General features: G+C 38.3%; 1 long non-coding RNA gene across 1 annotated transcript; it reads right to left on the bottom strand.

The window, feature by feature from the left end:
• Window positions 1–52872: 52872 nt before the first annotated feature.
• LOC122161727 lies at window positions 52873–63517 on the bottom strand. The gene is made up of 3 exons (XR_006169265.1): window positions 63423–63517; window positions 53240–53406; window positions 52873–52970 (listed from the first exon to the last, which is right to left on the bottom strand). It is a non-coding gene; the product is annotated as an uncharacterized LOC122161727 (long non-coding RNA).
• Between the last annotated feature and the right edge of the window lie 8572 nt (window positions 63518–72089).

The raw sequence follows: 72089 nt of genomic DNA, 5'->3' as shown, positions 1-72089 counted from the left end.
TTATGAGATTTCATTTGCGTTACATATTGGTGCTTCTCTATCCCACCACGCCTAGTAGCAATACCAAGTCAAAAAACTATGAGTGGGAGATGATACTTTAGAAAAAAGTTGAGCTCAACAGTCCAACTAATTTATACTCATAGAACTGCTGCATGACAGCATTCATGCTGGAGAAATTTAAATCTCAGTTGGAACATCAGAGAACCTTACATATGTAAATTTCAAAGATTCCCATATTAGATCAGTCTTCCCTAAACGCAGGCTGCATGAAGGTCTTATGTAAGACCAACTGTCTCAAGGATATAGTTGAGACATCTCATTGACAGACTGATAACTGAGAGATACTGATAAATCACTTAGAGCTTGCTCATTCAGAGCAATAGTATTTAAGGGGTAGTCTTCTTCATGAGCAACTGAGTAGCTTGTGTCTGGATTCTATTTATAAATTATTTACTTTTATCTCTTTCTATGCTTGTGTAAATGGTAATTTTAGATCATCTGAAAAACTCTACAGCATTCTGCTGATATTAGTGTTACTGCAGTACTCCAGGTAAACCAGATTTGTTCTTCTCCTCCCTCCCCCCTCCTAATCTTTTTGCATATGAAAGCTATAGGGAGTTCGCTTTGTTTTGCTTTTAAATTGAGATTTAGAGTTATTTACAATTGTAGTCAACACAGAAGGAAACATGCAAGCAGCTCATCCAGGATTCTTTCAGAGGTAAAATGACCGCTAAGTCTCCCCAGCTGGCATGTGGTGAGCACTCATCTTGAGGTGTGCCTGTCCTTGATTAAAATGGGATGAAGAAGGTAAAGTTAACATGTCTGACAGTAGTAGAGATGTACTGTACTCGTGCTCTTCTGCCACAGAAATACTGGTCTTCCTCCTGGCCTGAAGTCTCTTCTAGGAAACTTGCAAGGGAAGAAGAAAATCATCCAGAAGTGGGAAAACGAAACTGTAGAAAGAAAGAAAACGTATCATTTAGTTAGCTGAAGCACACATCACTTTTTTTTTGTTTTGTTTTTAAAAGTGTTCTTCTGATGTGTCTGCCACTTTCAAACTGAGAAATATGACTCTTGTGCTTTCCTTTTATTCTTGTTCCCAAAGCAAATGAAACTAGGAAGCATAAAAGTTGTGTGGAATTACCTTAATCAGGTTTTCACGTGCATTTCTGGTGCTTCGTTGTCTTGCTTGTTTTCAGCAAAACATCTCCTAGCCTTAACAGTGTCATCTTTTTTTTTTTTACCACTGAATGTTTCAAATGAATTAAAAAGTCTTGCAACTCTCTTAACTACTGTAGGAGCTAACGGTACATGGTAGCTGCTGCAGTTTATTTGGTTTAAATTCTTCATCCTAACACTCAATGGAGTTGGGCTTCAGTGATCCTTTATGGAAATGAAAGGACCTTGTGACAGAGCCAAGGTCAGGAGGAGTCGGTAGGAAACTCATGAATGTGGCTCCGTGGAAGGAAGCAAAGCCAGTTATGTGCTGATTCCTAAACAAGAGTCTTCAAAATTTCCAGGGTTTTTCCCCTTGTTTTTTCTTTCATTGTGCTACATGTCCACTACTGTGCCATTTTCTGTAATACGATGAAACATCAGCCGAAAGTCCAGAAGTGTTTTTTTAATTTTTCTTTTTTTTTTTTTTTCCTTTCTCTAGTGCACCATGGACACACCACAGCAGATTTGATTTTCAGTTCACCCATGCAATATTTCTAGTAGGAGAATATTTATCCCTAGTAAAATAACTCATTCTTTTCTTTGCTTTATCTTCTCTCTCTCTCTCTCTTTCTTTCCCCCTCAAATTTATGCTGAATCCAAACACAGGGGAAAAGATTCCTTTTCATTCCCAAACATGATCTTGAGAAGACAGTAAAAGTGATAAAATTCTGGTATCAAAGAAACTCAGGGGATTAACATTAACTATTATAGTGCATATGATGTTACAGTAAGAAAACAATTCAAATCTAGTTTTTAAGAATCTCAGTTGATCACGCACACCTATTCCAATGTCAATACTAATGAATATGCACAAAACCAAAGCTATTACCTTATTCTCATAAGATTTGTATGGATATTGCTGAGGTAGAGAATTCTAAATAAAATACATTCATTATCTGGTGTTTCGTATGTGGACTAATAATAATAATAATAGCTTACTTTTAATAATTAATAGGATTACTGAATTAACTTATAAGGTGTACCATGTTATTCCCTGCAGAGTGTCATTTACCAAAGTATTTATGCAACTTTCATACCCCAAATGGCCAAATTCTGAAATCTTTGTGTATTCCTCACAAATTCATCTGTTTCTTCTCTGGACTAAAGTTTAACAAGTTGCTTCTTGTTATTTCCTTGTACCACAGAGCTTGCAGGGCAGGAATTGGGTTGTGCTGTTGATGGGTTTTTCAATTAATCCACAGCTTTGTGTTTTCTCCATGCTACCTGTTCACTTACTGTCTGGTTTTGTCTTTGGTCTTTTCTCGTGAGGGTTTACCAGGACACAGGAATCAAGGAGCACAAGGAAATCCCACATGTGGGATTTCCTGGAAGTGCAGGAACTAGGAATACCTGAGTGGTTATCTGTAAAAGTAATGGACTCAATAAATTATTAGCCACTTTTTTTTTTCTTTTTTTTTTTTTTTTCTTCCCACCCTACAAACTGATTAAAGGTTCTGTACCGTTTTTGTAACAGAGAATTTTAAGAGTAGACCATCTTACAGAGTGAAAAGAGACTTTATGTGAAGGGGTCCTGAGGAACTTGTTTTCAACTGGGCCAACTTTATGCAATGGGGATTTAATGTGGCAGGACACTATCACACATTTGGTCACAGTTGGGAAAAAGAGAGGCAGACATCCTCAGTAGGTCTTGAATATTAAGGAGGTTTTTGCTTCTCATTTTCCATCATCTTCTGATCCCCTACTGTGCTTCCCCATCAGTTCCTTAAATAAAATGTACAGGATCTGAACACTGGAGAGGAGCTTGGAGCTTTACTGGAAGAGGTAGATAGAAACTAAAGTGACCGAGCTTAAATTCTTACAACCTGACAAATAAATGCCTGTAAGGTAAATACATTAGTTGGGCTGCTAATTCTTATCACAAATGCCTGTGTCATGGGATAACTTCAGGAAAGCTCCGTGCTAACATGAAAAAATAAATCTAGGAAACAAACATTGAATAAACACTGAGTATTTTTCCTACTTTTTTCTACCTTTTCTAAAAGTCCCCCTGCAGACCTAAGAGCAACTATATATATGACAGGAATGATGGGCAAACCTTTAAAAGAGGTAGCTGACATCTCTTAAATGAATGCATATGACAATGGTGTTACAGTTATAGTTATACAGTGCATATATACTACCAAAAGAGAGCAAATAAACTTAATTGCAGAGTAATACAGTATAACTACAGCCAGATAAACTCTCATGTTTACTACATATCAATTACAACAAATACTTCCACTATTCCTTTCACATTTAATTTTAAATATATCTTATGTATCAAACTCTCTATTTTATACAGCCCTAATTTGTATCCTCCAGTACTGACTCAAACACAGCAGGCTGCCACAGCTTTTAGGCTTACAAGAAAAACTGTCTCTGGGGCCTTCCTCCTTTTCAAGCTGTAGAATTTGTGCCCTAACATTGCATTTGCTAAAGGCATAAAACCAAAAAGGTACATTACTCTATTCAGATCAACAACAGTTTTAAGACAGATGTACTGTGCAGAAGGGTGAAAACCAGGCTTTTTCACTTAATGGTGACATCAATTCCTTCACATTAGGTACTTGTACTCCCATCTCGTACAGACATTTCTGATCATAGATTTATTTATTGTATAAAGAACAGCAATTTAGTGTATGTTTTACAGGTTTCCAAACTTCATTAGCTATAATTATTCTCTGTATCTCTTTAAAGCTGGTTCTATTATCCATGCACACGTTTATCCTCCTCTCATTTTATCTGTTCTCTTTTGTTTTGAAATTACACTATATTCATGCAAGAAGAATCATAAATAGACAGCAGTAACTTAACTGAAGTTGAGATTATATATAGAGGGATAAAACAATGGAAAAGTGCCCTATAAGTCTGTGTAGAATATCTGTCACAGACCTCGAAAGCCATTGAAGCCATAAGACATGCTTCCTGGATTGTAGTTTGATTAAAGCACTGACGGAAGAAATCTGCTCTCAGATCTGAGCAACAACTTCTTTTGCGCTGGTGTCGCGTGGTCACTGCGCATGTAGTCCATCTGCTGATCCTCACTTTGAGTGCAGTGCATTGAGCTTGAGAGGTATGATGGCTTTACTATGGAGATGAGGGTGCAAATATTCATCTGCACAATAACAGTGCAGGGAGCACTGCATTCAATTCCTTCTAGAGCATGACAGTCTGGAATAGCAGGGATATGCTTTGATATAAGTGTCACCATAACAGAGTAACTTGCTAATAGCATTTCACTGAAAATGTTGTTTATATCCATGTGCATTTCTTTCTGCAGCATGATTGTAGGGATACAGAACATTTTTCAGAACAATGTCTGAAAAGTTTTATACAAAGACCTCATCTCTTTCCATATTAAGAATCCCTTGATGTAAAGGCTCTAACATACCCTGACTCTAACTGTCTTGAAGTTGGCTGTGCTGTTCAGTTTGAAGAGATCATTAAAAATAGTAAGTTGTAATAATAAAGTTGCTTATTAGCAGAAAAACACTGGGAAATAATTGCTGACCCTCGGGATCAGCTTCCTTTCTTTTACAGTCTAATCCTTCAATCTTAAGCAAGAAAAAAGCCCTCACTCAAATTTATCTCTGTTACTGAACAGTATTTCTGTGAGTAAGAACCAGCGGATCTAGTCTCAAACCCTGTGAAAGAACTGATCTGACTTGGCACTCCACTTTTTTGTTATCTTAGCAGAAACAGTAATTGTAAGCAAAGCCTTTCTGGGACCATCTGACTTCTCCAAGTGAGGAAAATAGCTAAATCAGTTTTATTGAAAGCAGAATGATATCCTTTAGAGACTGCTGAACAATATCGTGTTTTTGACATTTAGTTCTTCTCTTTTTTCATCTTGGAAAGTAGCAACAACTGCAAACGCATCCAAAAACCAGGAAAGGGTTTTTTTCCATGAGGGATGGCAGAGTTTTCTTGTTGCACACATCTTGGTTTTACATACTAATCTCCATTACAAAGTGTGCTTGACTCTCCTCCCACTAATGTCAGTGACAAAACTCCCACATATTTTAGTTGGAACAGCACCAAGCCCTGTTTTGCTGATAGTTAGGAATAAAATACATATTTTGCTATATCTTGCACAAAATTTCTTGCCCCCTTTCCTTCAGAACCTCTGTCTAGAGGCATGAAGACCTTGCAGAGTCTTAATTTATGGTATCCCTCTTACTGTCATTGCAATAAATTACAATGTCAAAGTCCAAAGAATGGTATTGTTACAACTTACAAACAGTCCTTGTGAAAAAAGATACTGCCAAATTTCACTGAAGGTACGAGACGAGTCATGAGAAACGGCATGAAGATAGTACATGTCTGAACATCTGTCTTTGCATTTATTTTCTACTCCTCCTTTGGTCTTCAGAAACCATATTGTTCTATGTCTAATACTTCCTTGGGGAAAATGTTCCAAATGCTTTGCCTGAGGAGCCAGAATCTGGCACAGCTCAAATCTGTTACCTACATGTCAAATCGCATCTCCCATTGTAGCACTTTTTTTTTTCTTTTTTTTTTCTTTTTCTGTCATTCATCATCGTTCCTGCAGGGAATCTAGCTTCAACCTTAAGTACCAGAAAGAACATCTGTAAGTGCTCCATCACAGTAAAAAGCACCAGCCTATAATTCACATTTGCAAGGCAAGCAGAAAGATTTCTGCATCCTTTGCTTTGCTCACTGTACTTCAAAACTTCGTATGGAGCTCGAAGAAGGAGATAAATGCATAGATGAAGTGTATGTGCAAATTATGGCAGCTTAATGTTTCTTCTGGAAAAGTTACACGGGAACTTCTAAACAGTACCTTTAATTCTCAAACTAGACTCCCAAGTGAAACCCTCATTATGTTACGAGCTCTATTAGCCTAATGAGTGTGAATGCCATGTTCAAGATTTTCCATACAAAGAATTCTTGAAAGGTGGTTAGCATGAAGAGAATAGATTTTCCTAATTAGCCCTAACTGGGAATACTGATTGTACGTGTCTTGATTTAGCAGAACAGCTACATCAGTGAAAGGTGATCACAGACGTGGTTTGAGCACTGTTTGGAGAATGATGTTTGCTAACTCAGTTTAAAGTGTTTTTATTCTGGAATAAAACTGACTTTTAAAAATTAGATTGATCTAGTCTAATTAATTTAATCCATACTAATTTAATTTAACTTAATCAAATTTGATAAAAAATTAGATTATGGATATAGACAATCTTGACAAAAGTGTTCATGCAGAAAGTCAATGAAAAACATCTGCTCCATAAAAATTTGCTGGATAGATAAGCTATTTGATACAGACAAGTGACTACAGAGCAGCCACAGCACACTACCTCTGCAATACTGATGTGCACACACATTAAGACTCAACCTGCTGCAAAATGAAATGTGTTATCTTAGCCTATAGTAAAGGTGTTGTAAGGTCATACATTTTAGCTGAATTCAGGATAGTGGGGAGATGGCAAGATGTGAGTACTATCCAGTAACGTGATTTCACTGAAGATGAACTCAGCGCTGGTAATGATTATTAGAAATTGCGTGGCAACTACCCTTGCTTTTGCAGAACTGTTACAGTTTTTGTATTTGCCCTCATTTTTCCATGGACAACTACACAGAGGATAGACACTGAAATGAAGTAAATGGGAATTAAACTATGATTCTCTGAGCTTTCTGATGGAGAAGTGTCCTGGTTTTGGCTGAAATAGAGTTTTTTCACGAAGTCTGGTATTGCTCACCGTTTTGGATTTAGGAGACAAGCAATGTTATCACACCGATGTTTTGCTTGCGGCTAAGAGGTGCTGTGCAGAACCAAGGACTGTTCAGCTTCTTGTGCTACCTTGCAGTGAAGAGCTGGAGGTGCACAAGGAGTTGGGAGGGAACAATCAGGACAGCTGACCCAAAGGGATGTCCCATACTATATGGCATCATTCTGGGCAAAAAAACTGAGGCGAGTTGGCTGGAGAGCTGATGCTGCTTGGGAACTGGCTTGGTATTGGTCAGTGAATGGTAAGCAGTAATATTGTGCATCACTTGTTTTGTATAAATAATAATAATATCACAGTTACATGATGTATAATCATTCATTATTACTGTTGTTATTATTAACTCTTCCTTTTTTGGTCTATTAAGTGGTATTTATCTCAACCCAGGAATTCTACATTTTCTTTTCTTACTGTTTTTCTTCTCAACTCACTCTAGATAGGGCAGTGTGGTGCTTAGCTGTCTGCTGGGTTAAACTCAACTAGAAGATTTTTCTATTTTGTTTGGGGGTTTTGTTTTTGAATAATCCCTTTCCTCCAATTCCTTAAATCTCAGAGTATACTTAGTTTGCCTTGGATGATGTTGTTGGAATAAACATGCTCCCATCTATGTGGGCAGAAATTCCCTATTGCTGTTTCGATTGATGTGTGAAGCCTTCAGTTAAAGCATTTATCAGACTTTTCATTTCCTCCAACGTCCAGGAAAAAAAAATCGTTTTGTTTCAAGATTAACTGTTTCATAGCAGATCAAAGGAAATTCTTTAAGCCCTGTAGTCTAAGTGAGAATTGTGCAGCTAGGCTGTTGGATTTAGCAAAATAAACAAAAACACAAGAGGATGTTATTTAGCAAGAGATTGTAAATAATAGTAACAATCATCATTGTTTTTTTTTTAATTTTTTCATTAATTTCCTTAGAGATGGCTTCCACTCTGACTGGGTAAAAACATTCTACTTTTAGCCTCTGTCTTGTCCGAGTGTTCTGTGAGATTGGCTGGAGAGATTTTAGCCCTGTCAGCAGTAGCTTTGTTTCAGGGCTGTCCATGCAAGAGTTGGAATGGGGTTCTGTAAAGCAGTGGGTTCATATAAGGTCAGTGGCATCAAAGCAAAAAGAGATGCATTGCCCTACTGAGGAGTTACTGACAAAGGCTAGATCTTATTCTAATGAGGTCAATCACCTCAGGGTCCCACTATGTTCAGTGCACAGAAATTAGCTACAATGGTAGATAATTTAAAGCAGTTAAATTACTCTATGTCTCACATCTCAACCTCTTGCATTTATCCCATACTGCCTCACCACGGCTCCCTCATTCTGTGCTTGGGAGCAATGTGTGATGTTTTCCAAACCATGGTGGAGTGCTTTGTATACAAAGTGAGCACAGCACAACTGGCTACACATTCAGCAGCTTAAGAGAAAAGGAGTAGGTGGGGGCTCATGAAATAAAAACCCTAAGGTCATTTTTGTACTGCTTGGAGAACCCTGGAAGGAAGAAGACGGAATTCTCTGTTAGCATATCTTAATAAGCAGCAGATTTGCAAAAGACTTGGGTCTGGTTACACTTTGCAGTGCAGTAACTATGAAAGACAGCCAACTTGTCCATGGATCTAAAAACAGAGGAGTCAAGGGAGGCTGCTGCTGTGCTCAGGCTAAACTAAACTTCTGAGAAAGAAATGAGCCCTGGTGGAACTTGGTGCTAATGTAGCTGTGCTTCCAACCCAGGCCTGAGTTGGTCTCTCTGCAAAGCACTTCACTGAACATGCTCTTATTAATCTTTAGAAGAGTCTTAAATGTGCAGTTTGCTCAATGAACTGGAATAATTAAGAGAGCAGATAACAGGAAAATGCATCTCCTTTGTCAGAAAAAGAGGGTGATTGTCTGACTGATGCTGCATTAAGTACACCTTAAAGCTTTTTCTATGTACCCTACACCCAGCTGGTCTCATTCTTGAGTGCTATCTCATGTCCCCATACTAGTCATTCTTCTGATGGTGTTCCCAAATTTATATTTCTTTGCCAACAACTGAAAAAGTTCTCTGGGATCACTGCTAGGTATAAGCAGCTGGTAGCACTGAGATGAAGTGAACTTAGAAGTGTGAAATAGAGGAGGTTAAATAGAATAAAGTACAGATAGGGAGCAGATATTTTAAATCACTCTGGAGTTTCTGCTGCAAGTGAATTGTGAAAATATAAGGATCAGCAAATACAAGCTGTGGAATAGCAGTATGATTTAGGTGACTGGAGAACACTGAATTATTTTGCTCAGATTTTAGCTTGGTTTAAATTTTGCTGGTATAATTGTAAGCAATGAGAAGACAGGGCTTTTGTATCAGGATGTTAGGAGACATTGTTTGGAAAAAAATGGAGAATCCTTCAATGAAGATTTACGTTACAATTTGGGACAGACTGTGTGTATGCAGAGTTAGAATTTGCATTTGGATTTATCTCTTCCTGCAGAATGTGTCACCCTTGTAATTATTCATTCCTCCAAAGCTCCATTAAACAGTTTATATGAATTGTATGCTACGTAATACAAAAAGTGCTTGAAATTTGAAGGAAATTAGTTTGCAAACACAGAAAAATTGAAAGTCAAAAAGATGTTTTTAAATTAAAAGCAGATTGCTAACCAAAAAGATGAGCTCTTACACCTTCCACTAACATAAGAAACACAAAGAGTAATTACTTACGAGCTGGAGTTGGCAAACATGTTTTTCACTCTTAAATGGTCATAAAAGGGTACTTTAGGGATAAAGGATAAACTTTACTCACCACAGAGGGAGGAACAAGCTTTTAAAGCTTTTAAAGAACAAGCTTTTAAACAAGCTTTTTAAAGCTTTTTCTTAGTATACACAATTCGTTCCTCTTGTTCTATCAGCACTACAAGATTTCAAGAAACAAAAATCCTTTCACTAATATGTAATTTAGTACTGTGATTCACATTTTTTTTCTTTTATTGTTTCTTCAGAAACAAATGGACCATCTATGTAGATTATTATGTGATTATCTGGCTCTGTTTGAGAAATATGATCTAGTTTTTAAGGACTCTCATGTCCACACATCTAAGGAACTTGTGATGTACTACGATATTATCCTTCCCTTGGCATATGGTGGAAATGTGGCAGTCAGGGTTCAACGAACTTCTTTAAAACCAGTTGATGGGGACAATTCAGCATTTGGCAAAAACATTTCTTGAGGCACACCAATCGTTTACAGTATAACTATGGCATAAGTCAGTTTTGTGTACCTGCCACTCTGACCTCAACTAAGAAATGGAATTTTAGCTTCAAAGTTGCACCTCAGTTTTGGTAACTGTCTTTCTTGTAATCCTGAAATGGCTTGAACCATAACGTTAACAGTGAGCTGTCAAGCATTTGTGCCCACAGGAGAGGCTCATCCATTCTAGTAGAGAAAGCAATTTCAGAGTATAAAGAAAATCATGAGACCATCTGTAAACTCAGGAGTCAAGTCTTCAACTAACGTAACAAAAAAAAAAGTTGCTGTCTCTGGAGCTCTTGCTCCCCAAGGCTCTTGTTTTTCAAGTGAGTTTGATATGTGAGTATGATACCAATGGGAAGCTTTCTGTTCCATTTGTTTGTTTTTTAAATTAGCTATTGTTCTGTGAATTCTGAATTGTATTTCTAACACACATTGCACACACCTAATGTCACCTCCACAGAGTATGGTTCAACTCCCTTTGGCTGAAGCATTTCATGTAATTAGCTACACTTTCTCCAGCTGTTCAAATCAGCTCAGCTGTGTGCTTTACAATGATAGTCCTGTAGCCACTTATTTCCCCCTCAAGTAGGATTGTTGTTGGGATAGCAACTTAAGCAGCATGCAGGAAGACAAGGGTGCCTTGAACTGAGCTGGAGCCTTCACTGGATCCTGAACACATCCAGTCAACACCGTAAGTGCGTGCATATTTCATGAGATATGAAGTTGTTTAAATGAGCAGAATGATTATTTTTCAGAAGACACGAATACTTACTGCTAGGTGAAAGAGTTGTGGTCTTACATTGGGTTAAACAATGATGTCTGAAAACAATATGCTCATGTAAAACTTCGCAAGGATTTTATTTGTTTGTCTTTGCCTGTAGCCTCCAATTTTATTCTTTAGGTAGTCTTCCTCTGGCCTTGACATGATATTTACTTGCCAACGCACTGTTCTGTACTCTTTCATAGTTTCTTCAAGCATTTTAGCTGGTTAATTAATCAAATAAATAATTATATAATCACAGCAGTAGAAAATTAATCCCTTTCATAAGATTTGAGCTTTAAAGAATTAATGTTACCATTTACATATGCAGATACAAATGGTTACATAGGGATATTTTTTTAGAGTACTAGTACAGCATTGGAGTGTGTGAATGGTATGTTAATGTATGTGTACAAAACAATTTCTTCAGCAAGCTGAAATACTGAAAGACATGACTAGAAACCTTGATGTTCAGCTGGTACTAGCTTGGAACTGGTGTGGAATTGTTCTTTGTTTTTCCTTCCTATGACAGGGAACTGGTAATAAATATCAGAACAAAATCTTCAACATGCTTAAGTATGCTTTAGCAGTCGCTATCACTTATGATACTGGTAAGATAAAGGCTTGAGGAAAAATAGGTTATTCTGCTTCCTGTGAACACAGTTTGGATACAGTACCATAGATTCTCTAGCGTTTGCTGTTTATGTCACTAGCTTGAAGACTCTACAAAGACCAATTTGAAGTCTCTACAAAGGTGAAAGTAGAGGAACCTGAGTAATGAGAAGTATTTCCTAAAAGATCATATCTCCTGACAAAGTTTTGTTCTTAAATATAAAATATCTTTGCTGGAAAAGACCTCCATCTAAACAGACAGAAAAATGAGAACCTGCTGGTGGACACTTAAGATAATGGAACTTTGAATAATGTTGTGAAAGAGCAGGAGTTTGAACAGATAATGTGCATAATATTTAGCTTCTCTTGTTTACATCAGTGTTGATTATTACTCATATATTTTGGGAAATGATACTCAACATCCATCACTGCTGCTCCCTGTTTTACTGGGTGTTCCTCCAACACAATAATTTTTCACCAAGCTACTGCTCATTCCTTCTGTTTGTGATTACTTCCTTTTCAGTTTTCAGGGACATGGGCTTAGCTTTGCTTACACTCCCATGTTTCCTGTACTTCTTGGACCACTGTAAACAAAAAGTTCTCTTAATTTCAGATTAACTAGAATTTCTTTGCTTGGTTTCAGGAGAGAGGCCGTTTTTCTTTCAGATGTGTCTTAGGAAACAATTGTGATAAAGATATCCCAAGCTCCCTGGAGCTTGCAATTTTATTTTCTTCTGTGCAACAGCACTAAGACATTTTGTGCTGTGTAAACGTAAGAAGCTGATCTATAGAGTACAAGGGAGAATAAAAAAATTGTGAAGAATAGTATTAATTTCACTATATAAACTTTAATGTTAATATTTTAGGCATATTTTAAGTTGTCTTTACTGCTGCAGAAGCATTTAAGAAGAATCTTTGTAAAACTGTATCATTGAGATGCAACAGATCTTTGGCTGCTTCTGACTCTCAATGTAATTTTGATGCTTCAAACCTCTGCATCAAAATTCCATTCACAGTAAGAGTTAGGAAAAAAAAATAAATTCTTTCAGATGCACTGATGGCCTTCAAGACTTGTGTTCTGCTGACTTTTAATGTGCAGCAGTCAAGAGTAGCTCTCACTGTCTCAGCATTTCGAACAAAATGATTTCCAGATCCACCAAAGCAAATTGATAGCTATAGTGATAATTTTGTATTTAGTGCCTAATTTGATTTAGAAATGCTGTCTTTTTGGTTCCGCCAGATGGGTATTCACCTTATTCAGGAATTAGGTCGGCCTCAGTCACTAATTCCCCAAACTCACAGCTATTTAAAAAAAAAAGAAAAAAAAAAAAAAAGATCCTCTTTAGAGGCTCATTAATATAATATATGTATTATTTTTGAGTACTAGGCCCTTTTAGGCATGACAGTAGAGGAAGGTGATTAAAGTACACAGTCTTTTTCCCAAGCATTCCAGTGTAGCTCAGACAGAAACTATGTGGACGAGAATTTCTATTTGAAATTCTGTGGCCTCAGCAGTGTGGGATGTTATAGCTGTTAACTGCCAGGATCTCTTAAAATTTTGACCATGTAACCATATGCAATATTTACTGATGTTAATGTTGAAATTTACAATGATCTGCATTTACCTAGAGTAGGAGAGTTTGTGTTTTATTTGCTATTTTTACATTAAGTGTATGTAAAAGGAAATCCACAAAAATTCCATTTTCTTGGTTCAGTTTGCATGTAAACATAAAAAGCTGATCCACGTGTCCAAGAGAGAACAAGAAAATTGTGAGAAACAGTATTAATTCCACTATATAAACTTTAAAGCTACTACAATATGAAGCATTCCTTCACCTTATTCTTTCATTTAGCAGTAGTGACATCATGGACCATAAATCAGACTTGTTTTTAATGAATTAGCAGGCCTCCAAGCATATACTGACATGATAATTACATGGTCCAGAGAAACTGCTTTCAGTTTTATATATACCATAAGTGAAGAACACATGGAATTTATGAATCCTCTAAAGAATATCTAGTTGACTCAAAGTGCCTCCTATCAACATCTTGTAACATCTCCACATCCACTGATGAAGACCATCACTTTTTTCTTTCAGAGACGTGACTCTTTTTCAGTGTGCCCTGGTTATGTGAATTTAGTCATATGGCAGGCTTAGAACCAGGACATGTAAACTATGATATGTGAAGTGAGCCAGTGCTTGTGCCAGATTTTAGCTAATTATGTATGCTATGTTTGTACTTCCTGGATTTCCTGTTGTTACTACTAAGTAGCACAATTGTTGCAGACTGTACTCTTAATCCTCAGTGTCCCCCTCCAAAAACTGCCTCTTTCTAGGAATCTGTCTTTTGTTGCTGTTCTCCTAAAGAGTATTACAGCGACAAAAGTAAGCAAAGCTACAGGGAGAACTAGTTATTTAAATTGTACTTACTGGTTTTGAGTAGAGGTTATGCTGAAAATAGGTTGTGAGAAATTACAGTTCTAGCAAATGTGAGAGGTTTTGAAGTGGGTTGTTATTTAAGATTTTCTGACAAAATTGATTGCTAGCTACATGAGAACCCCATGATTACTATGTCATTCCCTCAAAATATGAGTGAAACATATAAATGTATGCACAACAGAGCTGTTTAGAAGGCTGAGAACCTAAGAGTAAATGTTAAAACAGAAAGATGGAAAGGATTGAGGCCCTTTCTCTTTTATATCTAAACTATTCCTCCAGGAAGCATGGAAATTTAAGAGTAAATCTCTGTTGGGGGGGGGGGGGGGGGGGGGAAGGGGAAGGAAGAAACATTCTGGCTATGTATATACGGACAAACTTTAAGTCAGATGCAAGTGATCATTTGCAAAATACCCAAGGCCATTATTTTTCAAAATCTCTAAGTAGCTACTCCCACTGAAAGTCAAACATGATCTAATAGTTTCATTTACCTGGTGAAATGATTAAACAATTGTAATGGACTTTTATGCACTGTGATACTTTATTTCAGATGGTATTTTATTTTTATTTACTTTATTTTATTTTATTTACTTTATTTCCATGGTAATTAAATCCTCGATAAACCACACTAACATATGTCACCTATGCATCCCCTTTTCTGTTCTTGTCCCTGTTGCATCTGGTCTGGAGCCAGCCATCCTCCTCCAGTTTGTGGAAGGCACTCTCTCTCCCCTCCTGTGGATGCTGGTCCAAAGGGCTCATTTACCAATCAGGACCAGAGAGTAGGGGAAAGGTTGCTCAGGATGGTACCACTTTTGTTTCCACTTCCTCGTTCCAGCTGAGTCCTACCTGTTAAGCTGCTGAAATGGTCAGTAAGCAGTGGGTTGCCTTGAAAAATTTCCTTTCTGGTTGCAGTCAAAAAAACGGACACTTAAATTCAATATATGTTGTATTCTGTGAGAGAGAAAGGAAGATTTACATCTCTGGCAAACTTGAGTTATACTGGAAAAAACACTGGGAAAAAAAATTATAGACCTGTGGTGTCATCTCATAAGTCAGATAAAGGAAGTGACATAATAAATACTTGTGCTCATCCCCCTTTAGTGATGTTGTTTTTCATTTTGATTAGTGATTTTAAAAGGCACATTTCTTAGTTCTCACCTTTAGGAGGGTTTTTTATTATACTGTTCCTATAAGTACATGAAAACAGCTCACAATAAACCAATATATATACAGAGTCTAGAACATTCATTTTCTCATGTGAAACAATGCTGGTGCTCTAAAGAGCTGAAAGTGTTTTACTGAACAATAAACACCCTGAGGATCATTATCAATGACAGACTTGTTAATGTGTGAAATACCTCCTAAGTCTCCTCCAGGATGTTTAAATTAATCAACTGCTGGGAATAAGATACTAATTTTCCTTTCAATCTCACTAGCATCATTCCATTGACTTTGCTGATATCTGTTCTGCATTATACCAGTGTGACCGAAGTATTAAGCTTTAAGTCCACACATAGGTGTGGGCAGCAGGTCTTCAGGGTGAGGAGAAAGTAATATTGTCTAAACCTAATTTTTGGATGATTGATAAGACTAACAATATCAGCATAACAAAAATGTACCCTAAATAGTCACTTCTCAACAATTTTGCATCCATGTAAAACTTGTTTCTTCAAACTGGCAATTGACAACTGCTCCTCAATTAAAATACAAAGCAAAGCAAAAGAAAGACATTATTTAGTTACAACATTTGTATTTGTCTTTCCTTTTATTCTAAGCATGCCAGCAAAGATTGATGGGACTGGACAGTGCCAGGACAGGAGGAAATGGGTGCAAACTGGAACACAGGAAACCTCTGAACACCAGAAAGCACTTTTCACTTCTGTGCTGTATGGGTGAGATAGTACTGGCAAAGTCTGCCAACAGAGGCTGCAGTCTCTTCTATGGAGATCTTCAGCAGCTACCCGGACCTGGCCTGGGCACCCTGCTTTTCAGGGAGATGGACAAGGTGACTTCCAGAGGTCCCTTTCTGTGCCAACCACTCCATAATTCTGTGGTACCATGATGCACTCCAAATGGTGTTTGGTTTTGTGTGCTGTTTTAACTCAGGCGCTCAGGAATCTGCACAAAGGCATTTTTCATTTTGCAGTCAAAATGAAGGACATAAGATAAAATAAACATAGAGTTGTTTGAAAGATAAAGGAAAAAAAGATAATTCTTTCAAGCCATGAAACAAAAATATATTGCTCCATCTGAAATTCAGATGAATCGTCTAAAGGAGCCTGTCAAAGTTATACATATAAATTCTCTAAGTGTAGCCTGGAATCTGAAACAGAAATCTTAACTATTTGTTTTGGTAAAAGAATGGTTGTGCATCTGAAGTTACCAGAGACTGTTGCACAGCCACAAACCCTGAGGGCTGCAGTGCATGCAGTACTTTGCAAAAATGAAGTTATCTAGTTAACAAAGTACAGGAATTCGAATGAACAGTCATAGAATTATTAACGAATTGATGTTTGGTCATCTAGTATAAAACTTTACTCAAATCAGTGCTAAGCTCAAACCGGGGCCAAATTTTCTTCTGCTTTTTTTAAAGAATTTGGCATGCCTGATGGATGAGGGAAAGGCTGCTGATGTGGTCTACCAAGACTTCAGCAAAGCCTTCCACACTGTCTCCCAGCGTGTTCTCCTGGAGAAGCAAGCAACCCGTGGTTTGGGCGTATACTCTTTACTGGGTAAAGAACTGGCAGGGCTGGGTGGCTGGGCCCAGAGAGTGGTGGTGAATGGAGTTAATTCAGCTGACTACCAGACATGAGTGGTGTACCCCAGAGATCTTTACTGGGGCCTGTCTTGTTCAATATCTTCCTTTATTGATGACAAAGGGATTGAGTGCACCCTCATTAAGTTTGCAGATGACACCAAGATGGGAGGAAATGTTAATCTGCCTAAGGATAGGAAAGCATACAGAGGTACTGGGGGAGGCAGGATGAAGTTCAACAAGCCTGTGTGTTGGGTCCTGCACTTTGGCCACAACCCCAGGCAGTGCTTCAGACTTGGGGCAGAGTGGCTGGAAGACTGTGTAGAGAAAACAGATCTGGGGGTATTGGTTGATGCTTGGCTGAACAAGAGCCAGGAGTGTGCCCAGGTAGCCAAGAAGGCCAACAGCATCCTAGTTTGTGTCAGAAACTGTAGCCATCAGGAGCAGGGAAGTGATTATAGGGTACTCAGCCCTAGTGAGGCAGCACCTCTAGTGCTTTCATTCATTTCTAGGTTCCTTACTACAAGAAAGAAATTGTGGCCCTGAAGCATGTTCAGAGAAGAGCAATGAATGAACCTGGAGCACACGTCTTATGAGGAGTGGCTGAAAGAGCAGGGACTGTTTAGTCTAGAGAAGATGAGGCTCAGGGGTGACCTTATTGCTCTCCACAACTTCCTGAAGGGAGGTTGTGGTGAGGTGGAAATTGGCTTCTTCTTGCATGTAAGTAGTGACAGGACCAGAGGGAATGGCCTCAAGTTGTGTCAGGGGAGATTCAGGTTTGATGTTAGAGGAAAAAACTTCTTTGAGACAGTGGTCAGACACTAGAATAGGCTGCCTAGGGAGGTTGTGGAGTCACAGTCATTGGAGGCATTCAAGAAATGTTTAGATGTTGTGCTGAGGGACATGGTTAATGGGAAATATTGGTGATAGGTGGACGGTCAGACTGGATGGTCTTAGAGGTCTTTCCCAACCTTGGTGATTCTATGATTCTAATTGCTGCTGAGATTTGTGAGTCAAGTACAGCATTACAGAGTAGGGTTTTAACTGCTCTCACTTGTAAAAATTCCCTGAAATACTGAGAAGGATGAAAAGGGAAAGAAGAAACTGTCAATGGTATAAATGAACAATTGACTAGACTGGACAATAGGGGGAAAAACACCAGAAAATGATGATGCCAGTATATCCAAACCTAGTAAGCTTTCAGCTTCCCATTCTCTTCAGATTTTCAATGACATTTTCTTGGCTGAAGGGTGAACCAGGCTGTAAATGCCCTTGAGTCATTTGCCATTTGTGCAACTACAGTTTGGGTAATGTTTGTTTGCACATAGTTTTAGGACAGCGTATGAGATTAATACTTTTAAAGCTGACTACAAGAAACATTCTTTTGATGATCGTACATTCCCTCCAGTCATGCTTGAATTTATCTTCCCAATTATCTTTATCAACAAACATTTCCAGATTGCTTCTGATTTGTCTATTAAAATATACTTGGTGCTAATCAAAACTGTGCATAACCTACTAATCATGCTGTCAGCTGCCACTAGCTCTATGGAGATGGCAAGATTCAGGGAAAAACAAAATTCAATTATACGGTTATCTAACCCAGTATTTATTGATGGGCTTATTATGTAAATTCTAAAAGGGCAGAAAAAAGGATACACTTAAGAGACTTGGTCAGCTGATGGTCCATTGCTGTAGTTCCATTGCTTGCACATGAGAAAAGGCAGGCGAGAGCCGTTAGTGAGATATGTTCCACTGTGCTCTTCTAAGTAGTACTTAAGCAATTGATTTCAATTCACATTCAATGAACAATTGCATGTAAATCTAGAAGCAAAAAATGCGCAACTGTTTAACAGCACTATAAATAAAAAAATCATACTACTTTTTCAATGAAAAATACTACTTATCATTCTGAACTTGCTGTTTTTCCTTCACTGGATTATTTCTTTAGTAATTACTTCCATGACAGTAGTATTCACATGCTCAGAGAAGTCTCAGTGATTTGCATACATGATCATGCACACTCTCCACCTCATAATCTTGCTTGAAATGTTATAGTGACAGTCAAGAGGGCAAGAAATAACCTTATTATTTTTACTCCTTGGCCTGGAAACTAAGATCTGGAGAGATAAGGGCTGTTGGGAGTTCTGCATTTCTTTGAGGTAAGCTGTAACAAGCACAGAAGTCTCCTATTTTCAGAAGCACTAGCTTGAACATAGCAGAGACCTGGACAGAGCAGGATGCAGGGCCAGATTTGTCATTTAATGACAGTCAAATTTACATCCTCCATTAAAAGTACGTTGTAGAAGTTTGACAAGCTGGATTGAATAGTTTGCTTATTGCTTTAAATTTATCAAACTGTAATTCTAGGAAATAGGAAGGGATGCATGCTTTAAGGCATAATGATTATGGGATTGATAAGGAAAAGTACAAAGAGGCCGCTTCAAACCAATTTAAAACGATTGCGCATAGACTTTCCTTCATTCTAGATTAAAAAAGATTATCTGAAATCAGAATAGGAAAGAGGAAATTTTTTTTATATATGTTCTTGCCCGTGTTTCCCTTTAGACCTACATCCACCTGAAATTGTTTGGGTCAGGCCCTATGGGTCTTTGTGTAGGCACAGCTTGTTTTGAAACTGAAGATCAAATATCTTACTTCCTATAATAATCACAAATGCAGTGGGATCACAGAAGAGAGGAATTTGTTCCATAGATATCCATATTTCTAAAGGCTCCTAACCAGCTTCGTAACCGTTGTTGGCCATTAGTGCACTCAGTCTCTGGTTTGCTGGTGTTCAGAGAATCAGTGGAAACACTGAGAGGTGAGAACCTGCTTCAAATGAATTGACTGCCTTGTTAAAGGGTGCAGAGATGGGATTCTAGCAATGGTTAAAACTCATAAACCTTAGATATGGCTATATGAAGTTAACCTCTCCACTCCTACCCTATAGTTAATGAAGAGGGAGACCTTTAGAATCACAAAATCACAGAATGGCCAGGGTTGGAAGGGACCACAAGGATCATGAATCTCCAACCCCCCTGTCACATGCAGGGCCACCAACCTCCACGTTTAATGCTAAACCAGGCTGCCCAGAGCCCCATCCAACATCAATATCAAGAATATCAGATGCTTCCAGGAAAGGAGCTCCTTTCTCTTCCCTGCCCATGCAGGCAATGTAGCTCTCATGGGTACATTGTATGGTGTCCTTAAGGAAATAATCACCAGTATAAAATTACTAGTTACATCTTTTTACTTCTCTCTATTTTGTTCAAGACCCAGCTGAAGATTTATAGAATCGAGTCTACAACATTCACTTGCATGCAATGAGTAAGTACCGAGTGCAGAATGTATGCCTATTTCTAGGAAAAGATCCATTGGACATTTTCACAAAAAGAGCTGAAAATTCAAGTTATTTTCCTGAAAACAACAACAACAACAACAACAAAACCAAAAACAACCAACCAACCAAACAACCAAACAAAAAACCCTGAGGAAGACACCCAAGAAAAATCAGAAGACAGACACCTTCTCAGTGTGAATGGTGATGAATGTAGATAAAAATAATGTATATGCAGCTTCCAGGAGCCGTAATGACATATCTGCAGCTAATCCTGGTATGACATTTACACAAAAGAGTACACTGAATGTATGTAGCAGTGTTGCTTAGTGAGCTGTAGAGAAAATGGGCTTTTATATATAATTATTAAATATATATTAAAGAGGAATCCAGGAAATGGAAGGAGAACTTAGCCAAAAATAGTGCCTTTAAAGACTTAAGAAGATGTTTTGGAGGCAATGGAGCTCAAGGATGAGAATGGAGATATGACCTCACAGCTTGGAAGACAATTTATTTGTTTTTGTGTCAGGCAGGCAGCAACACACAGTAGGTGAGTTTGGGAAGGGAAGGTTGTGGGCAGCCGCAGTACCTGTGCTCACACAAAAAAGCAAATAGCATGTATGTTTTTCCTGTGTCATCTCCTGTATCAGGAGAAGCAATATCTTCCACTCAAGAAACTGATCTTAGTCATGCTCTAGACATAATCAAAAGCAGCACATGAGGAAGAGACATTTGTCCCTCTTCCAGATTTTTTTTGCCAGTCACTCCTCTCTTGTCCTCCTTCTTTCACCTAAAAGCCTAACATCAAAGAAAAATTCAATATCATCTTCCTCTTCTCCCACTGCACCCAGTGGGAGTTCTTTTGGCTGGAATTTTTCTATGCTTTCTTAATCATCCCTTGTAATCTTTTCCTGATCCTGCAAAAAGGCTCTTCTTACTCCCAAAGATCTGCTATAAAACATTCCTCTGTTGCTTCATATTGTCTGCTGCTTTGTCCTTAGCTATTCTGCCTTTTAACCTTTCTATTATGTTGTTTTTTGTTACTGTGGTTCTTGTTTTTGCTTAGTCTTTCATTCATATTTTCAGCCTCAGTCCTTTGCATCCTATCTGTTCCAGCCACCTTTTCCAACTGCATTTAGAAATGTCAAGGTCCTAACAGGGTTATATGTTGTCTGTTGATGCTTTTGTTTTTGAATAGATGGCTCGATGAAATTGAAATAACATGCAAAATATGAGAGAGAGGAACAATATTTTCACCGATGCAAGTAGGCAACCAGAAAGATTGTGCAAGGACTCAAATCTTAACGTAGCTTTGAAAAGCTATAAATAATTCAACACTTCGATTTCCTTGGTATGCTCCTCTTTCTGGGAAAAAAATAAAAAATAATGGCACTATTTTGGCAATAAGATAATTCTATGTAATAACACAATAATCAAAATAACAAAGTTTTACATAATTGTATGGTAACTGCCGAGTCTGCTGGTAACAGCCTGAACACCTGGAACAGCCTGAACAGACTGAGCACCTGGGGGAAGGACCAAACCAGCCCTGGGAGCACAGGTGAAGGCAATTCAGCCATATTAACAGAAGAGGTGGAGCCTGGCTGCACCTCTCTCATTTAAGGGCTGACTGCCAGTGGGGAAGGATTTCTGGTTGGAGATCCCTCTCTTGTGGAGTCTTTCCTACGAGCCTAGATCTTTGGAGGCAGGTGAGCACCTTTATTTTTCCTTTGAAATACCATCCTATCTATTACGCAATAATATTTGTTTTTCATATGGATCTGAGTGAACAGTGGCATTTCTCTGTCCTTCTACGCACTATAAAAGGAGTTTGGTGGTTTCAGCTTCATATAGAAGAGTTGCAAGAATTACAACATTGTTTGGTTTTGCTCTGTCAGAACATAACTGCAATGCTGTACATGCCTGTAGAAACAGTAGTAATTTATTACTCTTTTTCTAAATGCCCAACAGCATTTTGTTAATATTAAGTATGCTTTTCAATAGCTTTGTTTAACATATATTCTCTTTCACACAATATTTGTGCCTACGCATTCCTTCACAAATAACTGCAGAAATATGTTACAATATCTTGTGAGAGGGAGAAGGCCCAGGTTCCTACAGCTTAAGGAAGGTCAAAAGAGTGAATTAGACTTAGGCTTTAAGTAGGACTGCCAATTCTACAGTCAAAGAATGTTTTGTAAACATCATTCATATTTTGAATGAGCACACTGTTCACATTTTTTATTCCCCTCATTATCTTTCAAGTCCCTGTATATTTTCTATGGATGTTTGTTTTGGCAACTCCTTTTGTAACTCCAGAGGAGCTTTGAAACACCAGTGGAGGTCACGTTTTGGTGACAACTCTTTGTAACCATTCCTAAGAGGCAAGTGGCATTAGTTCAATACCTTAAGACACTTCTCATTTGGACTGCGCAATGTTTTGAGGAAGAAATTACTCTCACACGCAAAAGAAGACCAAGAGTTATGAACAGTATGTTCTCCCTGCCTCATTTTGGAAGATTTTAAACAGCCATAAGTGTTTAAAATCTTGCTCTAAGCTGTGAGGATTTTCCCCTAAAGGAAAAATGGGAAAGCTTGAGTGTCATCTTAAATTGAAATAATGACAATTCCAATCATTATTTAATTCATAGTATGTGAAGTTATAATGCGATGGAAAACACAGCAATAGTAGCAGAGTGGCATGATCCTAAGCTGCAGGAAATGAGAACAAGTCCAAATGCAGCAGTCATAGGTGCAGAAACAAAGGAAGAAAACCTGCTTACCTCTGGAAGGCCTCAGGCAGGGATCTACAGCAAGATACCCTTGCCTCCACTACCAACACTTAAATGAGGTCTGGGAAGGGATAGATCCTGGCTCCACCCCTTCTGGTCACTCAGGTATATTACACACACCTGAGCTACCCTGGCTTGGCCCTGCCTTCCTCCCAAGTGTCCATCACTGTTTCAGGCTATGACTTCATATTTCCACTACACTCCACCCCTTCACAGCATGAACCAATGATTGAGCAGGTTGAAGGTAAGCCCCTTTTCCTTACAGCAATCTAGTATACCACAATGCTTTGTGTAATTCCCCTGTCATAGGCTGACAAAATATGAGATGATTGATGGTTGGTTCTTGATTGAGGTTCATGTTCCTTTGTGGACTGGTACTTCACAGTTTTTCTGGAGGTACACAGTTGCTTGGAACAGGGAAGTTCCAGCTTTCATTCCATCAGTCATATATAGTCTACCACCAGGTCTCACTCTGATCTTGTAGTGACACCAGAGCATATTGATGCTAAGTTGCTTCTCCCAGTGATCCTGTGGACTCAGAAGTACCAGAAGGGTGAGGCCCACACTCTATGGCAAAATACAGGTCACACTCTTGTCCTGGGACAACAGTTCAGCTTGCACTGGGGCATATCCCTTTGGCCCAATATCTGAGGCCTCATAATTATACTGGGTACCAAAGGTGGGGGGCGGGGCTGATTTGCACTAAAGACATGATTAAGGTCCCCTTAGTGATAAAAAACTGGAATGCTGACCACAATGTCTGCAGGCCATGTACCTATTACTGAAAGGAATGTTGATTCCCCAACCTCCAATAATCTTGGTCAGGGTTCAAGAAGGCCACACCAGTTTGGCCCTACCTTTCAAGCCCATTCTATGTGTACTGCATTCTAGGTTTTCAGGGCCAGGGAGCAGAAGATTATTTTCATTGCTGATCTGCAGTCTTATCCAACTACTGGTACCCATAATTTGGATCCTAAGTGGAGAGGCTCATGTTGTCTGTAGCATCTTCAGGGCCTGTGTCAACTAGTGCCATAACTTCCTGTATATTCTTTAGAGACAAAAAAAAAAAAAAAAAAAAAAAAAAAAAAAAAAAAATTGTTTGACATAGGGCCTCCAGTCCTGCCTACTGGCCCTAGCTGCAGGGGGGCTGGCATCCTCTGCCATGCAAGTAACTGAGCAATTGCCAAGATGGTTTGTGTGGAGTGGCCCAGGTTACTTGAAGAGGTTTTTCCCTTTATTGGAAACTATGAAATCTTCCAGATAGATCTTCCAGATCTATGTTCTTATTGGTATTTTTTTTCAATAATTCTTACCCCTACTTTTTTAGGGATATTTTGAAACTTTTGTTTGTCTTCCACTTGTCTCCATAGCTGGAGGAGGACATGTTTGGGCTGGCAATCAATTTTAGCAAACTGAACCCCAACCCAGATTAAGTCATTAAACATCTGCTTTCAAGATACTCATAAGTCCCAACTGAGGAGTGCATGCAGCTGGTCTCCAGCTTTTAGTTAATGGAAAGGACCTCAGCCCCTTCCAGTTGTTCAGTAACTGCTTCTGTTCTGAGGGTGCTCTGTCTTCCCCAGATCAGCCACCAATGGGGCAGCTTGCCTTGGAGGCCACTAAAGCATTCAGTATGGATACCAGCGTGCCATACTAGAGGAGGAGGGGCTTGTTGTAGTATGAGGCCCCTCATTCCTGCCAAAAAATTAACCAGGTCAGGACTCTCAAATGCATCATCATAAATGGCCTCCTTTGTCCCTAGCTCTCTGATATAATTTTAGAATTCTTTCATTGAGGTACATAAAACGGTACCTATCAGTATGTCACTTTTGTTCAGCCATGTAATTCAACATGCTGCCATTATCCACTGAATCAAAGAATGGATTTCTTCATTACGTATTCCCATCATGTACAGCCTGAGGGCTGGATGGTGGCAATGTATGCAAGTTAGGAAATCTCAGGCCCATTAATTACCACACTTTCAGCCCCCATATTGTAGAATCTCAAAAGCAAGGCTGGTATGCTCTCTTGAGGTCTTTGTTTAAATTGTTGGAACAAATCCATAAGTTCATTGGCTGTGTATAAGCATGCCATTACGTGTATAAGCATGCCATTACGTGTAGTGTGGTGTGGGCAGGGTGCCACATTTTGGGTGCCAACCCTGCTGGTCTATCCTGAATTTTCTTTGCCTTTTGAGTTATTACTGGTCTTATTTCTAGGGGAATTGAGGTTCCCAGGTCCTCTAGCTGGATTTTAGCCTGCTTGGCTTTCTTTCTGTTCTTGGATTCAAATAGGATCCAAGAATTCTGCTGATCCAAGTTCTTCTCCCCTTCCAATGATGTGGGTCTTAATTTCAAAGGGGAAGATACATTTAAAGGTGGGGCAGTTGGCCCTGTCAAAGATGTTATTTAGTTTTTCAAATGCCTAATAGAGGTTTTTAAAAACTCATTTTCATCTTCAAGTTCTTCAAAGGAATGATGTGTTAACAGTGAGTAGCAGTGGCCGTGCCATGACACATGCTGCTATTAATCTTTCCTCAGATGTCAAAAGACTTTGTCCTAATTTATTCAGAAAGTCACCCATTTTTGAATGGGATTTAATAATGGGTCCACTATCCCTCATAAGCCCCTATTCTTCAGTGATCCATACTGAACTTAGTCATGGGGAACGCAGGAATCCCAGAATTTCCCCCAGGAGTTCCTCTTTTAGTGTACTAGTGGTCCTAGTGACCATCCAAAGCACAATATGTATGTATTTTTTTTAGATAATACATCCTAAATAAATATCTGGCTGGCTCACCAAATGTAATGCTATTATGTGATGGAAAGAACAGCAATAATAGAAGACTAGCAAGATCCTAAGCTGTACAAAATGAGAACAAGCCCAAATGCAGCAGCCGTAGACACAGAAACAAATGAGGAAAAACAACAACAAACCCAAAAACTGCTTACCTTTGGAAGGCTACCAGCAGGCAGGGATCTCCAGTAAGATACTCCTACCTCCACTGCCAACCCTTAAATGAGGTCCGGGAAGGAGTGGATCCTGGCTCCACCCCTTCTGGTCACTCAGGTACATTACATGCACCTGAGCTCCCCTGAGTTGGCCCTACCTTCCCACCAGGTGTTCAATCACTGCTTCAAGCCATGACTTAGCATTTCCACTACACAGCTATAAATCATTACACATTCAGCAACTTTGGTGTGCCCATTTCATCAGTACAAGCTGTTAAAAGCAAATGGTCAGAACCGTTAAAAAATTATTTTGTGTATAATACTCAACAACAACAACAACAAAATTGCACCTTTAAACAAGGAAAAAAAAAGCATACACCATTTTCTCAGTGCAGGAATGTTGATAAATACAATTTAATGCCTGTGCTATTTTTTTCTGGTGATGGTGTGTGAACGATTGGTAACAAAGCAAGATTTCTTATATAATAATTCTCATCGTAGTATACACAAATGGTTCTGTTTCCAGAAAGACTGATAAAATAAAAACTAACTGACTGTTCTTGACAAATATCCATCAGTATGGAATGTTGCAAGGACTTTGAAGTGCATTCAACATAGAAAATATGTCATAGTCTGAATCTGCCAGCCCAAAGACTGCGTCCTTAATTTTTAGCCACAGACACTTTAGCACAATGGGTAAAAACAGACATTTAAGTGACATGAAAAATTAGCTTTGTAGTGAGCAACTCTAGGCTATTAGTAATCACAAAAAATAAAGATAGCAATGACTTCTCCGAAGACTTTACAGATACTGAAGTCCTGCAACACTTTGTGCATTTTAATCACCATGTGTCATATTGCAAATCACGTCAGCTTTTTGGGAAGCCCTTCCTACAGCCTGACACCTCTCCAACAGCAGCAGAAGGGGCTGAGATGACTACAGTATGGGGGAGGCAAGATCTGTCAGGGCTGCTAATAGGAAATGAGGACATATTCAGGCGAACAAGCACCGTAAGCAACAACTGCTGGAGCTTTTTGATTGGAGGGGTTGTCCCTTGAGGTGCAATTTGCTATTTAAATCTGTCAGAAGCTTTCAATATGAAAGTTTAATTGCATCATTTGGAAAAATTTTTATGAAGAAAGATGAGCTTAGTTCAAGGATGTCCAGTTAATATAGTGCTTTGGGTCTCTAAAACATCATGATATAAATGGCACTGAAAATGATGCAGGGACATATTTGTCTTTCTTCCTTCCCTTTCCCATTATTTGACAATTTAGTCTATGGATAGAAAGTTTACGCTGCAGGCCTTCTGCCCTTTATGTCTTTTCACTGGTACCACCATGCCCAGCATTGCCAGTGCCTGGCACCCAGCCCCAGTTCTGGAAGGCACTGCTGCCCCAGGCACCCTCCCGCATCTCCTAGTTGACCCAGACACCCAGCTGTTGCAGAAGCAGGAATAGGGTGTAGAACAGATATAGAGGATGTGTCTGGTAAAAACCCCGAGAAACAAAAATAAAATAAAATTTAAAAAAGCAAAACCCAAGAAACAGCAAATCACTCTGACTCCCACTGTTCCTACTGATGTGCAAATCTACTCCAGCTGCCCCAGATGCCCCATTACCATCTAGAAGAGAAGGGCATGGATACTACATTCTCCCTGAATCTCTGTTGCATGCCAGCTATGCATACAAACCATAATTAATATTCCTGCCTACCATGGTGCTATCACAAACCCATCAAGCTGAGAGCCCCTCAGTGCACGCATGCCCTTCCTACCTGCCTAACCCATAAATTTATCTCAGCAGTCATAGGTACCCTTTCCAATTTAGTTATCACTGAAAAGTTTGTGCTTATCTCTGTCTTTCCGTAACACTGTTTGTGGGAGATTAACCATAAATCAAAATTAATTGGCACGTAAAATTAAATTAATTTTAATTAATTAATTAAAAAGTGCTAATTAGACCATTAGGTCATTTAAAATACCATGCATAGTATAGCACAGAATTTGGTAGGGAGTAAGGGTGGAAGGGTGGAACCATTACCACAGGTTGGAAGTCCAGCAGATGGCTGAGTGCTTGAGAGCAGTGACTGTGAGAAAAGGGTTTTGCTCATAGCTCCTAAACTGCCTCTTTCCATGTTAATAAACAAATACTACAGTAATGCAATTTCTATTAGCACTTTTTGCTGTACTGTGGAGCCCGCTGATATTTGCATAACAACAATACTAGCACATGCTTATCTCTGCAGGGTCAGCTTAAACTTGAATGATTTCAAAGCTGGTAAACTCAAGCTGGTAAAGTAAATGGTGCTTTAGTGGCTGAGTAACGATGACCATTTATTTCCCACATTCGAGCTCTTATGGAGTATTTGCATAAATATTAGCTTTAGTTAGATAGTACAGTGAAAACTATGTCTATACAGATGCAATCAATGCTGTATGTTCCACAGTAGTTCAAGTGGACTGTGGGATGTGATTATACTTCATCAGTCTTTTTGTTCATACTGTTTGCTGATCCTCTGTGATCCAGTGAATGGTATGACAAAGGGAAATTATTTCAAACTAAAAGAGGGGAGATTTAGGATGGATATAAGGAAGAAGTTCTATACGATTAGATTGATTAGGCAGTGGAACAGGTTGCCCAGAGAGGTCATGGTTGCCTCATCCCTGAAGACATCCAAGGTCAGGCTGGACAGGGCTCTGAGCAACCTGATTGAGCTGTAGGTGTCCCTTTTCATTGCAGCAGTATTGGACTAGATGGCCTTTAAGAGTCCCTTCTAACTCAAAAGACTCTATGATAGTATGAATCAGAAAACATTTCAACTGCAATGAATGTTACAATTCTTAATTGGCTGAAAGCTGATTGTGTGGGAATGTGCACAGAGACCAGTTAGAGAGCTTAAAGTGCAGGAAAAGGAACTGTAAGCTATAACCAGATGGGGTCAACCTCAGAAAACAAATTGGAATACTCAGGGGGTGGCAGAAGGAAACTGCCCGTATAGGAAAGTTTGGATGGTTGGAGCTGAAAACATAGTATGCGGGGAAGGCTGGATCTTCATTCCAGTACTACTGGCATCTCAGATTTTTTTCTAAGCAGCCTGGATCCAGGCTGCCTATAAATCTATCCAGACCTATTTTGTCCTTCTCACCTGAAAGCGAGAGCGCTGTTGAATGGAGTGCCGTGGGCTGCTTACGAGGGTGATCAGCAATACAGGGACAGTGGCTCATGCTCAGACCCAAGAGGAAGCCTTCTCTGGACAAAGATGAGAAAGAAAGTGCTGGCCTTCATAATCACCTTCCTGCTAGGAGTGGAAACAAGAAGCAGTCTCAGGTACGAAAGTGTTCTGTGAACCAGCCTACAGGCGGAGTAGACACAGTAACACACTGGATCCATACAAAACCATACCTGATGCTGACAGAGACTAGTAGTTGCAAAGGCAAAAAAAAAAAAAAAAAAAAAAAAAAACAAACCAAAAAAAAAACACCTGTTTTGATCTTAGGTAGGGGGATAAGGTGAAGAGAATTCCAAAATAAGATTTTTGGCTGTAAGGGACAGTGTTTACATTTCCTCAAATAATAGCCCATGCATCTCCCAGGCCAGTCACACAGTGAGGTGGTTACTCAGGGTAAAATTCCCTGGAAATGGTGCAACACAAAGTATCTTCAGGTATCGACAATCACTGATATCTGTGGGTATATCAAAACCTGACTGGACAGGTTTTGTCCTGGGGAACCTGTTGTAGCTGATCCTACTTGAGAAGGGGAACTGGAGTAAAAGATCTCAAGAGGACCCATCCAATCTCAGCCATTCTAGTTCTTAGTTTAGAAGCAGATGTAATGCATAGCGATGAAACAGAATCTGTACCTTTTAGAAAGTTTGGAAAACGTTTAAAAAAAAAAAAAAAACGCCAGGTGGCCAGTAAGATATTTCCACGGAATGGATTTATGGCACCATTAATTCGAAATCAGACATCTCTGTGTTCTGCTTTATTGAAAGTACCAGTTCTGCTATCAACTATTCTACTAAAAGACAAATTACCTTCGATGGCACAGAGCATATAAACTCCAAGTTCATTTCTAAAACTAGAAACTTGGGGTCAAAGCGAATATAAACCTCATGATTTTCATCTTCTCAATCTGGAGGAGAATATTGTCAAACAGATGTTTTTACATGAAACCTTTGAGGAGTTAGGACTGTAATAACCAGCAACCCTTTTAGCAAAAAGATATTGTAAAGAAAGTAGTAGATTGTAGAGCTAAAAGAAGATGCATCAATCCAAGTTCAATATTATTTATAGATGTACTTAGAATTCATGCTTTCACTCCAAAGCATGCAATTAATATTTCTCTTTCTCCCAATAACTTGCTATGTGATATTCATCACAATCACATAACTACATTGAGGTGAAATCAATCCAAGAGACCCTATGCATATTTCAGGGTAGTTTATAGATTGTTGTTACATCGTCATTGTGTACTTCTTTTTTTTTTTTTTACTGACATACAATTTAGAAGTTTATTTAGCCTCACAGTTTTTCTGTAAGTGTTTACTATAATAGTTGATACAAACAAGAGGTAGTGCTGGAGTCTTCATGTGCACTGGCATGTGTGTGCCTTTCGATTTTTTTTTTTTTTTAGTAATCCATGCATTCAAATGGGTAAATAAATTACATGAGAAAAATGCCAGTCTGAGCAGCAATAGTTTCTAAGTTTTTTTGCATAAAGATAATCTTAGAGATCTTTGCAAAACCCATCAGCACACTACAAATTACAAAAGACTACAAATGTTCTTTAGCTGCTTTTTAGTCCTCCTACAAGATCCACAAGACAACTGTTTTTCAAACAACTGATAACCAGAATTTTCCCTCTGATAATTTATATTAAAACTTCAAAATATATATATGTATAGAAAAGCAGTAAATACAAATGAAAAGGACAAGAATATGAGGTCCCTCACAAATCTCATGACAAAAGCTTTTTCTTAATGTGAGAACGCTAATTATCATGAGTGCTTAACTCTGAGGTTCAATTAATGCTTGCAAAATGATTTAAAATTACTGACTGGAAGGAATCAAGGAACAGCCAGTGGTTGCATAGGACATAAAAGTTACAGTAATTTAAACTAAAAACCTACAAATAAATGTTTAAAAGCAGTATTAATATTGCTATGGTTAACATTGTACTGTTTCCGGTTTTACTGAATCTGGGTTTTTAAAAGGAAGAAGTACCACCATTTTGTAATTTATCCATTTTTATCTCATCATAAAAGGCTATTTGTCCCCATTGCTCAGAACTACATACACAGTTATTGCTGTCAAGCAGTAAATGAAGTTTCTGTTCAGCACACTCCCTGACAAGAGAAAGTCAATGCAATAGCATTTGTCAAGGGAAAATGAGATGCTACTAAATCCTTCGAGGCAGCATTTGCCCTCTTCCCTATTCAAAGTGAATACATGAACTTTTGCAGGGAAGAAAGTATCTTCTGAAAAAGTACGGTATTAAATTAGGGAAAAAGAAAAAGGAAAAAAAGAAAAAAAGAAAAAAAAAAACAAGAAAAAAAGAAAAAAGGAAAGAAGGAAAAAAGAAAGAGAGAGAAAGAGGGAGAGATAAAAAGAGACCCCATTTTGTGTAAGAGAATAGACAAATTTGAAGTTTTAGGAATAAAAGCACAGAACATCAGCAAAGCATATTCAGGCTGGTGAAACATGTATGCACACCATTACAGAGAGAGAAAAGGGCTGTGAAAAAGACAAATTCCTTTTCTCCCTCTGATATTTGCTCTTTTCAATGAAGTCAATGAAACTGATACATAACTATATACTTGGGCATTTGCATAATATATCAGTTAATTAATTTATCTGGCATCAGCTGCTCTGTTTTGTCAATAAAGTCAAGCACCTCCACAGGACACCCAAATAAAAAAATATTTGCCTATATTTTATTACTCTGAATATTAATTAAATAATAGTAATTGTAAAATATTAAATTTTACAATTGTGCAAAAAATGCCAGGAATTTCTACAGCTTCAGACCCAAATAATCCAGCAAAACAAAACAAACAAAACAAAAACAAAAAACAGGAGAAAGTCATAGTCTGTTCTTTTCCTGCTTTTATCTCAGGAAAAGGATCCTGGTGAATCTTTGTGATTTTTAGAAATCAAGAGAATTTTAGATTTTCAGAAATCAGTCCTACCCATAGATCCTAGTTTTATTTGGAGCATTAATTAAGGGGTGAAACGTTCAGAAACGTAAAGCTTCAGGTAGCTTATTCAGCCTGATGCAAACCTGTATCAGTAGTAATCATGGGTTCAGTGCTTCTGGAAACACAAGTAAGAAAAACTGCTGAGAGGTCTAACTTGTTCTCTATTACCTTTTCTCCTTTCCTAGTCTAAACTTCATGATAAGGTTTGAATTGGACTTAATGTTAGAAAATCTAAAGCTGCTGTAGGGCCTGCAGAGCTTTGCTCTGCAGAATCTAAGGTGAGACTTTGGGGCAAACCTTTGCAATCCTAATCTTACATAAGTATTTTATATATTCATTCATAACATGCTCACATATTACATAATATTGACTACATTATAATGCGTATTTTATAATAGAACTTACGTACCTCTGTAGTCCCTGTTCAGCATGAACAAGGAGCGAGATTGATTTGTCTTATTAACAATATGGCCTGGCCTGATCCAATATTCCTGTGATACATTTCTGTGACTTATATTTATAGTTCCAATAATAAATGCAATTGCATTTCTATTCACCTAGCCTAGAGTATACACACACACAATCTCCAAAAGACAGAAATCTGTCACCTTACCCATGCAAAGCCCTTTACACTCAGCAATCGTTTCAGTTCTTGAGGCTACTGCTTTTCTCTCCAGTGCCCTGTTTATTTCTGAAACCTGTAATATCTCTGGAGATAATAACATTCAGTTCTATTCTCTTTCAAAATGTTCCATTCTCTTTCCCTCTTTGGTTGATTCTCCATTGTCCTTTTAAACACAGGTAGGTTTTGTGACTGAAAACTAACATTTTTATTAATCATTATTGTAGGAATAAGGTCATAATATAATTAAGATCAGAATTATAGGCTAAGGCTATTGTAGGCAACTACTATATTTTACCATCAATACTGGTGCACTGACTATGACTAAGCTTAGGTCTGTGGGCTGTAGTTAAGAAATCTAAAGCATAAGGATCCCATTTTACTCCTGGGTTTTTCCCAGAGTACGAAATACAGATATGGACTTTTATTATATTTCATTTTACTGGTCCTCTGGCTATGATAACGTAAGTATTATCATTGGGAATATACTTAATATTGAAAAAATCTAAACACACAAAAGACTATTTCACTTTAAGACTTTTCAGACAGCCCAGAGACAAAAAGAACAACTTCCAAGGATACAAGTTAAAGTAAGGATCATGATTACATTTCAATAATTTAAGATATTTTTTTTAAAGTTAAAAATAATCAGAAAAAACAAATTTGGACTATTCTGTTTTATAGTAAGGTTTTATCTCCCCCAAGTAATAACATCAGTCCCAGTGATACAATTAAGTTTAGGGACTCTAAAATAGAAAACTTCAACAATCCAATTTACAGAATGGATCTGCACATCCTGAAAATATAGAAAATAGTTAACAGGTATAAGGTTAGTGCCAAACCCTTTCACCATAACATGTTTGCATAGAGTGTCTGTAGTTGAAGTTCAGAGCCAGAGTCAAGGTTCAGGCTTTGCAACCTATAGCATAATAAGCTGTATTTGTTGGGCTAGTTGGAGCCTTCAGCACTGGAAAGAATACTCATGAGTGTGAGCTGTATATTTATACTCTGTGTATTTGATTTCTAGGGCATCTTGACTTGCTCCTAAATAAAAGGTAACAAGAGAGTGCATTCAGACATTGGCCCCTAAATCAGTCCTGTTGCTTATCAACACCCTTCCTTCATCTACTCCAAAATCCTCCAAAAACTTTCCAAGACAAAAGTTAAGGATAACTTATCCTAGGGGTAATTCCCCAAAGGCCAGACTGGGTGGGACAGCAAACCTGTCTCTCCTTCTATATAGTCCTCCAAAACCACCTCCTTAATCCTTAATCTCTGTCCCCGCTCCTGCTTTTATTGTTGGGTACTCAACACACAACATAAATTGTAGTTTAAAAAAAAACAAAACAAAACCCAAAAACCCATAACAAAACAACACCTAAACTTCTGCCCTTTCTGCTACTAATCTAAATAAAAGTAACAGTTCCTGAATAAAAGGCACATAACTACATATGATCTTATCCTGATGAAACTTCGCCCCTAGGTTCGGGTCTGCTTCTTTAATTCTCCTTTTAGCCACAGGAAGCACTGACCATTTTGTAGAAAGAATTTTCTGATAAAGTTACAGACTTTTTAGTCTGTAAAATTAGTATGGCAATAGCTGTGTGAAGATATGATAACTCAGAGCAATTCAATGGTAAACATGCCCTCAGAACAAAGATGAGACTGCTTAAATTACTCTGTAGGTTTAATACCCCAAAGCATCTCAAAAATCCCCCAAATCTCAACTTCAACAAAATCCCTCCTTGATCCAGCAAGTTCATTCTGAGATGTCCTGAAGGGTTGAAATTGGGAAGAAAGGTCTACACTGAACAAATGTAATGGGAAAAAGAATAAAAACTGAAGTTATACCTCCAACGTTTAATATAGATGAAATACCCTACAGTTTCTTAGATGAAGGTTAATCTAAAACATGACCTTAAATGCCCTAAAAGCTTTTACCTTAGGAAAAAAAATTATGGCATTTGACATACTAGGAGCATTAACAAATCGGAGAAATTCAGATAGATGCCACTGGTATTTTTCACTATGGGATCTCTCCTCTGCTTCTTGTAGGTGAATGAAATATTGAAATCACATAGACACAACTGCAGCAAAACTGCTTCAGTAACACTAGCTACAAAAACAATACAATTCATAGATGCATTGTGTTACTGAAATTACTTACATTTAAAACAAAACAAAAAAAAGATATTTTATGGTAAATTTCCTATGAAATCTCTTCTGAAATTCTTTTTCACCTGACTACAAATTGCTTTCTTGTGCTTTAAATGGAAGTTGCTCAGAGATATTTTTTGTCTGTTTCCCTTAAGAAAAATGAGACAGAAGCATCTTCCAGACAGCTATCCATTCCAGCAGCACACTTCTATTTTTTATTCTGAAAATTCCTTCTGAGACACAAGTGGAGACTATATATCTAGCTCAACACATCAATTCACTATACAGTAGGAAAAGCTTCTATTTCCAGTATGATGTCAGGGCCCATCTCCAACAAAGTTTAGTGGCAGCAGTAGCAGGTGGTTGGAATTGACAAGGGATCATTTTCCAGCCTCTTGGTAGTTAGTTTTAAAATGCTACATTTATACAGTACCTGAAATTATCATGGGATGATAACTGTAATGGATGTATATAATGTTGGTTATAATCTGTTTTTTTGTTGCAATGAATTCAACACTGTGTTTAACATAGCAGCAGAGAAGATAAGGGCCAAGGGACTATGAAGGATAAAATATGCAGTTGCCAAGAGTTCAGGTTGCAGTTGTTCAGTATCAAAGCTGAGATACTCAGAGCAAAATTAAAGCTCTTCCATTGTCAGGTTCTGCAGTCCAGAGATTTTGCAACTAAATAGAGCACTATAGTAGTTTAAGGCATTCATTTCAGCTCATTGAGTATGGATTTCTCAATGCACTTGCAGGCATACATGTTCATGACACAAACAGCCATGCTAGTTCTGTTCATATGCTACCAGAGCTGTATACTTTAATCCTCCATTGCTCATACATGCGGCTGGATGGTTACCTAGGCTTATGTGTAAGCAGGAGGGGAAAAACTATCTGTGCTTATTCCACACCAAACAAGAAAATAAGCACATTTCTATGATTTAGTAATAGGCTGAGCAGTCACTTTTGTAATGAAGAATACTCATGCGAAAACTTGAGAAACGCTGAGCAAGATGTCTAACTTTCTTGACTATTTTATGTATTATGAGAAAGGCAAAACACCCACCTGTCTGCAGCTGTCTGCATGTCAGTATGGCAAGCTCACTTCTGTTTCAGAATCAATAAAGGATTCAAGCACCTAGCTTCAGACATTCGAGTGGCACTGGGAAGATTAAATAAACAAATTGCATTTTTATTTCCTTTGTCTAAACTGGGAAGAAATTTTAGAGCTTTTGTTACTGCAGCTACATCACCACCTACATACTGAGAGCTGTAGTCACCCAGCAGAAGACTCCCTATTTCAGTCACCATAACGCCAAGAAAATGTCTCCATTGCCCTCATGAAAAGCTACCATTTCACTCTTCATCTCAGAGGAAGCGCACATCTGTGGGTTACACCCATGTGCCATTTACATGGACCAATAGCTGGCTGGCAAAAACTGGAATTCTGAATGATGTTACAACAAATCTGAAACAGCTAGTAAACACCACAATGTCTCAACATCAACAATGTGCAGACCTATCTCAATAGAACCTACCACACACACATATAACCATGATAACCTACTTAGTTACTCAGGATCATTTTTCTAACAGCTCTGCTTTCTCCTCCTTTCCTGCTTTTCTTCTTATACTCCCTCCCGTTGCCTTCCTCCCCTTTTCCAACACCACTTCACACACTGTGAAGCACTGCTCCCCCACCACATTCTCCCTTGAGAATGTCTCTCACTTAAGTCACTGTTGCAAACCCTAATTCAGAAATTAAATTCTGTGTTCACTGTCCTGTGAATTAAGTCAGTTTTCAAACTCTGCATAATTCCCAATTTTGCTGTAGTAAAATGCATTTATAATGGAAATATTCCCACTGCGTTACTAATTTAACATTTTTTCCTTCTATCTTAAAACTACCGTTTTAAGAGGCAGAATGCATGCAACATTCATATAATTTATTCAAAAGTTAGCTTAAGCTGAACTATTTTCCTCATGAAAATTGTTAGTTTCCCAGCAAATGAATGACTGGCTATGAAGATCTCTCTTTAACATTTTCTGTAGTGATACCAGATAGCTCTCTTGAAACTGGTTACATTTCAGTTTTTCCTGTTTGTATTCTCACTCCTCGTAGTTCACCTTTCTTCCCTCCTTAGAGAGTCTCCTTGTTTTTCTAATACTGATACTTCTCTGCGAAAAGCAAAAGAGAAGACACACTGTCTTTCTAAATATTACCCCTTAAATCACTTTCCATAAAAGACATATTTTGCCATGTTTCAGCCAGTGCCTTTGTTTTTTTCAGCCCTTTCCCACATGTTTATCTGATCTTGCAGCTGTTCAATACAAAACACATGCAGAGTCAACAAGCAGCAAAACCTGTCTCGTTCATGTGAGACTCATAGCCATAAGGCTAGTGAAAAATCCTACCCTGAAGCCTTCTCCTCCTGGGCTGCAGTTGCAAAGCTTGCATCCTTGCCACAGAAGTGTCACGTCTTCAGCCAAAAGAAGCTTTCTCCCCTAGTTTTGCTAGTTTTCCTTAGCCAAGTATTTAGGTGGGTTTTTTTGTTTGTTTGTTTGGTTGGTTTTTTTTTAGACTTCATTCAGATGTAAATAGAACATTACTAAATAAAAAAACACTGTAATTGACAGTGGTCTACAAGAGACGGAGATGCACATCATCATTAAACTCTTTAGGAAGCAACCTGGGATGTTCCAAAAAATTGTCCTTCAATGTTTAATTGCATGCAGCAAAGAAAAAAAAACATCAACCACTCAATAGATCCAAGCACCAAGTCTTTTCTATTTATCAGTCTGCTTGCTCTTTATCAGTCCCTGCTTCCAGGAAACTGCCTTCTGTCCTTGCCCAAGCTCTCTTCCTCACTACAACAGATCATTAATTTTGATTATTATTTTACAGAACAAGAAATTTTGATGTTGTTTTCTTTTAAGTAGTTTAATCAAGGAAAACCAAAATATTTTGTTAGTTGTACCTTAAATGAAGAAGTTATCTCAGACATTTCCAACCCATATTAAAAAAGAACAATATTTTACTATATGGTAAAATGAGGAATTATTTAATTAATCATATTTATTTCTAAATCAAATGGAAAATTGCCCCATAATAATTATAAAGCAGAAAATCATTTGTAATTATAATAATTACAGAAAAAAATAGATGTAAAATTATACAGAAGTTTCCAGCAGTGCATAAATCCAGTAGGCTGAGAATTTACTAATGATATGGGAGACATTCATTAAAACTTTCATGTATGAAATACCATAATTACTTTTAGAAAAGCAGTATCTCATTACGCATAATTACTTCAATTTCAAGCAGCTTTAGACTATTGGGATTGGCAAGAAGAACTCTGGGGGTGCTGGATTTTGTCCTCTGGTGGTGCACAGGTTTCACCACGTGAGGAGCTCCACAGCATGAGCCAACTGAGCCTTGGGTTCTCTCAAAATGGAAACTAGTGTGAGGGTTTCTGATGATCATCACCTATGGTTGCCAGTTTCTAAAGCATGTACAGGTGGTATATGAAAACCTGGGCAACCTGACTCATAAACTTTTTAAACTGTGTGTGTGTGCGACAACAAAGTCTAATTATCTGTATGTATTTTCTTCAACTAATTACATTCACAGGGAAAAAGGTCTTCAAGAAGATGTTTACCAGATATATGACATCAATAAGGCATATCTGGATGCGCATTACTAGATTTTGTGTCACGTTGTCAGTCTCAAACATGCTCCACTAGTGTTCTGCTGCTAGCAATTTGGGCCTTCATGCTTAATTACATCACAGCCCTCAGACAGTGGCTAAAGTAATTAACAATGCTCTGGTCAAAATCTTGACTCAACAGTCTGAGGTAAATTAGGTAGGACTATAAAACAAATGAACGTTAATATCACAGTTCAAACATACACTTTTTAAGTAGCAGTTCATCAAGGTTGGCTGCAGACACTTGTCTTGATTCATTTCAGGAAAGGAAAATGCTCAAGAGAGGTAGAGCTTTTCTCAGCTGAGCATCAGATTATTTGGATTCATCTCAAACTCAAGTGATCACAAAAGAATGTATAAGCATAGCAGATTTAACAGTCCGTTGAACTGCCATAGCAGAAGAACAGATTATGTACTGTCAAATGCACATCTACTGTCACCCTCAGGAGTCTGATATCTTCTGCTGCCACTGAGAAATACGAGAGCTGTGACCTGCCAGGCTTAGGTCCTTTGTACAGGTAGCGAAGTGTTAAATTCTGGTGCTGAAAGACCTGCTTTTATGGAACTTGCTCCAACATACCTAAAGAAAACATTTAGATTATGTATATGTCTACAGTGCTATTCCCTTATGAAGCTTGATTTTTATAAGTTTATAAGGTATTCAGAATCCCTCAAAGAAAGTTTATAAGAAACAATGCAAAATAATCCTAGTAAGCATGAACTGGGAGGAGCGGAGGCACATTTCCCTTGTTTCCATTACAGTCCAACGGCTTCAGCTCACAGAGCATAACATTCTGATTACTGCCATTTAATTCTTCATTGTATTATAACAATCAAACTCTGAATAACATTTTCGCTTTACTGTTTTAAGTGTTCACCTAAACACATTGCATTTCAGCAGATTTGAATTCAGTGCTTTCTTTCTCCTCTCTTAAAGGTGTTTGGTTTTTTTTAACACATTTGCTACACTTATCTCAGTAATATGTCTAAGAAAGTCATCAAAGGGCAGAGAAGTGTCAGATTTATCAATGCTGGAGTCACTGGATTCAAGTCAACTTTAATAAAATTACATTAAGAGTATGGAATAAATCAACTAGGGAAGCATTTGTCTTGTGGAAAGCTAAGGAAAGCTAAATAAGATGTTGTTTGGAACCTGGTATTTCCCTACTATTGAAAGCAGAAAAAATAACAGAAAAAATGGATTACTGAAATTCTTGTGTCTTATTGCACTCCCTCACTAATCCTTCCTGCCCACCTACCTGAAGTGAGAAATATCATCACTAACCTTCTTGGGGATAGGATCTGACAACAGTTCAACTTCATTACTGTAAGTTCACTGCCACTACAAAGAGAAGAAGTAATACTATTATGCCAACATATCCTGGAAATGTTTTTGTAGGAGGATGATCACTGGGAGTAGTTTAATTCTACTACTTGCATGTTTTCACTTGCCATCCAATTTGGACCTTTTTCTGTCCAAAAAAAAAATGATTTCCCTGCTAGATCTATTGCAGTGGGATGCCATTAGAGACCACTTCTTCCACTACTTTGGTACAGTTGACCAAAGCCTGGTTATTTCTCTAGAGTATATTAAAAATAGAGAACTAAACAGAGGAAAATATATACAGAAAACCACAAAAGGACAGTGTCATCTGAACTCTGATGTATTTTAGAGAATTCTACAGAAAATATGTGTTTGACAAACACATCCAAAGATGACAAGATGAACAAAGAGTCAAACTGAAAAACAACATGATGCCAATAAACTGTGAAAAGAGGCCCACATTCACTTTGCTCTCTTTTAAGGCACTGAGATTTCACTGGGGTTGTTGGTGATCACAGGCAGGAGAACAATAGTCTTCCTGAGTAGAATTTAAATTAATAAATTAAAACAAAACAAAACAAAAAAACAAACAAACAAACAAAAAAAAAACAACGACCCAAACTGTATACAGAAAGAGAGTCAAACCGGGTATTTGGAAGAAGAGAAAAATCACCTTTGATTTCTCGTTTCATTTGGTTGCAGAATCCTGAAAGGAACTTACCAAGAATACACTCCACAGAAACAACAAGACCTTCCTTTCCTCTAACCTAAGTGTGTTGAAACAGCTTGAAAAAAAAGTAAAAACAAAACATTTCAGTAAAACCCACTCAGCCAGAAAGCAACAATTTCTTTGCTTTGGCTAGCAAAATATTTGCTAATGGTTCCACTGAACTGACACACCTCCACGGAAAATTTAAGGGTTGTCCGCTCCTTCACACCCCCTCCCTTCCACCCCCTTCTCTCCCCACTTCCTTCCCCTCAGAAAGAGCAATACTTGGACATTGGACCTAAAACACATCAAGAACCATTACAACAGTTTTACAGTGAAGATGATGGAATGACAGCCTCTATGAACATTCCTGTTTCAATTACTGGTATAGACACAGCCAAAATGTCCAAGGGTTGTTCACATTTAAACTCAATGTTCTGGAAAGGCAGGCTGCAGTTATTACAAGGTTGACTTGCTGTGCTAGGATATTACAGGGAACTACTTCATCTGAGTTAAGCACATATCTGTTTCATTTAGTAAACAGTCTCAGTGAACAACTAATTCCATATAATCCCAATCATGAAAAAACCTGTCAATTTCTCAGCATTGAAGGCTCCCTCCCTTCCAGAGGGACATATGAAGTTTTTGAATGACATATTTTTCCTAGCCGTAGTTGAAATAATGAGATGAGACTTGTTCCGGGTGATTTTTCTGGAATTACACACTCTGGCATTCTAATATCCTGCAACTGTGAAAAATTACATTCTAACATTCATCTCAGTCTTTACTAAGCTTCATCTAATTCTTTTTAGATGGGCATTATTTAACCTGTTCTTCCTGTTATATGCTGCTTTGTGCTCCTCAAACACTTTGTCCGATTCCCATCTGGTTACTGATTTCTTGGTGTGTAGTTACATTAAAATCTATCAAGCCTTTGTAAAAGAATTCTGTTGTTGCACTTCATAATTGGGATTCTTCCAATTTATTGAAGTCCTTCTGGTGCCAGTTTGATCAACACTGTGTTTAGGTGGTGACTAAATTTAGACAAGTGAAATAAATCTGTCATTTTCATGGACAATGAAAATAAATTTGGGGGTTTTCTGTCCAAAATAATTTTTTTCCTTGGGTGTCAGTCTGATGCAGTATCTGACATTTTTTGGATCATTGAAGACACAAAATATTCCTATGCTAGTACTTTTTTTTTAAAAGGAAGAAGTTACTTCCTTTAAAGTATTCAGCAGAGGTATTTTTGCTAATTTGTCTCAGAGTTGTGCATATCACAGAATTGTTATCTAAGCTTTCCAGTAAAAATATGGTCATCTGAAAAAAAAAAAAGGGGGGGAAATATTCTTTTTAAATTTTTTTTTTTTTTTTTTTTTTTTTTTTTAATTCTTCCATGTATGTTTGGAGTTTAGTGACAGGTTCCATTTTCTTTCCCTACTATTCCACCAGGAGGAACAGCTCTGAGAATGGCAAAGTAAATCTGCCATGCCCAAATGTTAGCACATCCCTCTGTACCTCATCTGACCTCTAGAAATAGCAGGCTGTTTCTATCAGATACTGCAATTCAACTTTACTTAATTTTAGTCCACAGCAGCCAGAACACTGATGTTCAATGGTAAGATCCAGATGTCCCATTATAAAACAGAAGGGATTGGGACTCATCTGTGTAATAAGACCAAAAAAAAAAAAAAAAAAAAAAAGTGTGAAGAGAGAAAAAATAAGGATGAAAGCTTTGCCATTTTCCCTCATTGTAATTTTCCCACCCCTTCATAGTTTCTCAGAATGCTCTGCAGGAGTAGCTGAAGAGTAGCAGGCAACACAAAAGCAACACATCAAGTGGGGAGTGAGAAGAGTTACCAGATATGTAAACAGCGTGGTGTTTATATTTCTTGATATGTAAATATTGCTGTCCAAAAGTTCCAAACCTAGCAAAGGACAGCAATGAACATCTTCAACACTAAACCACTAAATTAAATATGACGTTAATAGGAGCCATTTAATGCAGTTCGGCTCTGCTTTGATGGCCATTTTAATTAGATTGCTGCTGTGCTGAACTGAAAAGCTGCTGACAGCTTCAGAAAACTATGGCTTGCAATACAGAATCTCACATGATGTTGCTGGATCCCAATTTGCATGTATAATTTATGAGGTACGTCTCTCTTTGGGCAGCTTTTACAGGACTGTAATTTGATTCAGATGTCAGGCAAACACATGGGCATTCACCAGCAACTCTCTGGCCTATGATCTGAGTACTAAGGACTCTTCCTTTGAAGGGCTCCAGCAGGGGGATGCTGCAAGTGCTGTAACAATTGCTCCCTTATTATGAGGTTAATAGCTACTTGGTCTGTTGATTTAAACGTCAAATGTTTCTAACCACGTGTGTGGACAAGAAGGTTGGATGAATTTTAATAGTAAAGAGGGGAAGTACTACAAATACCTCTCAACAGCAATCAAAATTCCAGCAGAACTAAAACCTTCAACAAGAAAAAGTATCCCATGCAATTTGTTTGAGCTGATATGTAGGACATCATCCCTTACATAGCTTTGTAGAGAACTAAAGAATTTGAAGTCCAGTTTCCCTTGAACTCCACAGGAAAAGAAGAAAGAGAAAAATGACTGCATTATAGAATCATAGACATCAAATACATCAAAAGGGAAAAGCACCATAACTTCAGCATTTCATTTATATGTCTCATCGCTAGCTGCTTAAAAATGTATACAGATATTGCAATTTGGCAGGCAATATTTGACTGTCAAAAAGTTCTGAAGCCAGTCTTTCTCCAAAAGTTGAGGCATTAAACAGAATTTGCTACTACCATCCTGTGTTACTTGAAAGTTCGCATACAGTCAGCCTACTGACAATGGCTTTTAGTGTAAAGGCTCTGCAGCACAACAAGCATCGTTTGAAGAATTCCATTCTCCCCCACACACACCTATGAAGGCAAGGATGAGCTCAGTAAAAAATAAGACTGAAAATAAAATGAGTTATTTTAGAGAGTTGTTTACATCTCCATTGCAGAAATGAGAGGAGAATTAAAAATAGAATAACTAACCAATATGTATATCAAATGTAGTCTGTGTGATTTACAAGTCTTTGTGGTGAGACGCTGGAAGAGGCTGTCCAGTGCGTTCAAAGTTAGGCTTTGAGCAACCTAATCTACTGAAAAGCTTCCCACATGGCAGGACCTTGTCCTAGATAATCTTTAAAGGTCAAAACTAAAATGGCTTTTCCAGCCAAAACTGCTCTGTGATTCTATCATTTTGCGATTACTGCTTTTTGCTCCTTGGTAGGATGGACAGTCTGAAGTCTCTGTCAAGCTTGCATTCAGTTAATGTTCTCATTTTGTTTGCATTTCAGTTCAGATCAGTGCAATTCTGAAGCAAATGCCCGTCACCTTTAGAGCCCCACTATATACCTCCTTCAGTGACTAGTGACACCAAAACCTGCATTTTGTGAAGGCACTTGATAGCAACAGTATTTAGCCATGTACCTATTATCGCAAGTTCCCCTATCATGTGAACAGATTTCAGATGATAGGAAAACAAATGAGGGTCTGCAAAGCAGACAACAAAGTGCCAGTGAGATGAGCAGTTTGAGCACATTGTGGGCAGCAGGATGAACACGTCCATAGCATCTTAAGAAAAAGATCATTCATCTGGAGATGCAATGGGGCAGGAGACCCAAATTTGCTTATCCCACATTGAAGTTGCTATATTAAGAAGTGAAATTGTCATCTTCTAGCAACTTGCCAGGTACCAAAATCAGGTCATTTAGTCTATTGGCTCTTCTGCAGATGTAATGCTCTTTCTTCATACATTTCTTTCTTTGTTGTTCATTTGTACATGCCTCTACAAGACACTTCCCTACTTTTCAGAATTTCTATACTCCTTCCCACTTGCTATACTTCAACAAAGGATGCAAAGTTGAAGGAAATGTATGATGTGAAAAAAAAGGATGCAGTTGTTCAGTTCAAGAAAGAAACAGTAATTGTGGTGCTGCAAGAAAAATTGAAATAAAAGCTTGAATTGTCTCATAATCTTTAAAATAATTTGTTCGTGACAATTGATATTTTCATTGGACAGAACTCTAAAGCCCACATTTATATGTTTCTGCCTTATCTTTTCATCTTTCCAAATCCTCTAATTTGAGTTCTCCTGGGTACAGATCTGTTGGATAAGTAATAAAGCTCCTACATGAGTACACCATAAATCCAAAGAAATATCATCAGAATTACTGACAACAATCAAGTTGTGTTATCAGACTCGCAGTTGAAATAATTATTTAATTAAAAGAAATGCACATTATGTCTTTAATGTAATTTATCTGCACTGTACTGTGCATCTGTAGATCCACCTTTTGAGATACACCTCCTCAGCCTGGAGTTTGCTGACACAGACGAGAAAGTGTGGGAGAATATTGCATAAATCCTGGCATTACTGAAGCAAAAAACTTTAGATTTGAAATAATATGTCAGTGTCCTTAAAAAAAAAAAAAAAAAAGGAAAGGAAAATGCAAACATCAGATTTTCTCCCCCCATCTTGCACAACCTTTTTCCAAGGAGGATTTCCCTCCCTATCTTAGATGGAGGAGCTATGCAACTGGGATAAACTCTTTCAGAAACTGAATAGACCAATGCTGCAGAAAGTTAGTGTAAAATGACTAGAAGAAGTAAAATGACTGGAAATTTGAGGGTCTGAAACAGGACTGTTGATCCCAAAGAAAAGGATTTACTGAACTTTAATAAGAACGTGGATGGAAAATGTAGAGATAGAGTGCACTTTCCGTGTCTGGAGAAATGGTGGTTGACAGTGGGAATAACTGTAAGAGGCTTTGGCAGCCTGCAGCTGCAGAAGAAGAATTTCAGAGGAAGCCGGCTATAAATCAGCACTGGTAGGAGCTGGGAGATCCTCCACAAAAAGCTCAACAGTTCTTCCTGTCAGCATCACTCATGTTTCTAGGCAGAAACTTTGGTAAAGAGAGCTGAAAATTCACCAGCATCAGAAAGGGACAGAGAACTCAAAGCTACCACTCCCGGTAAGCACTCAGTGGACGCAAAATGCCCTCTGCTGATGTTTCCTGCAGAAATTCAGCGGTAGGTGGCAGCAGTTGGAGGGATTTTGCTCTTCTACTTTAGTTTAAAGGGGTCAAATTTGGAGCACTTGTAATAAACGAGGAAAAATACCTATTATTTGGCATCTAACTGTGTAACTATAAACTTCTGCTAGGAGACAATTAATTACTAATCAAAATATACAGATTCTATATATTTTAAGGCACATGAAGTAAGCTTGTTTAAGTAACCTGTTTTGTCACATTGACATCACTGAAGAAAGCTACGTAAGCCCTGAGCAAGGAACTGTCTATTTATGTAAATCCTGCAAACCTCTATCCATAATTTGAGGAAATCACAGGCTTCCTAGAAATTGTGGTGAAACGCGAGCATTTCACATACAGGAAATGTTTTTCAAAGTAAGTCATCACCTAACAATTTTATCAAAATGAATCTGTTATCTTTTAACTGGTGTTGAAATACTGGTAAATTTCACAATAAACAGATAAATATATTTATATAGATTTAAACATCTGCCTGTATGCCTCTATAAGTGAAAACATGTATTTATTCAGCAAAGGAAATTTAAAGATAAGCAAATATCTCCCTTTAATGTATGTTCCACACCAGTACGCATGGAAAGCAATTTTTCAAAAGAATAATATTATTAGTGACAAGTATCCAGAAGCATTCCTTTTATGTATACATACATATACATACTGGAAGGTTTAGCAAAGGAGAATTATTGAATAATACACCTGTTTGGCCACCCCAGTGGCCTACCTTGTAAGTGGTTTGATATGGCTGGTGAATGAGCTCATGGCACAAAACATTCCTAACCTGGAGGGCTTCCTCCTGCTTCTTCTTTTCCCCTTTATACCCTGCACTCAGAGTGGAATTTTGCAAACAGTGACAACATCCTAATCTGAAGATCCTTTCACCTCACACTGCTCTCTTGCACTAAACTAGTAACAGAGAAAAGAAATTACTGTAGTGGGTTTTCAGCAGCTCAGGAAACGACCAGAAATCCCAGCTCGAGCAAAGCAGGCTGCCTAGGGGAGCCCTGAGGGTCAGCATCAGCCCATACCTTCTTCACATCTTTCTATTTGCTTGCAAATTCACATGAATGGATAAAATCAGATAGCGACTGCTCATGCACACAGTTGGTAGCAAGCAGAGCACAGTAAATTAAACAAAATGCATAGCCTATGATCTCAAATCCCTGCCTCAGGATAAGGCTTACAGAAGGTTTTTGTTGGTAGGGTACATGTACTCTGGGAGAAACTGTCGATGTTGGTAACAAGTTTTCTTTGGGCACCTCATAGAATTCTACAGATATTGATTAAGCTTCATACTGCCCCAAAGTAGCTCAGATTTCTGTTCCTGTATAACAGACGAGTGCCTGAGGAGCAGACAGAAGTTTGGCCCAAGGTGACAAAATGAGACATCAGCAGGATTAGAAATAGGTCAAATGAATCACAGTATGACTCTCCTAAATACACTGCCTCTCAACAGCACATATACTGCAATCATGCTTTACATTTCCCAAAGCTTTCCTATGTGAAATATGCTAATAACAACAGGCAGAACACAGAAGAAAGTGTTCACTATAATGCAAAGGCATTTTATGAGATTGTGAGATGTTTTCCAGCCCAATTATTCTTATTCCTTTAAAATAAAAAGATCACACACACACACACACACATACATACAAAAAGGAAAAAAACAAACAAGGAGTACTGTTCTAGCTGATAAATGACAGTAAGAATTGAGAAAGAACACTCACTCTCATCTGCCACAATTTTTCTTTTATTTGCCAAACATTATACCCAGGGAAACATGAATGATATAAGGATATCTATCTTCCTGCTCATGACAGAATTACCTTGGGCAATTTCCAGCTAAATTGCTAGAGCTGGTTGAAATGTTTTCAATAAAGAAATTGAAAATGTTTGCAGTATATTTTTCTCCCTGCATTGAGAATTACAGTGGATGTGTTGTCTTTTCCTTGTCCCTTATACCCTTTCCTACTTTCCTCCTACAAAACAGATCAAACAACAGAGAAAATAAAAGAGAAGAAGAAAGAGAGAGAAAACTAAAAAAATTGGGACAGAAGATGGAGCACAGGATTATGGATAGTATGAGAAGTAAATAGTAAAAAACAATACAACAACAAACAAATTATTACAAAACCCAAAATATCAAGAACACAAAACCCCTCCAAAAATGAAATATTTGAGAAATTAACTTACTGAAATAATGTTTTTCAACTACATTCGTATCTAATCCTGGAAAAAAAAGTATTAAGCTGTCTCAGTCACAAGCCAAAAGTGTAAACCATTATTATAACCAGTTAACCAGTTTTCTTGCCACAGAACAACCCCAGAAAAACAGCAATACCATAGCACAGTTTAAATTCTGCTACCACCTCCTTCATTGCGATTGCTGGGTGTTATTTCCCTCTTAGTTTAATTGTATATGCCAATTCTGAAACATGCAAAATGAGTATTAAAGCACCTGCATTCTACCAGTGCTTCTAAGCTTTTGGAAAAGATGAATGTGATTCACCACTCCGTTAAGCCACTTAGAACAAGAGTTCTGAACCAGATCCACAATTTTAAATAGGGCTCTATTTCTGCAGAGTGCAGATCTGACCTTGGGTAAGTTCAAGTGATGTCCATCTGTTTTAGGACATCCCAGCCTGCAGCTTCTAATGGGACTGGACATTGCCTTACATCAATCAGGAACTCAATCCCATCATCACGTTTCAGGATGCAAACAGGTACCTTACGTCTTATCCCATGAAAGGCCTCTCTCAGGGACTGGCAGCCAGAGTCAGATGCTCCACATCCTTCACTGCTCCTCAGTTGTGTTTGGGGTACTTAAAAAGAGCAAGCTGCAATGAATCTGCAGTGTTCACGTTTCCTCAGAGGAGCAGGAATTAAAGGAGTGAAAGGACAGCTCTGCATCATCCTGCCCTTGAATTTCCATGTCCAATTTCATTATTTGCGCGTGGCAGGGGGGCATTGAAACTAAATAATCATTATGATCCTTCTCAACTCAGGTTATTCTATGATTCTATGATTTGCGTTATTTCCTATTCAATTTTTCACAAAACAGCAATTATGTTTTTATTTTAATTCAACTGAAAGAAGGAAATTCTTATATTACAACCAGCCACTTGCAAAAAAAAACAAAAAACAAAAAACAACTAGTTGACATTATCTATTTATGGAACCACTTGATTTGAGCAGGGGCTGGGCAATAGACTCCAAAGAGCACCTCCAACACACATTCAGCTGCAATTATTCCACAATAAAGCACCTAGGCTTCATTCTGAGCCTGAAAATAAGTCAAGATAAATACTCCCTTAAAATCTGTTTTCTTTTCCACTTTTATCATGAAACATAACTTCTTGCAAAGAGCAGTAGTAGAAGTTATTATCTAAATTGTTAAGAGGATCAATGAAGGCTTTATAGCTTCTGCATTTACTGAGCACAAGTTCCTTCCACAGCCTTAAAAACAGACAATCTCAAAGGAAAAACATTACCACTCTGAAACTTCCCTTAACTATCATCACTTTTTTATTTTTAATCAACATAAGAAGCTTATCAAAACTTATCAGCAAAACAGGCAGAAGAAACTCTATGTAAAGCATAATGCAAACAGGGGTTAATTAGAAAGAGAAAAGGTGAACTTGCAAAGCTGTCCTGATGGAAATCCACATCCCTGGCACGATAAATGAGGGCTTCAGAAGCATCACCTGCAGCTTTGGCTATCGGCTAAGCTGTACATTGTTTTTTAATTATTGCAAAACCTGTAGTCAGAAAGGTTTGTGAGGCAGTGCTCAGCAAGACATTCTGAAGAAAGAACATTCTGGAACTACACAGGGTAGGAGGAAAATTGGGATTTGGATAACTGAGCAACCATCTGTCCCAGGCTGTTAATAAACACACTCGAAGGGGCCTCCACCACAGCTTTTACTTGGATATTACTCAAAGTGCTCATAGGAAAGAATTTATTTTGCTTAAGGATTTTTATTACCATTGCTGTCATCATTCCTGCAGCCAGGAGAGGCAGGAGATACAGAATATTGGTAGGGAATTACCAGAATATGAAAAAACTCAGGGAAATATAGCATGAGCTGCAGGTGGGTAATGAGAATGAGATAAACTAAAATCTTTGGCAGGGAACTCTGGCTGAATTATTACCTCGTATTATTCCTAATCTTAAATAACTTCCAAATGACAACTACTATAGTGCAAACTATCCTTACCTTATGTGACAAACTCCTAGACTACAAATATATGAGAAAGTAAGATTTAATAAGTCATTTGCTAGCTCTGGGTGGAGGATCCAGCCTGTCTTCTTCCTCATTATACATTAAGCTCCCTGTTACACTAGCTAGAACATAAAATGAAACAGTAAATCTAACTCAGGGTGGAACTGACTGGGTATACTATCAGAAGCAATCTTGAGACCTGCTCAGTTCCACTAGAAACATATAAACCCTAAGTGACCTACGGTCTGTGATGCCCCTCACTCATGTGAGTGAATCCTTCTCACCCTACGCTGATGTGAATGAATACATTTGGGTTCCTGAGATGAATTCATAGGTTATATTACTGCTGATTCATTGTTGTTTTATGGAAAAGGAAGGTTCCCAGCTGGATGTATACCACCTCTGCCTCTAGGTACTCTTCCTATGCCCACTGCCATTGGGGAACAGAGTGTGTGTTCACTGTATTAGTATTAATTTCAGCAGAATGTGGAGAAACATACACCCTCATTTTGCTGTGAACATGCTGTTTCTTCTGGTTTGAGGACAACTGTGGCTGAGAAGTCTTTTAATTACCTCTTTTTTAGGGCTGTTCAGACCCACTCTAGATGGAGTTTAAGTTTTCAATATAAAAATCATTTCTATGTGATGCCTTTTTTTTTTTTTTTTTTTTTTTTTTTTTTACTTGCAGCAGCTCACATGAGTTGGAATTAAATTGTGAGCCTTGCCAGCAATTCTACACATTCAGATGTATTATCAATATTTATTGTGGGTCTTACTTGCTGGATAGCATATCAATGAGACAGGCTGTCAGCAAAAAATAATAGGAAAATGACAGACATATCATAATCTAAATAATGATGATTAAAAAAATGAGTATTCTTATGTCTTGTATACAGTTCTATTGGATATAAATACATGAATGTGCAGACACTGTTTATTATAAACACCCCCCACCTAAAGCACTGGAGGATCCATGTATATCTCCTGCTTCTATGTAGCTTTTATAATTTTCATTTGCTTCGGGTGAAAAAATAAATAGGATTTTGCCAGGCTGATGTCTGCCGCTTCTCAATCAGATGAACACAAGTTGACTTCATTTTCACTGGAGACAAATAAAGGATACTGAACTTGCTTAAGTGACCTCAGTTTCAGCACTTTGTATGTCCCACACAGCCCACACCCCTTCCGCCCTCATACTCTTTCCCTCCTAAGGAGAAGCCAGTGCTGCCTTGCTAGGGGTGCATATTATAGAAATATTATGCAGGGAGTATACATTATGCCTTGCGGATAAGCTTTCCTAAGGGATTTAATCTCTCATCCCATATTTCAGATTAGCTTTTTCTGCAATAGTCAGCTGCTCATTTCAGCAATTTCTATTTTCTAACTTTAGGTTATTTTAAAGCAAAGGTATATGGGTAAGCACTCAATAGTGTACTCAACATGTACTCAATAAACATAGCTATGACCTATGTTAAAAAAAAATTACATCTCACTCAATGTTTGCCAATATAATATGACAGAACAACTCTGAAGACATTTATCATTCTAATTATTGACCAGTAGCATATTATCCTCTGCCCGGTCCTTTTGTGAAAAAGGAAAAATAAGCACTTTATAGTGTGTCTTTCCTTAGGCATTAGAATTCTACAGTTGATGACATGCTATTAAAACGGGTTAATGGATTTTTCTTTCATCACACAACTTCTGACTTTTGAATACAGATTTCCATAATGAGATTTTCCCAAACTACATACGGAGAATCAGATAACAAATAAGAGAAAGAGTAACATATATTTTACCATTTTCTACCTTATTTTTGTGACAAAAGTATGAGGCTCCTTAGACTTTCTTGACCAAACTTACAACAGGTTTCCTGTAACTGACTTTAGCCAGGCTTATTGTAATCTACCATTTAACCATTCAATTTTGGTGCTTGCACTGAAAGATTGAATATAGATCTATGGTCCAAATAAGGATTTACATTTAAAAATATGGACATGTTTACTTCACTATTAAAAGGGGGGAAAAAAAGAAACTGTAGGGAAAAAAAAAAAAACAACAAGTGTCTCCAAATAGAGTTTTTATTTAGACTCCCTTCCCTCTCAAGCCTTCAGTCTCTGTAGGATAAAGATCTTCCAGAGCATTCCATGATTGTATCTTTATTGAAACTACTTAGGGAAGCAACAGTGCCTTCAATAACAAAAGTCTACGTTTTATTCTGCAGAGCACACCCAGCCATGTCAAGACAATAAGGTTTTTATTTAAGTGTCCCTTGCCAAGGACCTGCATGGGATTTGCAGGACTTTCTTAGACTCTCATTTTAATAACTATCAACAAACTCTGTTATGAAAAGGGTTTACATTAAGTGACTTTTTAAACTTTTTTTGGATTGTTTATTACTTCATATTTTAAATATTTTTTATCTCTGCATGAAGATTTTTGGATCTTAATGGGTGGAGGGGTTCTTGGCTTTTTCTGAAGGGACGGGATCTGTTTATTTAATTTGCTCTTTGGAAAGGAAACTGATATAACCCCTTTTTAACATCCCTGGAAAGGTTTTGGTGTCTATCATGGTATATTGCTCAGTCAAAAGGTCTCCTTTCTTTCTCCTTCTGAATTAATGTAACAAATGCCAGGTAGTGGCAAAGCTTTGAAGACAGAAGTCATTTCACTCCTTTGAAGTTAGCAACACCTTTCCCTTCATATACTCATTCAGGAAGTTCAAAGAAACTCAGAGCAAAAAAAAAAAAACAGCCTTGACATATAGGAGGTGTGATTCATTCCTAGCTTTCGTGCTGATCAGCTCTTAGACTCAGATGATGTACATGGCTGGGTCTTTCAAGACAGAAATTAGCTTCAGCTATATTTTTACCAACTCCCCTCCCACCCCAGATAACAAGGCAAAGGCAGAATAACAGATAACAAGAGTCTGGGCAGAATGTGAAGACTGTGTATTCGTGTACGCAGCCTATGAATACTCACCTACCCAGGAGATGGCAGAGGACCAGATAGAAACAGGCCAGAGCAGGAAGTCAGCAAGGGCTGCTTTTTGCTTCTCTGTCTCTTAAATGCTGGGACTCCTGCACCTGTGCATGAACAGGAAGGAAAAAGAGGCAGTGCCTTGAGCTGAGCATGAGCAGTAAGGGTCGGGCAGGGTAAGGAGTCTACCTTTCTTTGCTACTGAAGATACCTAGAAAGTTACCAGCATGCTTGAACTTGCTCTTTTCCTGTGTGATGAAAGAGGCTTTTAACAGCTGCTGTAGAGCTGAAGTTTATTGTAGAGGGCAAAAAACAGTCTGTCAGGATGTCTGAGAGTGAAGTCCACAAAATATGTGTGGACTAAGCAGCTACTTACTCCATGGTTCTATGTAGCTGTGAGAGAAAGGGCTGTGTGATCCAATGTAATCCTCATATCTGAAATACACAGGAGAGAATCACGCATTGGTTTGGGGTGGAGTTTTTGTTGTCCTCTCCAAGATTCCTAAGTATACCACTGCTGAGTATATCATCATTTCACTGAATCTGTAAAAGGAAGAAAAGAAGATCTCTCAGCAGAGATGAAACAAAGAAATAAAAAAGCAATACGTAACCTTTTAAGCAAGTGTGATGGCTTTTGAGGAAGATGAGTGTTGAAATCTGTTGCAGTCCCATGGATTAATTTACAGGCACATTAGAAGTACAGAACTGCAGTCACAATTTTGTGTCATCATTAAATCTCTTCACCTGTTCCCTTCACAAGCAGCTTTAAAAAATCAAGGCTTCTATAAGGCTAGCAGCAAGTATTCACTGCAATTCCAGTCTCCGATGAACAGCTTGCAGAATTTTTATTGAGTGGTACGCTGCAGTTTGACAGATAAATCTGGCAGTTTTGCTATTTTCAGGATCTTTAGGTAATTAATAAAATGCTTGGCACTCTACACACTTTAATTTACAGAAAAAGGATATTAACCCGAAGAATTACTAGTAGTCAAATATTCTGTCTGCTATACTACTTGTTGATAAAGAAGGATGATCTCCTTTCATCAGAGATGGGCAAACAGCTTAGGGACCCCCTGAACTTTAATATCAGCACAGATGAAACTTAAATTACTTCCTAATATTTGGATGGTTCCTTTTTTTTTGTTTTGTTTTGTTGGTTTTTTGTTTGTTTGTTTGTTTGTTTGTTTGTTGTTGTTTTGTTTTGTTTTCCCCCCACAGGCTGTATAACAAATTGCCTGAATGGAAGGAATGGGTTAGAAATAGCTACACACTTATTTAGTGTTTTAGGAGAAAAGAGTCGGGTTATGTGTGTTTTTCCCACTCCATATTTATTAATCAGGAGTTCTTATATTAACAAATCCAGGGGTACATCTAAAAGACTGTTGAAAATTGCAAAATTTACTGAACAGCTACTGTAAATCAAGGAGAATGTAAGCATCATTTTTGTTTCCATTTTTCTTTTTGTTTTTTTTCTAGCTAAGGTTATTGAGGATGACCAGAAGAGAAGAGGCAGACTGGTTGACCTGTCACTGGAAAATGATAAATTTGGGTCTGAGAAGTACGGTGTGAATATGATGCCCAAAAGCAGCAGTCAGTCAAACCAAAAGAAATGAACTAATAAAACCAAGGCTAGGAAAAGAGCATGAATGTCATTGTTAAAGAAAGACTGAGAAAATTAGATTCAGTCTGAAAAAAACACCTGAATATGTTACTGAACAAGCAAACATAATGGCTGAGAAGTGAAAGCTTTGAAATGGGAGGCTCATGGAAGCCAGTAGCATGTCAGGCTGAAAGAAGAAGCTCCACTGGAGGAAAAAACTGAGAGCAGTAAAATGTGGGTAAGGGTTGAGGGAAATCACACAAGCATTTAAGGGCTTCTACAGATGACAGTACTTATGGAAAGTAAAAGAGAAAAATAAAAATTTAAAGGTTTTCTGAAAGCTCTGGAATTAAAGACATTGCCTTATAAGTTAGTCTTATTGTTAAAATGGTATAAGACACAGAATTTCATAGCAGGGTGGACAGACAAACCACCACAAACCCAGCCAGGCGCTATGTCAGGGCACTTACTGTAAGGACACCACCAGCAGCCCTAAGGCAGCACCTCCCTTTCTACAGCCCTGTTGGGGCAGAGCCGTGGGGCTGGAAGCACCAGCAGAGAGGACCTAACAGCCACCTGAATCTGATAGTGGTGCCTTCAGACAGCCACTCGTCACTCAGCATCCTGACTTACAACCATGCAATTCTCCTTTGTCGCTGGTGTGCCGCACAGCTCAATCCATTAGCCTCACTGGCCTGCCTTAAAATTCTTGACTGGAATGGATTGAAGGAATGAAACACATTAGGTACAAAGCGTGCAGATAATATTGATGATCATACAAAATATGCTTCAATAAAAGCTTAATAACTTACCAAGAGGCAATAAACCCAAGTGTGACCTTAAATGCACTACTCATAGCTAATTTACAATTTCTGGCAGGTTTCTACCTTGGAGACACAACCAGCACATGCTATTTCAGAAGAGGGCTCTACAGATAAGCAAAATGAGTATAATAGCCTCCTTAGCCAGCATAAATCAGCATAACTCCTGTGACTGCCAAGCCAGTTTACTCTGGCTGTGTACCTGTCCCCGTTTTGCTTGGTGTGACCAAAATGAATGAGTTCATATACCTGATAAAGCCTGCAGGTGCTAGAACACAGAGGGGCAGCTGTGGGAGGCCTGTGGCTCCCTGGACAAATTTACATACTCAATTTCAGTCAGAAAGATCTTGCTGTACTTGTAATCCTTTTTCTGAATTAAAAGATATTCTCTGAGTGAACCCTCTGGAATTGAGGGCACAGTGGCATTGTGATAGTTTGGAAAACTGCCATAATTACTTCTATAAAAAGAACCTCTGCATCACACGATGTGGAGTGGAGAGTTTTTAAAGAGATGAGAAAAATGGACATGAGCAGATTATATTTGAGGGGCAGCTTTCCAACCGGATAAAGTTTCTGATGTGCTGAAATACTCCAGTCTTCCTTACAGGGACAGCTCCTGGGTCTTTAAATACCACTGAGTGGGTGCAAAAGACAGAAATGCTCAGCATGCTGCTGCACAGTGAGAGGTTAAATAAAAATGAGTAAACTCTGTAAACCAGCTATGTCCAATTCATGGCCTAGCATGGCTGTCAATGCAGTCCACCCCTGGCCCTGCACTGAAAGGGTGGTGGCTCTTCACTGCTGCTGGATGGGCGCAGACCCATCACTCAGCAAGAACCAGACCGTTGGTGTGCTATTAAAACTGTGTTGACTGAAACCAAGGCATGGAGCAGTGCTGGGCAGTGCTAACTCAAGTGATAGCAAACAACTGTATGCATTTTGATATATTAGCTTAACACAAGGCTCTGAACAGCTTTCCATTTTAATAAAGGAATTTGAGAGTAGATTTTAAGATGGCAAAAAAATCATCAGTGTATATTTCTAACACCGTTTTCTGTTGATACAAATGACCTGCAAACAAATGGAATGTCTAAAGTTGTAATCAGATATTCAGCTCACAGATTGGATCATGGTTCTTTACCAGACTTTCACAAGATCTCTCTTACCAGAGAAAAATATCCCTTGTTTCACAACCACACCTTATTCACGTTACTGGTTTTTGGCAGTACACATTTATGAACACTGGAGGAGTAAAATTTCATCAAAAATCTCTACTGAACAACTTGAGAGTTCACTAACAACTGCAATCACTGCCATCAAACCAGACTGATGCATTCATTTCACAAAACTGGGGTCAAATATCCCACTACTTTTTGGTTTTGTCCCTCTTTTTTTTTTTTTTTTTTAAAGAAAAACATTAAAAATATTTTGTTACTTGTATATTAACAATATTGTATTTTTTATGTGGACTGTTCCAAAAGTGATACCTACTATTTTATGCTGTTGTCTCACAATATCAGAGGCAGATGGGGGTATGGGTTTGAACCTTCTCATCAATATTGTTACGTTTTGTTGCCATGTGACAGATGGCAGCAGAGTGGCAGTCTGACAAAATGGCATCTCACATGCAATTGTAGATGCAGCTAAGGGGTGTCACTGAATTCCTCCAAGAGGGAAAAATGGCACTCATTGACATTCATTGAAGCTTGCTGGATGTTTATGGAGAATAAATGCTGGATGTAAGTACAATGAGGCTCTAGGTGGTGCATTTCAGCAGTGGTGACAGTGGGTCACCTCTGCTGGTACAGATTTTTATGATTGTGGCATGAAGGTTCTTATTCATTGCTGGTGAAAATGAATGTTTAATGGTGGTGACTGTGTGGAAAAATAATGTTCTGTAGGTGAGAATTTGCTCTGTCAAATAATATTATTGTGCTCTTTGTGTCTGTTGCAGTTTCCATGGAAATAAATAGGAAGCATTACTTTCAGAGCAATTTGTGTATACGCTGCCCAAGATAATTCCTCTCTGAGCAACATGGCACAGGCAAGCCAAAAACTTGTTATTCACTGAATGATGGCACAAAGGATTTACTGGCTCCAAAGGGAAGGTGAGTAAAGGGGACCAAGCAGTACAATCTCTTTTGTAGTCATGAGAAAATAAATGAAATACCAGTATCAGTCCATATTTGTTCTCTCAGAGTATCAGTTTTTCAAGAAAGTAGATGAGGTCTTATCCCAGTGTACTACTTGTGCTCCTGCAACACTGAACAATTGTGTACCTCTAGCATGCTGCTAGCCGGGGAAAGGGACCATCACCAACACCATATGCCAGGGCTTTCCTCCCCTTCCCAGCCTTCTCTCAGATCCTGTTAATATACAATCACTGGACAGACAGCTGATATGTTGGAGAATTAATTCTCAACCAAATCAGCAAACTTTGTATATTGAATGCTTTAATTGGGTAAATGTCTGAAATGGCAGAGCTGAGTTCACACGCCACGAGAAACTCCGTGGAAATCACTTTGGCACAAACTCAGTGTTTAATCTGAACCACAGCTAATGCTGTGAGCCACAAATGTTCACATGTCACATATTCCACTCCAAATTCTTTCTAATATCAGCTGGGAATTCTATACTATATTACAGAAAAATAATTTTTAATTACCATAATTTGATAAAATGCTGGACTGCACCACAAGAAGAAAAAATATCATTCTCTGAACATCGTGGCCCAGCAGAAAAATGAGCAGGCTGCTATTTGAACTGCGAAGCAATGTGTCCATCTATAACACAAATATTCTTTATCAAATATCATGTTATCACAAGGTTGATGGCAGACAAACTATGCTGTACAACCTCTTGCAAAGCAGTGAGACACAAATTCCAACATAAAGAAAGTAAAGGATGGGAGTTCTGTTTTCCCTTAAAGCTGATTTTCTACATTTCCCAAGAGGAGGAGATGAAGAGGAGAAAAGTCCATTCAAAGAATAAAGAAAATGTGTGGAAACTCAGAATAAATACTATAATTTTAAAAAAGCAATGCAATTTTGTGTTGTAGTGTATGAATAAATGCAAATACTAGCAGCAGATGTTGGAATGCAGTAGCAAACAGTTGTGTAGCAACTTGCGTGCATTATAAAGTGGGCAAGGAAAAATAATGGAGGTGTCTTTACTTTTCACATTGCTCTAATTTTATTTAAGTAATTTGCTCCAACTCATAGAGCAAAAAGACCATTCCAGGTAATATGGCTGATGATATTATTCAGCGTTTTCAAAGTAATGGAGGTTTTATTACTGTTGTTATTATTTCTGGTGACAGATGTGCCAGCAGAACAAGGGCAATAATTGTGCACATGCATATTTGTGTGTCCCCTGTTTGAATTTATTCTTACTGCTTTTGGGTTTACTTAGTAAAAACAATAATTTCCTACATTTTAAATAACCATGTAAATGCAATACAAAAAAGATGAGAATGAAAAGATTAGATTTCTGTGTTATGTTACAGGTCACTCATGAGTGTGACCCAGGGAAAAAATTCAAGTCAGTAAGTCAAAACACAGTCATCATGCAAATTCATCGCAGTATGAAGTTCCCCTTGTCATTGGTAAGCAAGCTCAATAACTTCTTTAATGAACTCAGTCACAGATGGAGACTACACTGGAGACTTTTCAGAAGCAATTCTAAGTCCATTTCAAAAAGTAACTGTGTCAGGCATTTTGGGACTAAAATTTAAGCAAGAGCCCACCTTGAAAGGACATAGAATTGATTGCACGTGTCGGTGCCTCATGCAGAAGTTCGTCAGAGCAAAGGGAGCAGGGACTGAAATGATGACAGGTACCTGAAATGGCACCATTTGTTAATGCCCGCTGGTTTCATTCTGGGGGAAATAAAACAACCACTTCTCAGGCAGGGTCATATACAGAGATTTAAAGGTAGCAGTGGGAACAGTAAATAGACGGGCTTCCAGTTCTTTTTCCCAAAAATTTATTTCTTTTCCCTATCAACCCGTCTCAAAAAAATGCTTGCCAAGAGGAAGTCACCAAGAGGTCTGCACCCAACATCCCCTCACACCCAGAAGCAACCAGCAGCCAGGCTCCTGCCCACAGGACCTCTACTTTCTGCTTTATCTCAGCACATACAACATGCTGCTGCCTGGGGACGTGACATCTTATGGACTCTTGGCTCCAGTTCATGTTTACAATCTTCTGCAGTCTGCAGAACACCCTCTCAGTTGTTCCAGGTCACTGATTTTCCAGAGCAATTTCTCTGAGCTCAGCCTAATGCTCTGATCCTGTGGCCCCACAGCCTGCCCTCTAGGTCCGGTGGCAAATTTCTTTTCTTAATCAAACATACATACATAAACAGACATACCCAGTTTCAGCAGCAGGGGCAGAAACATGCCACCAGCTCTGTTTCTGCAGGAGCTGGTCCCTGCGGGCTGCGTTATCAGCTATTCCATGAAATGTGCCCTCAGGGAACTCCTGTGCCCCAGTCCCTGCTCACACAGAGTTTTTGGCAGAAGCCAGGCCAGCACCCTGCTGTGTCCACTGTTGGGGATGGCTTTAGGCAAGCATGGTCACAAGTTCGGATCTAAATGCCCAAAGAATGCTGATGTCTTGTTTCAGACTCCTGCCTGACACACACGATTCTCAGTCCAGATTTCCTGACTCCTAGCTCAGCCATTCTTTCTAATGCATTTTGAAATAGCATTATTATTACTGCTGTTATTACTCAGAAGGTTTAATTTGATCCTCAGAGCTCTCTCTGAAACTTGCACATCACAATCTCCTGGCAGGAAAATTGCAGTTGCTGTTTTGTTTTTCTTTTGAGAACGAGCTTGATTCTTTTTGTTGTTGATAAGGGCATTTCACATTTCTCTGGTGATGCAGGCCTGCAGCCCAGATCCAGCATAGAGAAATGGCTACAATTCTTCCCACAGGATAAAGCTTCAGGTTAAGGAATACTAGCAAATCACAAGTATGCCAGTAAAATTCCTCTTTATGTGATTTCACTGCAGTGAAATAATATTCAGTGAAAAAAATATGGTAAATTACCAGATTATGTTTATTTTTTTCTGATGCAACTATCAGCAAAGCAAGGATCGAAGAGCTGCTGTGTTTAAAGCCGGAAGTAATTATTTGTTCATCTAGTAGGCTTCCTAAACATCATAGTCCATTAAATTTCATGCCAGTATCTTACATTAAATCCAAAGGCTTTTGAAAAACTAAAGAACTTCGGGAGCTCACATCTTTTGAGGAGATTAAACTGCATGGTTTGGGCAGAACACCAGAGAGAGCAAGCTGGTGCGTGAGGAGCTTGGAATGGCAGAGAGCTGATTAGGTGGAGCATGTTCCCAGAAAGCAAATAGTGTTCTTATTGCTCAGGGAAGTACAGAACTGCTCTGTCAGTTTTCTCTGGGAGTTAAGCTGCATTTCTAAGCCCCAGCCCATGTGGTTGTGTCAGTGAGTGAGACACCCTCTCCAAACCCTGAGCATCTGCCTCAGGATGAAAGGGCGGGCTATGACCCCTCATTCAAACCTGGCACAGGAAGGCTGAGTCCAATCCAACCCAAGCAGCACCTGTTCCCAGCCTCCAGTGCAGGCAGGGAAAACCCAGCTAAACTGGGCTGTATTAAGGAAATACATTTTTTTCCTCCTGTCCTGATACAAAACTGTCAGGAAGGTTTGAATAGCAAAACTGGGAGCACACTGAGCATGCTATGGACAAAGTAACTGCATCAAACTGCATCAGCAAAACAAAGGTCAGCAGGGCAATCCAGTTTCACCGACTTCAGAAACAAAGAAGCCCTCCAGTGCTGTCAGATCAGTTCTCCCACAGCATTTTGTTAAGACAGAGAATTAAAGCTTTCCTTTTAAGAAAGGTTTCTAGATGATCCTTTCGCTGATAGGAAATCAAGTCTGCAGGGAGAAAATCAATTGAACAAACTGATTGCAGTTCTTCAGTGGTGCTGGCTGGTAGTCAGAGCTCTGTAGTCCCTGACACAGCCCTGGGATCATGTAGCATCTCAGTCCCATTGACTGCCTGCTCCTCCAGGTAGAGCTCTCCAAGGATGCTTAACCTAGAGGTCAGGTCATATTCTAAAGAAAATCCTGTTTGTGTTCACCATTTTTGTCATTTCTTTATTTTCCAATTTAAATAAGAAATCTGAATATACTTCACAATTAGCAACCAGTGAGTATGGAATATCATAAAGCAAGAACGTATGATGGAGAATTATTCTCTAGGCAAGGCAGCGGAGGAATGAGCATCTTGTTGAAGTACTCCAAGCAGCCACCAATGAAAGTATATGTTTATTCATTGGTCCCATCCAGTAGTGTTCAATTATCTAGCATGAAACTGTGCTCTACCTTTCAGTGATTGATAAGGAGTTGAAAAATACTCAAAACTAGGAGACACAAAAGATATCAGAAAGGCTAATACTAGCTAGATGGATATGGGCAGCCCCCCATTATAATCATCTCACAGTGAGGAGGCTGCATTCAAGAATTGCTGAAGGGAAGAACTGTGAAGATCTACTTTGTCATCTCATTGCATCAGGACCCATTTTCTTTGATTACAGCTAAAATCGATATACTCTGCTGGTTCAGGAGCACTCAGTGTATTTCTTAAGTGCTACTTCTTGATTATTGAGCAAAGATGAAGTAAACAGTGAATATTCTTGAAGTACCAAAGATATTATTCTGGATTATAAGTGAGTAGAAGTCACAAAAGTCTGGCAAGAAACCATGGGCTGCATAAACCAAAATATTCCATATTGTGTTGATTATCCCATTGTCTTCAAGGGATCCTCCTGCTCATTTGCAGTTGTAAAGAGTGTTAACTCATACAAAGGCAAAACACAGCAGGATTAATGTTCCCAAAAGTGCAGAGGAACAAAGTCTCCACCTGATATAATGAACATCTTGGGTTAATTCAATTAATTTCACAGACCTGGAAGGATGTAGTTTATGCTAAGGGCAAAGTGACCTTAACATGTCTTATCAGTGTCTTTGCAGAGATCAGACCTTCACTTGAACTCATGGCTCATTTGTTATCTTTGTGTATGTTAGAAGAAATGACTCTGAGCAGCTACACTGGTGGGCTGCGGTATCATGTGCATTCAGCCTTCAAGCTCCCTGAGCAACACGGTGCACTGAAACAAGGACATGACTGGTATTTGGCTCAGCTTGTACATGAATAAAATCAAAATGTCATCCAATGCTTCAGAATGAAAGAAAATAATTCTTTTGGACAGACTGCTCTAATTTTATCATCGCTGACTTAAGTGGCAGGTCAGGGTGAAAGTGCTTATAAATTTCCATGCTAGAGCAGGAGAGATTTGCCAGTCAGTACAGAAATAAACTGTACCCAAAATTTATCTTCTCTGACAGATTATTAGGAAGTGGAATCTATAGGTGAAATTTCGTGGTTTGTGTTACACAGGAGGTCAGACTAGATTATGATAATGGACTGCTCTGAACCACAAAAAAATCCATTGACTGTTAGCACAGAGAAGAATATGTTGTTTTAAAGTGGATGAAAACACTGGTAAATTTTCAAAGGAAAGAATGCTGCAGTAAGAATGGAATAGTTAATTTTTATCACTGATATTAGTTCTCTACCAAATGTTGTCTCCAAAGACTTTTTCTCTGCTTTACAGGAGGAAAAAACATATAGCCTTCCCCCTCCTCAAGTTTTGTTTCCACGTAAAGCAAAGAAGAGTGACCTCAGCTCTGCACAGTTGGCGACAAAGTCTGCATCTGCAGGTTGAAAATTTGTAAACCAGCAAAGCTAATTTTGTTGTAACATATATGAAAAAAAAAAAGAAGAGATTTACATAACTTTTTACACTCTGTAAAACCACTTAAAATCTTGTTCTGTGTTTTGTCAGTACTGCATGCCAAATAGGGAGTATATTTGATACATTTCATTGGCACCTATTCAAAGTTTTTCTGCACACAATGCAAGCAAATATTTGGCTTCATTTATTACTCAATATTGTTTAGGAATATTTATAGTAGGCATGCTTAATATTTATGTGCATACTGTTCATTGCAGGCAACACTCAGTGATATATATAAGTTCTGGGGATTATTTCCTTTTTGTTTGTGAACCAGGAGTGAGTAAAATCTTCCTACCTTGCTATGGTGAAACGGGGTAAGCATCTGCCTCTGTTGCACAGGAGGTGAGGGATGCCAGTATAGGAGTGCAGAGTTGTGCTTCCATATCCTCCTCCTAATTTGTTAGTAACAAGCAAAAAAACAAACAAAAAAAAATTACAAAGAGAGTCCTTTGCTGCAAAGCTAGCTTGCTATGGATGAAACTCTCCATCCTCACTGACTTCAGCTCCTCATGAACACAACTGGAAGACCCTTCAGTCTGGAGCTCTTAGAAAATCAACCTGCTACCTTAAAAACAGAGCTGGAGCAAATTGCAGTTTTCTGCAATAAATGATTTTCACCCTGGCTTTTTTAGATCTTCTATGTTGTTATTGAGCTACCTAAAACTTTAAAAACATTATTTTTAAATGTTAAGAAGAAAAAAATATCTTCAAAGATCCATCTTTCATGTTTCTAGGTGGCAGTAACAACTAGGGCTATAGCAGTATAGCTTGGACTTGCACACCATCTCCCATTCTACAAGTGATGAGTGAAAAATGGTTATTGAAACAGCAAGTAATAGCATTACTTACAATAGTTTTGTTCGAAGAGGGGGATTAAGAACACAAAACCAAGCCTTTGTAATTTCAGGAAACTTCACAAGAGACTTTCAGTTTGGTCTGCAGCATCCCTGTCCCGTGCTGATCACCACAGGCACAGAGAGAAACCTCACCAAACTTCGGATCCAGTAGAAGAGATCAGAAGTTACCAGGAAATCAAACAACCTTCCAGCTCCCCTTCTGCAAAAAACAAGCTACGTGACAAAGAAATCTTCTCACTGACTTCAGGTGACCAGCAGAAGCCCTGAAGCAATGGGAAAGCAATGGTGGTACTGACAGCACAGATGGTCCCAGAGCAGGCTTGGGTCCAGCTACAGGCTGAGCAGCACAAAGCTAATTCTGTGAGCGCAGCTTGAAAACGCTTGTGGTAAACTTAATGAGAGGCTTTTCTTGATGAAAATTGGCAGCTGTTGACAAGTTCAGTGGTTTTGAAGGGTTTCATTATGAGAGAATATGCAAACAGCCTTAACAAGGTTCTGCTCAGCTTTTCTATGCCTTTGTCTGCACAACAGCCTTGATTAGGTAAACACAATAATAGCTATTTCTCTTCAAAGGTGTACTTCTCAGCTAGCTGTGCAACAGCACAGGATAATTAGGGTGAAGAATCAGTCCTTCTGAAACTGGGACAGACAGATAGCTGTTTACTCTCACACTGCTAAAATCCTTTTGGAAATTTGGTGCCAGGTTTATGGGTTTATTAATATTGTTTTAATTATTTTTAAAGGCATTAAAATATAGCAGTGAGATCACCATCTTGGAGTCCCACTCATTTCAAAGGACCCATTGACTTCATAACCTCTAACAGAGACAAAAGTATCTTAACGCACTTCATTTTAGCCAAAGTGAAAGAGCAGCTAAAAAAAAGTGACAGATATTATATTCCTAAAATTGAGTCATTTGGACAAACTGTGAGACTCTTGTCTCACTCCCTGGCAATCAGAAGACAAAATGTCAGCTATTTTCTGTTAAAAAAAAAAAAAAGACAGCAGCCTAGATGCTAATTCTGGACTGCTATAGCTCTCCAGGGATTGTCCTACTGCAGATGACTCACATGACAGATGTATTTTATCAATACAGATTCCAAGTCATCTTTTGGCAGTGTGTTTTCAAGGACCATAGTCAAAATCATACACTGAGTTCTTTTCCAAGTGCATTATGTGCCCTTGGATTATGTGTCTGTGCTCTACATGAGAGTTTCAAAACCATCCAAGCAAAGGTCCCGGACAGTTCTCTTCACTTTTACTGAACAAAACACAAATTTGGCTTACTGCAATTCTCCTCTGGTACAAAATGAACCATAAAGATTAGACCAATTCAATTATGTCATGCCATTTTGTGTTGTTTTTTTTTTCCCTGGAAAGTGAGATTCTCTCTGGCTTTCCAGTTCTACACTTGGTGCACTAAGAAAGTGTATATGCAGCTGCACTTGAAAACAAAATCATGTGCTGCTTTATTCTGTTGTTTGCTTCTTTTGTTGAGCATTGGTTTTTGGCGGTGGTGGTTTTGTTTGTTTGTTTTTGCTTTGTCATTTCACAATATTGTTGCAATCACTAAAGGATATTAGGACAAAATATATGCATGGAAAGAAGGAACCTCTATACAAAACATATAACTCATTGAATATATATACTAAGCCATAACTAGGGTGCTATACACTTTTCACTCTAGCTCTCCCTCTCATAAAAATTTTTCATTGTATACAGCTTAAAAACAATCAGAATTGAGCACCAAGATGCAGAGCGAGCAAAAAACCCAGAGCAGACAGTCCAAAGCTGAGTCCCATCCTCCTTTTAGCAAGTCTAAAATCTGAAATCTTTAGCACCTTGTATACCAATGGATATCACATCTAGAATTACCACTGCCACAGGTGTCAGACACTGCATCAATACTCACAGCTGAAAACAGGAGCAGTTCTTCAGTTGTTCAAAGGACTCTTCTCAATATTTTGTTCATTCGAATGCTTTCCAGCGCTATCATCCTGTGGTACTGAGGTCTGCTTATCAAAAGCCTAGGGGAGAAAGTCTGATGTCTGATTCCAAACTTTTCATGCTTTACGAATGTTAAAGCTAAGTTAATGGCTAATGTTGGGGGGGGGGGGAGGAGGTTGGAGGTTTTTATTTCCTGAATTGTTTCTTCCTTCAGATAAAGGTGATTTCTAAAGTAAGTTACACAATATACAAAACACATATATAAAATCATATTGATTTTGACTTTAAGTGTCAGCATTTTTAGTCTTGTTAATTTATACGCACCTCCACTACATGTGAAAATAATTAGTATTTAATTTTGTTCCAGACAATGTTGGTGCTCTTTCTTGCCTGTCCCTCTCACCCAGACCTGCAAGTAATCTTGGGCTACAGTCTGCAACAGTTGCTATTACCGCTCTGGAGGAGTCCAGGCATGAAATCTCTGAATAAGGAGCTGTAGGAGTGGAGTTTCACATCAGTTTTGCCAGGTCAACAAAAGCAAACTAGGAAAACGTGACCAATGCACTCTCTGTTCAAGCTTCAAACAAACCATACCTACCCATTAGGAGGATGAAAAATTGCCAGACCACAGCATCAGAGCAGCCCTTGGCAGAGATTGCCCACATTCTTTCTAACCTTTTGAAAATAATATATTAATGTTTCTTTTGAGCTGCTATGTGAACAATGCTAAAGGGCTAAAAGCCCTTCTCCAAGCACCAGCTTGAGGCCTTCCAATTTGTTAAGGTGATTGGGTTCCTCTGGTTTTCTACCAGGGTTATTCCCCTAAATCACTTGATAATTGTGAGAACCTCACCTAGTTTCAAGTCTATGCCTAAGCTGGCCTGGTTTGATCAGTTTAAAACATTTTCAGAACTTTCAGGGAAAAAAAATATATATATCCATTATTATGCTTCTTAGAAAGGCTGAAAATCCCAAGTTTAATTTTGGTTTCAGTTCCAGCTATGTAGGGCAGTGGTTTGAGACTTGTCTGAGCTCAGCATCTTCATTTTATCAGAACAGTAACCCTGTTTGACACTGTTTCTCATAATGAGGTCACCTGGTTACAACTCCTATAAAGAGAGGCCATTCTGTGCTGCTCAGAAGAACATGCTACACGTTTCTGGCACATTTTACATGTAAACTATACTGGAGGCAGAAAACCTTTGATCAGCCTCTTTCCTTAGGTTATACCTCCAGTTATCACAATGAGCAATCAAGCACTGATGGAAATTTTTCATTTTAATTACATTCAAAAACTCCTCTAATTTCTGTATTATTAATATTCTTCCAGGCAATATTGGAAACCCAGATCTCATATTGTGACCAAGGTGTAATTTGAAGAAGCTCCACAGAATGGCAAAAGTGCTGGAAGCTGAAGGTTGTTTTATTGTTGGGGTTTTTTGTTTGTTTGTTTTTGTTTTGGTTTTTTTTTGTTGGTTGATTTTCTTTTTTTTTTTTTTTTTTTTTTTGTTGTTGTTGTTGTTGGTTGGTTGGTTGGTTTTGTTTTGTTTTGTTTTTGAGCATTAAAACACTGAGGCAATTTTGTGGTTGGCTCTATCAATAAGTTCACCTTTAAACACTGTCTTCATTTGCTGCTCACGAACTCCAAATACTCCCACTTTCAAACCATAAGTTTGGAAACAGTCTTGACAAAGATAATAAAGACTGAAAACTTCTGTCCATTTCTACTATTTAAAAATTTCTACTATTTAAAAATACTCTATGGGGGAAAAAACATGGAGTGATTCCCAAAGCCAAAGAAAACTTTATGAAGAAAGAAACATAAAAAAAAGAATGCAAGGATGTTTCAAGTAAAGCCAGGAGCTCTTCATGTGGCCAAACTATTAGAGCCTGTATTTCATTAGCAAGATATGTCCTTCAGCAGACTTCCAAGTACAAAATTTTAATAATTTCATATCTGAGTTTCCTTGCATGTGTAAAAGCAATGGACACCAATGAGTCATGCTGTGATGTGTACTTTAGGCATTTTTCTGAGTGGGGTCTTATTCCAGCCATGATGTAATTTTTTATTTTTTTTTAATTTTCAGTGAGAATTGCTGAGAAATCATGACAGATGAATTTCTGCTCAATAAGGCAATTGCTGTCTTCAAAAAATGTCTTGTAGCACTTGAGTATTGTGACAACAGCAGCTTAAGTAATACAGCAATGCATGTGGTGGAACAGATGGCCATGAGGAACAGTTACACATTCAAATATATTTAAAGGGCATGGTTCAGTGATAGGACTCAGATGGTCAGGTTGGACTTGATGTTCTTTTCCAACCTGGACAATTCTGTGATGCTATGAAATGAACTTCACCTAAAAAACACGATTTGTGGGTCAAGGCTACTGAGCTATGTGATACTACATAAACACATGTGGCTTATCTGAGAATTTGCCCAATATTGTGAACAAGTCTGCTCCAGTGCCAGAGCACCTCAGTATCATTGCTGAACTGATCATCAGGTACTAAGTGGGTCTGAGGATGCAGAGAAGATAATGGCAGAGATTACCAGAACAGGGAATTTTTTAAAAAAGAAAAAAATTGTTACATTATTCATCATCTTTGACTGTTTTGTTGACAGACTCATTGACCTTATGGGTTTTCTTCATTCAGAAATACATACTACTGCTGCCTCTTCCTACTGTGCCACCCTGAGCTGTTCAGGCTCAGAGGTTGCTACAGAGGAAAACTTTTTTTGGAGCGTAAGAAGGTTAGAGTCTTTCTGTTCTTTCTGGATACTACGCTGTATCTTTGTTTCTCCTGAGAAACTACTGTTTTTTAAGGATTGTTTTCTGCATAGGAAAAAAGAAAAGTATTTAAGAAGGCGATAAAGAAATTGCTAAACTAGGGAAAGGTGAAATGCCAGAGACAGAAAAACCTCTGAAGAGTCTTCAGAAGGGTCAAATGGCAGAGGCTGGGTCATCAGTTGCAAAAAGAAGTCAATCAGAACTATGATATCCTGTTAATTAATCCTCTCTGAGCTTCATTTAACATCGAAGAATCTGTGGAAACTTGGCAAAGAATAACAGAAAGAAAAGTCTCTGAACCAGAGTAGGGATGTCACAGGAAAGCTGATAACCAAATTGACACACAGAGAAATCAAATGGATCAGCTTCCCGCCTTCTGCCCTAAATGGAGTTTTGATGTAAACCACAAACTGATGTAAATCATAAAATATATTACTCACATTGGACTTTTATTGCTTTTATCCACTTGCTTTAAGCAGCAGTCACTTGAAAGTAAGTGCTTGCTGTTTGTGAAGGCAGACATCAAGATCCTCAGCAGTTCTGTGGCCCACTTATAAAACAGATTGCATTGGAATTAGCGATGGAGAAGGCCTCAGGAATTATAGAGATCTTCTAACATCTCTGTGCAGATTACTTTTGTTTCATTCCACTTTTCAGACCCCTTTTTTTTTTTGACAGGGAAATGCAAATGGTAACATATCAAGAGCAGGACATGCAGATGAAAAGGAGCACAAGGTGTAGACATCCATGGAATATTTGAGTGAATGGTACAAGAGAAGTACAAATAATTACTTTTACTGCATACATTTCGCTTATGATTCTAGCTGTTTCAGAGTTTAGATGAAGTGTGTTCTCCCTTATTTGCTGTGCTGCATTTCCAAATGAATCAGTTTGTAGAGGACCTTGAGGTCCAGGTGCATTTTGCCTTCTGTGAGAACATCAGTATTTTGCTGAGCACGTTTTACTGTTTAGCTCCTTATCTTCCTCACTCAAGGTAGCTGTGATAATCCAGTATCAATCGGTGGCCTGGTTCTAGAATACCTATTGTCCCTTCCATACAATGCACGGATCCTCAAATTGTTATACTCAGAGGCTCTGGCATTTCTGCATCTATGTTAATGACACATTTCAAATGAGACTCTTTCCCTTGTTTTCTTCCATTAGTTGCTTTACAATGCTCTAAAAGTAAGCCTTTTTATGCAGTCCCACTGACACGGGGCAGAGTGGCAGCCACCAGATAATGGCTCTGAAAGCTTTTGAGCAGGAATCACTCAGCAGTAACCCTAAATGTCAGTGGCATGTCCCTTATTGCAAGATTTCATTACAGCTCTCCTGCACCGAGTAGCTTCATATGGTAGTTCTCTCACACAATCTCATTAATTTTTTTACCTAAGTCATTATTTGAGATATTCTTTCTTCGTCTGCAAGAAATGTGTGAGGTAAGCCTTATTTGGGGAAGTATATCTCCCAAAAAATAAAAGAACAACCAAACCAGAAAAGCAAGTTTCAGACTTAGCAGGCACTGGCACAGCACAGTGGATACATATAGAATTAAGTGACAGCAACTATCCTTACAGCCTCCTACATTGACCTGAAGTTCTCCTGCAGGTTTCTTCTCCAGTGAATGTAAATGGTAGTGCAGAAAGGCCCAGGAAAGGCAGTAGTTTAGCCTCAAGGCATCACATCCACACTACAACTCATTGCTGCTGTCATAGTTCTGGAGCTGTAATGGGAAAAGGGAAGATAGAGGCATAGGCTCGGGCAAAGGCTGATAATTGCCTATGTGAGTATTACATTTACAGTATTTATGCTGAAGCTTGGACACCAATAAAATTAGGTACTCCCTATTAAAACAGTAAGTGACTTGCTAAACCATCCTATAACCTTATGAAAGCCTATAAATTTGTGGTGAATCTGTGATCTGATGTTTTTTATGCTAGAAGCCAACTGGAAACTGCTGATGAGAAAGGAGCTCTTTCTCTGCTCTTGCTGCTATTTGCAGTGTGCAATTTAATTAATCTCAGCCCTCCACTACCCCTGCAGAACTGACTTATTTGCTCATTTAACAAAATTCAAACCAGGATTAACCCCTTTGAAGCCAGCATCAGCACCTTCAAGAAGCAGAACTGCTCTCAGGGACTGCTTTCATCTACCGCTTTGTCCTCTACTGTCTATTTGAAATGTAGGTTTCATAGAATCAAATAACATTTACCCAGGACAGCCTTCAAAGCACACTGGACACAAAGAAAAAAAGGTTACAACACAGAAACTCACCCAGCTTCTGATGTCACCGAAAAACCATGCAGATGTTTCTGAGATGTAAGAGATTAGGAGAGGTGAAAGTTTTATATGAATGGCCAGAATGCTCTTAGGAGAGGCTATGGCAGCATAGCTCTGTTTCAAGATCACAGCTGAGAAGGCTGTACTTGGACAGAATTTGTGAACAGGGCAGTCAGCATCATTTGGTCACAGAATGATCCAGAGGAAAAAAAAAATCATCATCAAAGTCATAATGTACTCCTTTTATGGATGAGAAGGAAACAGGAATATATCTCAAGTTACTGTATGTTAACAACAACACTGTTGCTTGACAGTCACTCTACAATAGGGTATAACCTCACCACATTTTCTTCCTTTGGCAAACACATTCTCATAGCAAAAATTAAAAGAGAAAAAGAGAAATTACAGGTCTGAGCATAGTGATTATGGAAAAGATAGACAGAAATTTTAGACCTTTATACAAAGAATGTAATTTTAAGCTTTAACAATCATGGACTTGATGTTGCAAAATGCCTACAACAGATTCTGTTAACTGCATTTTGACTGCATACCAAGAACAGAGGTGTCTTATTCTCCCTGCCACAGAAGGGTTCTAATCTTTTCACACATTAATATGGTATATTTTCGAAGACACCTTGATACTTCTTGCCTTTAGATTTGCTTGTTTGAGGTATTTTATAAAAGCATTTTTTAAAGAAAATCATGAAAATCTCCCTGGTATCACAAAGCCAGTTTGCCCTGGTTTCTACCACCCTGCTCCAACATTTTGCAACTTATTTAACTCTTCCCACCTTAAAATGCAGGTATTTTGTTTGTTTATTTTAAACTCATCATTTACGTGGGAAAATAAGGTAGTCTTCATATGCCTAAAAACTCTTGGTCAGGCTTTCCTATTTCAGAGATCCTAATTTGTCACCTTAAAAAACAAAACCAAACAAAAACGGAAAAAAAAAAATCCCACATAAACAGGAACTCTGAATATTATGCTAAAATGGTTTCTCAAAACTATTTACGTTTTTTTACAACTATATACCACCCCAAAAAACATCCAGCTAGAATGGCCTCAAATCCAAATGTATTCACTTTTT

Source organism: Centrocercus urophasianus, unplaced genomic scaffold, assembly GCF_019232065.1.
Source record: "Centrocercus urophasianus isolate 14NV4802_14NV808 unplaced genomic scaffold, USGS_Curo_1.0 seq_10, whole genome shotgun sequence".
NCBI lineage: Eukaryota > Metazoa > Chordata > Aves > Galliformes > Phasianidae > Centrocercus > Centrocercus urophasianus.
This window is presented reverse-complemented; position numbering and strand designations above follow the sequence as displayed.